Here is a 69,037-nt window from a genome sequence, read left to right as displayed (position 1 = left end):
GCTGCCAGTCAGATCTGCAACCGGGGATATTCCAGCACAGGAATAATGATGTCTGTGAGCACCCCAGTCTGGGAGAAAGCCACCCTGAGCTCTTTCCCTGATATCAAACAATCCAGTTCCTCCCCAAATGCACTGGAGCCTAAAGGGATAGAGTCCAAGTAAGTCCTTGTGCCCAGCCTTTAAGAGGACCTGCCTGGGTCTCCAGCAACCTCTGTGTCGCTCAGCCATAATCCTCACTGGTTACAGGGAATTCTCTTCCCAGCTCTGGAACCCTGGGCTGGGGGTCTGGTGTAAGGCTGGGATCACTTGCTCCTCACAGGGCACCTCCACTGCTGGGATATCCCTCCTAGTTAAAAACACGTGGGTGTCAGACCAGCCTGTTCCATGCCTTGACCCCTTCTACCAGTCTCTATGTGCTTTCTTCTTTACTTCTCTAGTTGTAGGACTTCCACTCACCCAGATTTCAGGCAATTCTGAATGATAGTTGTTCTGTATTTTAGTTGTAATTTCGATGTGGTTGTGAGAGATGGCAAGTAGTAGAATTTACTTATGCCACCATCATGTAATGCTTTTTAAAAGCAATATAAAAATCTCCCTATAGCAGAATCTTAGTTTTGTAAATGTATGTTTTATGTGTACATAGAAAAAAACTGGAGGGCTTATAAACCAGAAAGACCTTCCCAGAAAACTATGAAACCAGAGCACAGGGGAGCCAGATCCCTAGGACAGAAAGTACAGGAGAGACCCATGACCCTCTAGACCCAGAACTGAGGGAAGCACTCACAGTAGCAGGTGTAAGGGAACCCCAAATTAGACACTGCTGAGGCCTGCCACCCAGGGCCCAATGCCCTGATTCAGCCTAAGCTGAGGGAAAGAGAAAGAGAAAGAGAAAGAAGCTAACACTGCTCAAGTCAAAACACATTGTCTGAGTACTGACTACATGCCAAGACACAGTGCTGTGCATGTAACAAAAGGGGAGGGATCTCTGTCAGTATGGGGGCTTGTTTTTCCTGGGAAGATCCTGGCCATTTCCTCTACTCACTGTAAAATATCTCATGACTGCATGCCCCACATCAGTGCCCCATGCCAGAGAGAGATTAAGTAGAAGCTGACAGTTCTCTGCCCAGATTATGTGATTTGTGGTTAAGACCACTATTTACTGAGTGCATGTTTTTTATTAAATGATGAAAGGCTTCTGTCCTTACTCAACCTTTCAGTACTTTCAACTTATTTGGATACTTGAAGTGCTCAAAGTTTTTTGGTTTTCGTTTTGCAACATGGCCTTAGGGCTATCAGACATCATGGCTCCCAGAAGAGGAGTTGGCTGCATTACTTTGGGTTGGTTTCCTCATCAATAGTTGCATCACCGGGCAGGAGTAGTCAGGAAGCTAAGATCTTTGTTAGCTGTCATTATGCTTTTCCTGGTTAAAATCTTCTCTGATTTTCAACTCCCACATTGAGCTTATCTTTTCTGGCCCTGCTGGTTCTGAAAAGTGTATCACGACCAACTGCAAGTTTTCCATTGCCCCACTTCTGGACTGTGAAGCAATCATATCAACCTGTCTTTTGGGCTTTTATCCTCAAAGAGTCTGTCTGTCAGGTCCCAGCAGTGACCAATGGCATAATCACACAGGAGACAAGTTCAATGGAGGATTTGTTTGCAAAGGGGGCAGAGTTACAGGAAACCAATAGGGAATAGTGATGCAAGAGTGAGAAGCCACCATGGTCTCTCGGGCATGAAACGGCCTGGAGAAGGAGTGGTTACTAGAACCCAGAAAAGGGGTTCTACTAGCCTCTACTAGCTCTAGCTGTGACTGCAGGACAGGAGCTGTGGGTCATGGTAGAGGAAGGACCCACAGGCAGCCAGTGGTCTGGCACAGAGAGTATGTGAATAAATTCCATCATCCCACTCTTTTCCTGCCTCCCTCCCCTGCCTCCCCTAGCTCCTGCCAGTGTTCCTTTGGCCAATCCCCACTGAAAACCAGAAGGTGGGGGAGGGGGTTTGAAGCAGCCCAGAAGGTGGGACACAGAGGAGGATGAAGAGTGGATCTGGAAGGGTAGGGCCTTTTCTGGTCTGGCCTATACCCAGTCCTTCAAAGAATCTTCCATAGAGACCTTTGGCCTCTTCTCTCTCCTATATCTTTGGTTGAAAGTTCTAAAGCTAGAGAAACCAAATGGCAGCATAGGTAAACACCTGAGATTGCTGCCTCGCACAATCACTTCAAAAATACAACTAAAAGGCAGAACAGACATCATCCAGAACCACAGGAAGGCTGGCTGAGTGGAAATTCTACAACTAGAAGGAAAGAGAAAAGCATACCGAGACTCAGAGGAGGTGCGGTTTGGAAGTAAAGTACAGAGGTACAAAGGCGCATGTGGAGAGGGCTGGCGGCTGAGGACACGATTGTCTTTTTCTATCGGGAGGGAGTCTCAAGCTCTGAACTCCAGTTCCAGGCGAGTCTCTGGGGACCCAGACTCATACAGTGAGAAACTGGACTGTCTGGCATCAGTTGGAACTTGAGGGCAGCTTTCTCTGGGAGGCGCTCGCAGCAATTGCCGGGGCCTCTGAGGCTAGGACTGAGAGCAGCCATACTGCTCGCTCCACCCGCCCTGTTGATCCCCTGGGACCCCGCCTTGCCCAAGCCATGCACGGAGGCTTTTGCATATGAAAGGCCCGGCCCTTTATAATCTGAAAATTACTTAACAAACTGCAGCTGCCCCAAGGCCCCAGGGAAACTTGCATTGCTTTACAGCTGGCTTCTGCTGGGTAGCCTCAGGCAGAGGCTAGATTAGCACCTCCTTAGATCCAAGAGCCAGTGTACCCAGTGGTCAGAGTGGGACCATCCAATTACAACTCCTCAGATCCATAAGGGACATACTCAGGGGGCAGACTCAGTGAGCACCAAAGCCCCACTGAAGCAAGTCTTGCCCCTTAAGGGTGTCTTCAGCACAGAAGTTCTCCCACCGTAGACACAGCTGATTCTCATAGCCAATTGGCCTGGAGGTCAATTCCTCCCAGTGTTACATACAACAATCAAGGCTTAACTACAACAAGACTGTGCACAAAGCCCACAAAGGGGTGCACCAAGAGTGTCTACCTCAGGTAATTGGGGAGGCTGAGCCACTGGGCCCTAAAGGACACCTACTAGCACACAAAGCCACTCTACCAACACAGGGAAGCATAAAAAAATGCGGAGACAAAGAAACAGGACACAAATGACAGAAATGGAGGAAAGCAAACTACTGGATATAGAGTTCAGAACCACACTTTTAAGGTTTTTCAAGAATTTTCTAGAAACCACCGATAAACTTAATGAGACCCTCAAGAAATCTAGTGAGACCCTCGATGTTGTGATAAAGGACCAACTAGAAATTAAGCATACACTGACTGAAATAAAGAATATTATACAGACTCCCAACAGCAGACTAGAGGATTGCAAGAATCAAGTCAAAGATTTGAAATACGAAGAAGCAAAAAACACCCAACCAGAAAAGCAAAATGAAAAAAGAATCCAAAAATACGAAGATAGTGTAAGGAGCCTCTGGGACAGCTTCAAGCATACCAACATCCGAATTATAGGGGAGCCAGAAGAAGAGAGAGAGCAAGATATTGAAAACCTATTTGAAGAAATAATGACAGAAAACTTCCCCTACCTGGTGAAAGAAGCAGACTTACAAGTCCAGGAAGCCCAGAGAACCCCAAACAAAAGGAATCCAAAGAGGACCACACCAAGACACATCATAATTAAAATGCCAAGAGCAAAAGACAAAGAGAGAATCTTAAAAGCAGCAAGAGAAAGAAACTCAGTTACCTACAAGGGAGTACCCATACGAATGTCAGCTGATTTCTCAACAGAAACTTTGCAGGCCAGAAGGGAGTGGCAAGAAATATTCAAAGTGATGAATACCAAGAACCTACAACCAAGATTACTTTATCCAGCAAAGCTATCATTCAGAATTGAAGGTCAGATAAAGAGCTTCACAGATAAGGAAAAACTAAAGGGGTTCATCACCACCAAACCAGTATTATATGAAATGCTGAAAGGTATCTTTTAAGAAGAGGAAGAAGAAGAAAAAGGTAAAGATACAAGTTATGAACAACAAATACACATCCATCAACAAGTGAATCTAAAAATCAAGTGAATAAATAATATGATGATCAGAATAAACTGGTGATTATAATAGAATCAGGGGCATAGAAAGGGAATGGACTGACTATTCTTGCGGGGGGAAAGGGTGTGGGGGATGTGGGAAGAGACTGGATAAAAATTGTGCACCTATGAATGAGGACAGTGGTGGGGGGTGAGGATGGAGGGTGGGAGGGGAACCGGCCAGAGGGGAGTTATGGGGGGGGGGGGGGAAAGAGGAACAACTGTAATAATCTGAACAACAAAGATTTAATTTTAAAAAGAAAAAAAAGAAAGTTCTAAAGCCACATGCCATTCTATACACAGCAGGCTCCTCAACTCTTCCTCTTCAAGGACAGGAGATAAAGGAAAAGGTCACATCACTGAGGCTTAGATTCTTAAGGCTGTACTAAAGCAGCTTTTGGTGCAGGAGTGGTAACAGGCCCAGGAAGGCTACTGTTCGGATTTACTTCTACATGGGAGGCATGAAGGGCTTTTTTAAGGCAAACCCCTCAAGAGGGAGGCATCAGGTCCTAGGTGACCAAGGGGGGTCTAGAGTTATTGTAGGAGCCAGGGAAATATTTTTTGATCACTCAGTAACAACTCACTCCCACCTTTCCATCACACAGAGGGCACGCACTCCCATGCCAGGGAATGTGAGGTGGCGCTAATCAAAGTTTGGCTCACAGCTTCAGAGAACATCTCTTCTGCCTTGTGTCTTTCCCTCTTTGTTCAGCATTTTATAAACATTTTCTCTAGTCTCTCTCTGCCGTTGGCATCTCAGAGAACTGCTCACATCAGGGCCTCCCACTACACTTGATCTGTCCTTCAGGAAATATTTTTCCAGCCCTTTTCCAAAGGGACCTACAAAATATCCAGCACCTTTGAGGGCTCTTGTGTGCAGGATCTAAGTTGATACTAATGCTTGGGAATCCAAAATGCAATCGTGGCCCATCTGTTAGGGTTAGGATTTAGCAGATGCCAACTGATAAATGGAGTTCTCACCTACATCCATCCAAGAGTGGGTCATTTGGGTTCCTGACTCTCAGCCTGTGGTCAATTCCTTGACTCTTAAGTGCATACTTGGAATGTACATACAGTATTTAGACACTGACAGACTCTCATATGAGTCTCTGATTTATGAAGTAAGGTCCATTTTGGTAGGAAAACCTGTATAGCTGCCTCCCTACTTCTGGCCGAAGTGGAAACTCAGGAACAATGCAACATCTTAGGTGAAATGGCTTAGTTTAGTGGCACCCTCAAAGATGTAAAGCATGCAGGGGATGGTGCCCTGGAAAGCAAGATCTACCATGGCAGATAACAATGGACTACCATAGGCTTCACCAACTATAGTCCCAATTGCCACTGCTGTTCTGCATGTCATATCTTTGCAACCTAATAGGGCAGCAACTCAAACCAACAGACGTGCTTATCAAGGGGTGGAGTGGGGAGTGGGAATCTGGGAGTAGGAAGGTGCTAGAGGAGAAAGGTAACAATTATTAATAATGACCCCAGGACCAATGGCAACAATAGGGACTATAGCTATCCTTATAAAGGCATTTGTTTCCATTGATTTCAGAGAGGAAGGGAGAGGGAGAGGTAGAAACATCAATGATGAGAGAGAATCATTGATCAGCTGCCTCCTGAATGCCCCACACTAAGGATCAAGCCGACAACCCAGGCATATGCCCTGACCAGGAATCAAACCATGACCTCCTGGTTCATAGGCATTGGGGAGCACACGAGACTTGGTCAGAAAGTTTGTAAGGAGGATATTCTGAGAAAAGGGAAGTGTGTGGAAGGCCACCTGCCCTGTTTATCAGAATTCCTACTTAGGGGAGTGCTGAAGGCAGTGCCCCTAATTATTCCTTGACCTTTCCAAACAAGTCTGTGCATGTGCAGACCCCCGGGTCTTTACTGGAATCCTTATGCTTAAATCTTTGGGTGTTCTTGCTTAAAGGATGCCACAAACACATGTGTCCTCCCAATATTATTTACCCTACTGATTGTATCTAAAATATAAACTTAATCTCAAACTGCTGCTACAATAAAAGGCTAACGAGGCAGGCAATCAAGGCTGCCTGGTCCCTTTGGCCCGGCCATCCCTCAGCCTCTCTTTCACAGCAAATGTTGTGTCAGAGTAACCCATTCATCTGTCACTCAGTGTCTGCTGGTCAGCCCGGGCACATGGGTTTATGCTCAACTACTGAGCCACATTGGCCGAACTATAAAGGCATGTTTAATATGATTACATTTAAATTGGTAGACTTTGAATAAACCTCCATAATGCAGAGGGTAAGGGAGGCTACATCCAATCAGTTAAAGGTCTTAAGAGCTAAGACTGAGGTTTCCTGAAGTAAAAGAAATTCTTCAAGACTGCAACATAGAAATCCTGCGTGAGCTTCCAGCCTGTTGCCCTATGAAATTCAAATTCAAGACTGCAACATCATCATCATTCTACATTATGTAATAAAAATGCTTCAAAATACACCAAAAAAAGACTGCAACCTCGCTCATACCTGAATTTCCAGCCTGCCTGACTCTCTATATATCTATATCTATTTAATATGTACACTAGAGGCCCGATGCATGAAATTCATGCAAGAGTAGGCCTTCCTTCCCAAGGCTGCTGGCACAGGCTTCCCTCTGGCACCTGGGACCTGGGCTTTCCTCACAGTCCCAGCTTTGTCCAGAAGGTCATCCAGAAGGACGTCCAGTCTAATTAGCATAGTATGCTTTTATTATTATAGATATTTTGTGGCTGTTGTTATAACTTTAAAAGATCACTACCTTGAAGAATCAGTGTCCAGATGAAATAAACTGACTATAGGGAAGGAGTGGATCAGATCATTTCAGAGGGAGGAGGGTGCTGATACTGTTAGTGCACTATCCATATTCCATCACTGCTCACTGAGGTGAGCCTCTCTAGAAAGCTTCTTACTCCAATCGTCCATAACCCTCTCCCTACAAGCTTTCTCTGGTTGTAGGAGCATGCTCAGCCAGTGCTCACACCAAACCAGAAATGGCCCCTATTAATCTAGTTTCAAAGCACAGAGTTCGAGTAATTTACACCAGCAACACCAAAGGTGGGAATGCCACAGCTGCTGGAGAAGATGCATGAACAACAGGTTCCATCAGCTATACATTTTGAAAAGTAAAACTTTATTAAATCCAAAAATTATAAAATTAAACTACTTTAATTAGTACAATATGATATTGATGCAAAGGCAATCAATTAGAGCAATAAAACAGAATAGAGTCTAGAAACAGACATATTCATCCATGGGCACTCAGTTTATGGAGGAACTACAGAAGTCTTTTCAGTACAAGAGCCAAGTGAATATCCATAGGGAAAGATGAAATTTGACCCCTATGTCACAAAACCACAAAAATCAATTCCACCTGATCCACACATGAAAGGTAAAATAAAACTTCTAGATGATGTGACCGAAGAGTAGTTTTATTAACTTGGGGTTTAGAGAGATTTCCTCAAGCACACAAAAATCACTAACCTTAAAAGAAGTTTCTCAACCTTGCACTATTGACATTTTGAACCAGATAAACTTTAGTTGTGGAGGATTATCCTGGGCATTGTAGGATATTTAACAGCATCCCTGGCCTACCCACTAGATGCCAATAGCCACCACTACCCCAGTTATGACAAGCAAAACTGTCTCCAAGACATTGCCAAATGTCCCCTGGGGGTTCAGTTACCAAAATTGGGAGGGGAGGGGAGACAAACTTTAAATCTAAGATAACAACAACAAAAATAGCCTAAGTATGTCCTAAATATTACCTGGAAAATACATTAAATTTTTCTTTTTATTGATTAAGGTATTACATATGTGTCCTTATCTCCCCATTCCCCGCCAAACCCCCCAGTCATGCCCTCACCCCCCTGTTGTCTATGTCTATTGGTTAGGCTCATACACATGCATCAATACAGGACAAGTGCTGAGGATGTGGAGAAAAAGGAATCCTCGTGCACTGCTGGTGGGAATGCAGACTGGTGCAGCCGCTGTGGAGAACAGTATGGAGTTTCCTCAAAAAACTAAAAATGGAACTCCCATTTGACCCACTGATCCCACTTCTAGAAATATATCCCTAGAAACACCAATCAGAAAGGATATATGCACCCCTATGTTCATAGCAGCACAATTTACCAAAGCTAAGATTTGGAAACTGCCCATCAGCAGATGAGTGGATTAAAAAACTGTAGTACATCTACATAATGGAATACTACGCTGCAGTAAAAAGGAAGGAATTCTTACCATTTGCAACAGCATGGATGGATCTGGAGAGCATTATGCTAAGTGAAATAAGCCAGTCAGAGAAAGATAAATGTCACATGATCTCACTAATTTATGGAAAATAATGAACTACATTAAATTTTTTCATTGTGTATCTGGTATTCACACTTAACTAGATTTCATATATGTTATCTTATAACCCTATCTGAGGAGCAAAATCACCCCAGTTGAGAACTACTCTCTTAAAGGAAAAATAATTTGATAAACTGAACTACAAGGACTTCTAGTTATCAAAACACATCTTTAAGAGAGTGAAGAGGCAAGCCACAGAGTGGAGGAAGATCCTTGTATCACATATACCAACAAAGCGTTCATATGCAGAATTTAAAATAATGTCTATCAATCAATAAGAAAAAATGAGACAATGCAATAAAAACATAAAAATGCTTGAACAAGAAATTCACAAAATAAATACCACATGATCTCACTCATTTATGGATAATAAAGACTATTATAAACTTAGGAACAAAAATAGATACAGAGGCAGAGCTGCCTCGAACAAACTGTCAAACTACAGCGGGAAGGCTGGGGAGGGTTGGGGGACAGGAAGGAGGGTAAGAGATCAACCGAAGGATTTGTATGCATGCATATAAGCATAACCAATGGACATAAGACACTGGGGGGTAGGGGAGGCCAGGGGATTGTCAAGGGCGGGGGGAAAAAAGGAGACATATGTAATACTCTTTGTAATACTTTAAGCAATAAAACAATTTTAAAAAAAAGAAATTCACAAAATAAAATATCCAAATGGCCAATAAATATATTAAAGCTACCCAGCATCATTAGTAATAAAGATAATTCAAATTAAAACCACTACACGCTCACCAGAATGGCTAATAAAAAAGTTTGCTAATATCAGCCGAAGCCGGTTTGGTTCAGTGGATAGAGCGTCGGCCTGCGAACTGAAGGGTCCCAGGTTCGATTCCGGTCAGGGGCATGTACCTTGGTTTCGGGCACATCCCCAGTGGGGGGTGTGCAGGAGGCAGCTGATCGATGTTTCTGACTCTCTATCTCTCTCCCTTCCTCTCTGTAGAAAAATCAATAAAATATCTTTTTAAAAAAAAAAGTTTACTAATATCAAATACTGGCCAGGAAAGTGACAGGAACTCTCATACATGGCAGGAGGGAGAGTAAATTGACTCAACCACTTTGAGAAACTGAAAATGCACATATCCTATGATCTATCATTTCCACTCCTAGGAATACACCCAAAAGATATCTGCATCATAAAGCATGAACAAGAATGCTCATAGCAACCTGATATTCGGAAACAACCAGGAAATCCATCACGAGTAGAATGGAAAAAAAAAGACCTTCTCGGTTTGGTAACACGACATGGGATACTAACCTCAATAAAAATTAACCTCAATAAAAGTATAATAACATGGACGAATCTCACAAGCACAACGTTAAGAGACGAGGGGGAAAAAAAGCCAGACTAAAAAGACGACCTATTGTGTCAGTCCATTTATAGAGTTCAGAAGCAGACAAAACTAACCTGTGGTGTTAAAAGTCAAGATAGCAGTTGCCATTGGTGAGGATGGAAAAGGCAGGAATTAAGAGGAGGCGCACAGCTTGGGGAATGGTAGGCTTCTGGAGGACTGGTACTATTTCTGCCCCTGACTGGGGTCATGCTTACATGCGTATGTTTATTCTGATAACTCACTGAGTTACATGAATGTTATACTGCACTTCAAAGTTTGGGGTTTTTGTTAAGTTGGTTTTTAGCACCCCTAAGTTTTTTGGTTACCTCATTTCTAGTTAACATCTAAATCTTGATATGCAGTGACTTCTCTTTTTTTCTCATCCAGCCAATTTTACTATATTTTATTTAAAGGTGTGTTTTTACTTATGGCAGCCAGCCTCTTGGACTATGCTGGTTAATCACTAAGGAGGAGGATTTTAAGTGCCTGAAAACATTAATCCAGGAATTATAGTTCTTAATTTATGGGGTTCTTATGGGTTGTTGCCTTTTAATAGTCTATCTTTCCATTTTAATTAACTAATTTTCCTATTTTATTTCAGTTATCTCCCTCTTCCACGAGGATGTTGGGTTTAATTGGGTGTAAACACTATTACTAAAGGAATTACAGTTAATACCTGGCTTGGTTTATGTTGCAATCTATTTGCACATCCCGAAATCTTAAGTAAAAACATCACCTCTAATTTCCACCCTAATGAGGCATTTTCCACCCTTTGTTTCCTCAAGTAATACCGTTTATGTTCAATTAACAGCTTCTTAACCTCACTTTTTACCATGGACACTGGCAACAGCCTGCAGCCCTCCCTTTGAGTGGGGAGGAAATGGAGTTTCTGGGCTAGTGAGGCCTCTGGTGGTGTAAGAGCTGCTCATGCTTAATACTTCCTTTCAGCCTCACCAAAGGCTAGTATCTCTTTCAGATCTGTCTCTCCTCCCTCTCTTCTTTCTCTCTCTTATCACTCACACACACACACACACACGCACGCACGCACACACGCACACACACACACGCACACACACACCAGCACAGACAGAGCACTTGGGAGGGTAACCCTTAGCTCATTTCTCACTTACTGTTCTGGAAACTAAAAGCAAAGAGATACTAGGGCCATAGCAGGTTTGGCTCAGTGGATAGAGCATCAGCCTATGGACTGAAGGGTCCCGGGTTCGGGTTCAGTTAAGGGACCATGCCCAGGTTGCAGGCTTGATCCCCAGTAGGAGGCATGCAGGAGGCAGCCAATCTATGAGTCTCGCTCATTATTGATGTATCTATCTCTTTCTCCCTCTCCCTTCCTCTCTGAAATCAATAAAAGTATAAATAAATTTTTTAAAAATAGGGTAAAAGCAGAGAGATATCAGGAGCATTTTTGTCTTCACAGCAGGTACAGACCAAGAGCAGAAGAAGATGGGGCTGATACTAGAGGTGAAAAGGTATCAACTCCCGAGTAAAGTTCTTCTGTGACTAGATGTCTGGGTAGGGTCTGACTAGAGAGGGTAGCCTCTAGAAGTCTTCATGGAGGGGAGAGAAGAGACGGTATAGCCCTGGGACAAAGCTGGCCTCTCCACAGAGGGAGAGACTTAGGGAACCCTGCTTTTATTACCATAAACCCCAGGGTCAGAGGAGACTATCTTAAAAAGGAGAGGCAGGGGGTTCCAAATCTGTTGTGTCTTCATATTAGGATTTTGGTGGATTTGTTGGTTCTACCATATTTTAATCAGAAACTATGTGAAATGATTATTTGAATAGCATTTAGCAAGTAACATTCCCAAACCTAAGAGAAGTTGCAAAAATCTGTCCAAACAAAATGAAGCAGAGGGCATTCACATAGTTAGAGGTGGATGGGGAAGAGCAGAGGCAGCTGTCACCGGCAAAGCCCCAACCCGCCCTGCCTTGCCATGCTGACAGAAGTCGCCAGGATCCCTCGTAGAGGCCTGTCTTCCTGTCCCGCCCAGTAGAAATGGCCTGACCACCCAGAGGGACTGTGCTCCGTTCCTTTCACTGTTTCAGGAAACAACTGTGGGGGAAACAGTCCCATTTCGAAGAATGAACTTCTTGCACGTTTTGCAGACTTAGGAGGGACCCTTGACTTCCTCAAGGGCAAACCCACTGCATTTGCCCCCTACACCAAGATATGTAGACAGACATTTCTCATATTTGTGGTCCGTCACAGATTTGAATGTTTTAATTGCCAAAGTGTCAGATGAGCTATGAGAGCTGAAAATAGTTTAATTAGTTCAGTTGTTAAAAGAGAGGGGGAAGAAGAGTAAGTTGGTCCACCCATCCCCAGAACCCAGAAGAAAAGAAGACTTCAAGGCCTTTGAGGGGCGCTGAGTATACTCTGACAGAGCCTGCTCTCCACCAGCCTCCCTGGAGAGGAGGGAGTTTGTTGCTGGGAGCAGAGCACTGTCCCTATGAATATCCCTCTCACAAGGTCACACAGCTCTGGAAGGGATACCCATCTCGCCTCCATGAGGATATTGATGGAACTCCACCCTCCTGAATCTGTGATCTAAAGGCATCTAATTTAACAGAAACTCCTCTCCCTCTCCCCCACCCCCAGAAGCTCACAGAATTGTGCCACAATTCCCAGGCATTGCCTAGAGACTACAAGCCTCTCAGAAAAGCCCTAATTGCCCCCACAGAGCTTGTGGGGCTTTTTATTTGACACTCCTCTCTTCAAAAGTTAGAGTCTGTCCTGGCCAGTTGCTCAGTGGTTAGAGCGTCAATCTGTGGACCATTGGGTCCCAGGTTCAATTTCCAGGCAAGCGCACATACCTCCGTTGCAAGTTCCCCAGCTCTGCCCCTACTACAGGAGGCAACCAGCTGCTGTGTCTCTCTCATGAAGTGTTTTCCTCTTTCTCTCTCTCTCTCTCTCTCTCTCTCTCTCTCTCTCTCTCTCTCTCTCTCTCTCTTTCCCCCCCTCCTCCTATATCCCTCCCTTCCACTGTCTCTAGAAATCAAAGGAAAAAATATCACCAGGTGAGGATTAAAAAATTTTTTTTGAGTTAGAGCCAAATTCCCCTCCCGATGGATTTAGTGACTCACTTCTAACAGAGTATAGTAATAGTGACTGTGTGGGGAAGCACTGGACTTGGTTGAAAAGTCTGTAAGGAGAATTCTCCAAAAGTTCAGGGACCTCTCGGGGGACCTTGCTGAAGGCGGCAGCCCCTACCTTGACTTTTCCAAACAAGTCTGAGCCCCCAGGTGTTTTACTGGAATCTCTATGTTTAGTCTTCAAATCCGACCTTGTAGAAGCATGTGCTTTCTCAAGGATACTTACCCTGCTGATTGTATCTAGAGGTTAATTACAGTTCAAGCTGTTGTTACAATAAAAGCCTAAGGAGGCAGGCAATCGAGGCTGCTTTGTTCCTAAAGTGAAACAGCCCCTTAGCCTCTCTTTCACAGAAACATGTGTCAGAGTAATCTATTCATCTGTTGCTCAGGGTCTGCTGGTCAGACCCAGCATGACTGTATATAACTTCTGAGACTAGGCTTCCTCCTCATTCTTACTTTCTTAGATCACTCACTCCAGGGAAGCCAGCTGCCATGTCATAAGCTGCCATGTCATCAAGCAGTCCTATGAAGAGGTCCATGTGGCAAGAAATTGAGATTTTCTACCAACAACCAGCAAGAAACATGACCCCCTGCCAGCAGCCATTTGAGTGAGCCATCTTAGAAAAGGATCCTCCAAGTCTTCAGATCATTGCAGTTCTTACTGCTATCTTGACCATAACCTCATGAGAAACTATGAGTCATAGCTACCTAGCTAAGCTGCTTCTAGATTTGTTAGCAGCAATATATAACTAATAGTGTCAGACTGCAGCAAGATGCCTGGGCCATCATGCCTGCGGCAGTTACTCACGAGATGAGCCTGAGGGGAGACTAACCAAGGCCCATATATTCCATGCTATTAACCAGAAGACAAGCCAAGTGTTCCTCGGTGCTCTAGGGAAAACTCTGGAACACTGAGATCAAGGCAAGGAACATGAGCATCAAAAGCAGAAGGTATGATACCCAGAAGTATGGGTATCGGTATCAAAACATGCCCAAAGACCTGACCTAACCAGCTGTGCCTTAAATGTCAGCAAGCAACATCTAAAGGCCCAGTGAGATGAGATTCTTCTGAGCAGGTATTGAGGACTAGACCACAGTGCCTGGACCAAAGGGCCTCCTACACCCAGGTAACTAGTTGAGAGAAGGAAAGGGAAAGAGGGATATAGCACTCTAAAAGACTAAGAATTTACTAGGAGAAACTGAGTTAACTGAGAAATTTTAAACTAGAAATGATAACATTACTTGGGTTGGGTGAGTTTAAGTTTATTCCACTACTAAGGAGAAATGTTCATGAGTAACTTATGTTCAATTATAAAAAAAAATAAAGTTATACTTATGCATGTCTGAGATCCAACTATAAATTTTAAAACATATATATATATATATATATATATATATATATATATATAAAATCTAATATAAGACAAATAGGGTAATTAACAGTACCTCCGACACGTTTCCCATTGGCTAAGCAGGGAAATATGCAAATTAACTGCCAACCAAGATGGCGGCCGGCAGCCACGCAGCTGAAGCGAACATGAGGCTTGGATGCCCTGGCGATGGAGGAAGCCAAGGTTCCCTGCCTGACATGGCAGGCTCTGAGCTGCACTCTAAGAAACAGTGTTGCAATTATAGAAGCTAAACAAACCCCAGATACTTGCTTTCAGCAGCAGAGGCCTCAGAGCTGGAGCTGCAACAGTGTTTCAATTATAGAAGCCAAACAAACCCCAGATACCTGCTTTCAGCAGCCGAGGTCTCAGAGTTTGAGCCGGCTCTCCGCTCCAGTGACAGCCATAGAAGGTAAATAAATTCCAGAATAAAAAAAGAAAAAGAAAAAAAGGAGAGGTTGGGAGCTTCAGTCACCCACCAGCCTGAAAACGGCCCTCAGCCCCTCATCCAGACTGGCCAGGCACCCCAGCGAGGACCCCCACCCTGAAGGGGGTGCGACCAGCTGCAAACAGCCATCATCCCCTCATCCAGGCTGGCCAGGCACCCAAGCGGGACCGCCACCCTGATCTGGGACACCCTTCAGGGCAAACCAGCCGGCCCCCACCCGTGCACCAGGCCTCTATCCTATATAGTTGTCCCGACCCGCGGGACAACAACGTGGGAATGAAGAGACACCCTAGGAGAATGAGACAAACAAGGGACACGAGAGAATGGAGGCAAGACAAGATTCTGATCAAGCCTCAAAATTTTTATTTTACAGCGGCAGAATATATATTGTTCCAGGGACGGGGGTCGGTAGCAGGGGTGGGTAGCAAAGCTTATAGTAATAGCCTATCAGCAAGTGGCAGCTATTTGCTTGTGATGTGACAAATGGTGTGTGACAGTTATTCTTTATTGTTAGCTACAGGACACGCGTGGCTTCTAGCAACTGGGAACTGGAACTTTTAGTTTCTAGCAACTGGGAACTAGAGACTTCTAACGTTTAGTTTCTAGCAACTGGGAAACTAGAGACTTCTAGTTTCTAAGATGGAGTTGCTTGTGCCATGGCTCCTAACATATAGTAACAGGGTAATATGCAAACTGACCCTAACAGTAGAAGGACTGGGAACGACTGGTCACTCTGACACACACTGGTCACTATGACGCTCAATGCAGGAGCTGCCCTCTGGTGGTCAGGGTGCTCTCACATGGGGGGAGCGCTGCTCAGCCACAAGCAAGGCTGATGGCTGCCAGCACAGCAATGGTGGTGGGAGCCTCTCCTGCCTCCTCAGCAGCACTAAGAATGTCTGACTGCAGTTTAGGCCTGCTCCCCACTGACAAGTAGACATCCCCCGAGGGCTCCCAGGCTGCCAGAGGAATGTCTGATTGCCATCTTAGGCCCAATCCCCTGGGGAGCAGGCCTAAGCCAGCAAGTGGTCATCCCCTGAGGGGTCCCAGACTACGAGAGGGCACAGGCCAGACTAAGGGACCCCCCCTCCCCTGAGTGCACAAATTTTTGTGCACTGGGCCTCTAATATATATAAATATATTGAAACTAATGGCCCGGTGCATGAATGCATGCACATTGAAAGGAAATTAATTAGAAGAAATATTTTAATATCACTATTTGCCCTTTCTCTATAATAGAAGTGTCAACCAAATTTATGATTGACAATAACAAATGGAAACATGAGCGTGTGATTAGCACCAACAAGAGCTTTATATGTATCATGCATGCGCAAGTCAACTTAGCCTTTTATATATATACTAGGGGCCCGGTGCACGAAATTCGTGCACTGGGTGTGTGTGGGGGGGAGTGTCCCTCAGCCCAGCCTGCCCCCTCTCACATACTGGGAGCCCTCAGGCGTTGACCCCATCACCCTCCAATTGCAGGATCGGCCCCTTGCCCAGGCCTGATGCCTCGGCCAGAGGCGTTGACCCCCATCACCCTCCGATCGCCTGATCGGCCCCTTGCCCAGGCCTGACGCCTCTGACAGAGGTGTCAGGCTTGGACAGGGGACCCCCATCTCCCCCTGATCACTGGCTCTGGCCCCCGCCCAGGCCTGAGGCCTCTGGCCCAGGAATCATGCCTGGGCAGGGGACCCCCATCTCCCTCTGATCGCTTGCTCCACCCCCCGCCCAAGCCTGACGCCTCTGACCCAGGCTTCAGGCCTGGGCAAGGGGACCATCATATCCCCCCAATCCCCGGCTCAGCCCCCCCCCCAGGCCTGATGCCTCAGCCAGAGGAGTTGACCCTCATCACCCTCCGATCACCAATCACCGGATCGGCCCCTTGACCAGGCCTGAGGCCTCTGGCTGAGGCGTCCGACCCGGGCAGCGGGGACCCGCAGCTGCAGCGGCCCCGCGATCGTGGGCTCCGCTTTAGGCCCAGGCAAGGCACCCCTAGCTCCTGGGACTGCCAGCTTCGACAGTGCCCAGCTCCCATCGCTGGCTCCACCCCTACTTCCTGCTATCACTGGCCAGGGCGGAAAAGGCACCTGATTCTCCGATCATGGCTGGGGGGCAGGGCAAAGGCGGCTCTTAGCTCCCCCCTGGGTTTCTGATCACTGTCAGTGGCAGGTGGCTTCTTCCTGCTTTCCCTTTCGCCTCCCTGCATTGTGCCTACATATGCAAATTAACCGCCATCTTGTTGGCAGTTAACTGTCAATCATAGTTGGCAGTTAACTGCCAATCATAGTTGGCAGTTAATTTGCATATAGCCCTGATTAGCCAATGAAAAGGGTATCGTCGTATGCCAATTACCGTTTTTCTCTTTTATTAGATAGGATACTAGAGGCCCAGTGCACAAAAATTTGTGCACTCGGGGGGGGAGGGGGATCCCTCAGCCCGGCCTGTGCCCTCTCGCAGTCTGGGACCCCTCGGGAGATAACGACCTGCTGGCTTAGGCCTGCTCCCAGGTGGCAGAGGGAAGGCCCAATCCCTAGGTGCAGTCTCTGGTCGGGCTCAGAGCAGGGCCGATTGGGGAGTTGGGGCGCCACCCCCGTCATGCACAGAGCAGGGTGGATTGGGAGGTTGCGATGCCACCCTCAGTCATGCTCAGGGTAGGGCCGATTCGGGGGTTGGGGCACCGCCCCCTGTCACACTCAAGGCAGGGTCGATGGGGAGGTTGCGGTGCCACCCCCTGTCACGCACAGAGCAGGGCCAATCAGGGGGTTGGGGAGCTCCACCCTGTCACGCACAGAGCAGGGCCCATCAGGGGGTTGAGGAGCTTCCCCCTGTCACTCACAGAGTAGGGCCGATAGGGGAGTTGGGGCACCGCCCCCTGTCACACACAGAGCAGGGCAGATCAGGGAGTTGGGGCGCCGCCCTCTATCACCCACAGGGCAGGGCCGATCAGGGGGTTGGGGCGCCACCACTGTCACACTCAGGATAGGGCCGATGGGGAGGTTATGGCTCTACCCCATCACACACAGAGCAGGGCCCGTGGGGGGGGGGTTTGGGGCGCCACCCTCTATCACCCACAGAGCAGAGCCGATCAGGGTGTTGGGGCGCCGCCACTCTCACACTCAAGGCAGGGCCTGTGGGGTGGGGGGGTGGGGGCGCCACACCCTGTCACACACAGAGCCGCAGGTTGATCAGGGGGTTGGGGAGCTCCCCCCTATCAGGCACAGAGCAGGGCCGATCAGGGGGTTGGGGCACCTTCCCGTCAGGAACAGAGCAGGGCAGATAGGGAGGTTGTGGCCCCGCCCCCTGTCACACACAGAGCCGCAGGGTGATCAGGGGGTTTGGGCGCTGCCCCTTGTCACGCTGATCCCGGTGCTGGGAGGCATATTACCCTTTTACTATATAGGATAGAGGCCTGGTACATGGGTGGGTCTGGCTGGTTTGCCCTGAAGGGTGTCCTGGATCAGGGTGGGGGTGCCCACTGGGGTGCCTGGCCAGCCTGGATAAGGGGATGATGGCTGTTTGCAGCTGGTCACACACCCTTCAGTGTGGGGGTCCCCACTGGGGTGCCTGGCCGCCTGGGTGAGGGGCTGAGGGCTGTTTTCAGGCTGGGACTGAAGCTCCCAACTGCTCCTTTTTTTCTTTTCTTTTTTTTTTATTCTGGGCCACTTTTAGCTCTGAGGCTCCAGCTCTTAGGCCTCCGCTCCTGAAAGCAGGTATCTGGTTTGTTTCAGTTCTATAATCGAAACTCTGTATCAACTCCAGCTCTGAGATCCCAGCTGGCTGAAAGCTGGTTTCTGGGGTTTTGTTTAGCTTCTATATGTTACAATGTTTCTTAAACTGCAGGCTCAGAGGCCGGCAAGGCAGGCGAGGAACTTTGCAGTCCTCCGTCGCTGAAGCAAGCAAGCCTCATGTTCAGTTTAAGCTGCCTGGCTGCCGGCCGCCATCTTGGCTGGCAGTTAATTTGCATATCACCCTGATTAGCCAATGGGAAGGGTAGGGGTCGTACGCTAATTACCATGTTTCTCTTTTATTAGATAGGACTAGAGGTCCAGTACACGAAATTCGTGCACTGGGGGTTGGGGTTCCCTCAGCCCAGCCTGCCCCTCTCACAGTCCGGGAGCCCTCAGTGGATGTCCTACTGATGGCCACAGTCTGGCAGCAGAGGCTTGGAGCAGGCGTCCCGTGTGTGTGTGTGTGTGTGTGTGTGTGTGTGTGTGTGTGTGTGTCTACTAGGGCCTGCCCCCAGCCGCACCAAGTAGGCTCGAAGCATTTGCCGTGTGTGTGTGTGTGTGTGTGTGTGTGTCCCCACTGGGGGTCTGCCCCCAGCCACATTGGAGGCTCAGAGCAGGCACTGTGTGTGTGTGTGTGTGTGTGTGTGTGTGTGTGTCTGCTGGGGGCCTGCCCCAAGCCACAACATGGAGGCTTGGAGCAGGAGCCCCTCTGTGTTGATCTCTCAGGCTCCTGGCCTCCACTGCATGTTGTACTCTCCCTTGAGCAATGGCCAGGATGGGGATGCTGCTTGCAAGCCGGGCTTTCCTGCTCCCGGATCGCCATGGTGACTGGGGAGCAGGCCCAGCTTGGAGCTGCCCACAGGCCGGGCTTGCTCTCCTGCTCCCAGATCCCCATGGCAACCAGGGAGCAGGCCCAGCTGGGGGCTGCCCATAGGCCGGGCTTTCCTGCTCCCACATCAGGCCCAGCTTGGGGCTGCCTGCAGGCCAGCATTGCTTTCCTGCTCCTGGATCACCATGGCAACTGGGGAGCAGGCAAAGTTTGGGGCTGCCCACAGGCCAGGCTTGCTTTCCTGCTCCCAGATCAGGCCCAGTTGGGGGCTGCCCTCAGGCCGGGCTTGCTTTCCTGCTCCCAGATCAGGCACAGTTGGGGGCTGCCTACAGGCTGCACTTTTCCACTTACTGATGGCCGGATCACCACAGCGACCCAGGGCCCAGCGGCACTTTCCTGCTCTCCAATAGTCATAGAGGCCCAACTGGGGGCGGGGCTTAGGCAGCACGGGGGTCCCAGCTGGGGGCGGGGCTTATGCCCTGCTGCCCAGGGCTGCACATGGGGCCCAGATGGCAGCTCGCGCTGTCCCGCCCTGCCTGTAGTATAGGATAGAGGCCTGGTGCACAGGTGGGGGCCGGCTGGTTTGCCCTGAAAGTGTCCTGGATCAGGGTGGGGGTCCCACTTGGGTGCCTGGCCAGCCTGGATGACAGGCTGAAGGCTGTTTGCAGCTGGTCACACCCCCTTCATGGTGGGGGTCCCCACTGGGGTGCCTGGCCAGTCTGGGTGAGGGCCTGAGAGCCATTTTCAGGCTGGAGGGCAACTTAAGCTCCCAGCCTCTCCTTTTTTTCTTTTTTTTTATTCTAGGATTTATTTACCTTCTATAGCTGTCACTGGAGCTGAGAGCTGACTCCAGCTCTGAGGGCTGAAAGCAGGTTTCTGGGTCTGTTTGGCTTCTATAACTGAAACTCTGTTGCCATCATAGCAGCTCTAAGCTCTGAGGCCGAAGCTGGCTGAAAGCAGGTTTCTAGGCTTGTTTGGCTTCTATAATTGGAACTCTGTTGCCATAACTGCAGCTCTAAGCTCTGAGGCCGAAGCTGGCTGAAAGCAGGTCTCTGGAGCTTGTTTAGCTTCTATAATTGCAACATAGTTGCTTAGAGTGCAGCTCAGAGGCTGGCAGCGGCAGGCCAGGAACGTTGGCTTCCTCCGTCACTGGAGCAAGCAAGCCTCCTGTTCGCTCAGCTGCGTGGCTGCCGGCCACCATCTTGGTTGGCAGTTAATTTGCATATCCTGCTGATTAGCCAATGGGAAGGGTGTTGGGGTTATGGTCAATTTGCATGTTTCTCTTTTATTAGATAGGATAGACTAAACTCGCTTAATTAGACCTGCTTTCTGATTTAGCCAAACTTTTTCCAGCCCAGTGAAGCACCCCAACTTCTGTTGTCAGCAACACAGCAGTAAATATCAACACAAAGCAGATTATTATTGTAGCTCACGCAGGGAGTATAAAGGGTAAAATATTTAACTGCAGTAATGTTTGACTATGTTCTGCACAGTGAGAAAACCTGAAGTCATTTTCAAGGTCCACCATTTATTACTTCTTTTCAGTTGGGTCAAGTTTCTAAGTTTTCTAAATCTCCATTTTCTGGCTAATGAAAAGAAAATAGAATTCTACTGAGTCTCCTATCTACCTACTCCAGGACTTCCATGAGGATCAAATGAGTTGAGGCACAGGAAAACACTTCACAGACATTTGGTTACAGTGTGAAATGTTTCACTTGGCTATAAAGCAAGTTGTGTTCCTGGGCTGAAGAAACTGCAAGGAGGCTAGTCATCGCTAGGGAGAGGAAGCCAGATGTTGCTACTGGACGTCATTACCCAGAGGGACACTTAGCATATTAGCCTTTTATATCTAATAAAAGAGAAACATACAAATTGACCATATCTCTGCTACACCCACAAGCCACACACACAAGTCATGCACACAAGTCATGCCCACAAGCCAATCAGGAGCAAATATGCAAATTAACCCAACTAAGATGGCGGCAACCATGGAGCTGGAGCAAGCAGGAGGCTTAGGTTGCCCCCAGCAATGGAGGAAGCCAAGCTTCCCAACTGCTCTGCCAGCCCTGAGCTCCACTCAAGGCTACAAAGTTTCAATTATAGAAGATAAATAAACCCCAGACACCTGCTTCCAGCCGGGGCATGGCCAGCCTGAAAATGGCCATCAGCCCCTCACCCAGGCTGTTCAGGCACCCCAGTAAGGACCCCCACCCTGAAGGAGGTGTGACCAGCCTGAAAACGGCCCTCAGCCCCTCACCAAGGCTGACCAGGCACCCCAGCGGGACTGTCCCACCCTGAAGGGGCTGTGGCCAGCCTGGGTGAGGGGATGAGGGCCGTTTTCAGGTTGGCCACACACTGTTCAGGGAGGGGAGTCCTGCTGGGGTTCCTGGACACAACCCCTTCAGGGTTGGGGTCCCTGCTGGGGTCCCTGACCAGCCTGGGTGAGGGGTTGAGGGCTGTGTGCAGGCTGATCAAGACCCCCAGCAGGGACCCACACCCCATGAGGGGGTGGCCAGCCTGGGTGAGGGGCTGATGGCTGTTTGCAGGCTGGCCACGTCCCCTTCAGGGTGGGGATCCCCCCTGGGGTGCCTGGCTAGCCTGGGTGAGGGGCTGATGGCTGTTTGCAGGCTGGCCACAGCCCCCAGCCACCCAAGCTCCCTGTGGAGGCTGGCTGGAAGCAGGTATCTGGGATTTATTTAGCTTCTATAATTGAAACTTTGTTGCCTTGAACCCAGGCCACAGCCGGCCAGGGTAGGTGGGAAGCTTGGCTTCCTTCATCACCGTGGCAACCAAGCCTCCTGCTTGCTCCAGCTCTGTGGCTGCCGGCTGCCATCTTGGTTGGGTTAATTTGCATATAGTCACTCTGATTGGCTGGTGGGCATGGCTTGAGGTGTAGCAGAGGTGCAGTCAATTTGCATGTTTCTCTTTTATTAGATTAGATGACTAGGCATGAATTTTTTTATTTATCCAACTTGAGATTTATTTTGTTTACTAAATCTGAGTATTCATATCTTTCATTACCTTGACTATTTAATCAGCTATTATCTCCTCAAAGATTTTCTCTATCCCCTTCTCTGTCTCCTCTCTTCTGGAATACCAAAAAAAAAAAAGAGAGAGAGAGAGAGAGTCAGAATCTCTCACTTTATCTTCTGTCTTACCTTTTTTCATAGTTTCTACCTCTTTGTCTCTCTGTGCTGCATTATGTGTAATTTTTTCAGACCTAATTAATATTCCCTTAACCAATGATAAATCTATTTCCTGCTGCTTTAACTCAATGATTTTTTACATTTCAATCATTGTTTTTAATTTTTTAGGAATTTAAATTGGGTCTTTATCAATTTTGCTGGAAATTTTTTTATAGAATCTGTTTCTTTCACATGTTTTTTAATGTCTCCTTTAAATATTTTAAATATTCTAATATCTGACATCCTTTTTGGTCTAACTCTGCTCTGTGTTGTTTCTGCTTCTTCCTCAGAGTGGTTTCTTTCCCTTTGTTTTGTAATTTTGTATTGTGTGCTCATGCTTGGCAGGATTTTATCTATTAGGAACCTGTGAAACCAATTCTTGGCTTAGGGCTTCCTAGACCAAGCAGGTAACAATGAGTTCAAACTCCAAAACTGTATGAGGGCAGGGCAATAGATACAACTTCTCAAAAAAGACTAATTTTTTTTTTAATTTAATTTTTTCCATTACCATTTATCCCTTGCCCATGTCCATGAGTTGTTTTTTTTCTCTTTTGCTCAATACACCCACCCCCACAATACCTCCACCACTAACACCAGAACTAGTCTGCCTACTATCTATGAGTCTGAGAAAAGACCAATATTTCTACAACCAATCCTACCCAAGAGCCAGGCCTACCGGCACAAGTTTCCTGATCACGTTCTTTTATACTAAGTGGCCTTTTTAAGTTACCTCTTTCCCTGAGGACATAGCCCACCAAGAATTTCATGCAGGGGTCTCAGTCCTGATCTTGCTTTGTTTCCAATCATCATCTCCTGTCACCCAAGCCTCTGAGTTACTGAAACTGACAACCACAAAGCAGCTTCAGTACCAAGGCACTCTTTGTTTTGGGTGTCTGAGGATCTGCTTTATTTTCTAGTTAGCTCAGCAATCTATTTAAATGGGCTCGTGTTAAACTTTATTCAGCATATCCAGGAACTTTGCAATTGAAGTTTTTTTGTTTTGTTTTTTAGGATATATATGCCATCTTAGTGTTCCTCCCACATGTTCTTAAATGATAATTCAGCTTGCAATGTATGGACCAGTTTGGAAAGGAGAAACAAGCAGAAGCAGGGAAACCTATTAGGGAACTATTGCAGAAATTTAGACACAGGTTTAGATAATAACTTGAAGGAGAGTGGTGGTGGCAAAGAGAGAAATAGATGGGCAATATTTAGTAAGTGAAATCAACACGGTTTCAGACGATCAAGAACAGATGTCTAGTGGGGAGTTTTTATAGGAAACAGGAACTCAGAGGTGAGATTCAGTTGCATAGAACACTTGGCACGTCTTTGAAACACTGGGAATTTAATTCACCTACAAAGATGCTTGGGGGAAAGTGCACAGGGGGAAGAGAAAGGTCCTAGGACCTTGCTTTGAGGAATACCAACATTTTAAAACCTTAGAGGAGGTGAAACAAGCAACTGAGACTGAAAAGAGCGAGGAGACAACCCCAGAGAGTGTGGCTTTCACTCAGACCAAGAGATGATTTCCAAAGGAAGGGAGGAGTCAGCAAGTGTCCAGTGACACAGAAATCAAGAAAAATGACTGGAAAACCAGGCATTCCTTTTAGTGACACATGAGAAACTGGCAGTCTTGGCGAGAGAGGCGATGAGCGATGGAGTCAGAGCCAGACGGCAGTGAACTGGGAAGTTAGAAAACGGACACGGCTCATTGGGAACGTTTGGCAACGAAGGCGAAGACGGAGGACATTAGCAGAGGACAAAGGGGGCTGGAGAAGGGCTCTTTAAAGACGGAGGAAACTTTAGGATGCCTAAACGCCGATAGGAAGGGGCTGGGACAAAGGAAAAATGAAAGGCCGCGTAAAAAGAAACCCACCGTAAAAGTGGGTGGATTCTTTCGGAGTAATGACCCACCAAACTGAATGTACCTCCAGAATCTAGGGGCTTGAGCAGCTTCGGGTTTTAGCTCCAGCGTGTCTTCCCGCCTCCTCCCCTTCTTTCCGGGCCCCAAGGCCAAACCCGCCGCTACTCTTCCAACCCCTACCTCGCCTCCCCCATCCCGCCCACGACTGCCCCCCACAACCACACACACTCAGTCCCGGCCACGCCTCGCAGTGAACTGCGTGTAGTGCCGCCTTTGCTAGGAATTCTTCCGGGTCACGGGGCAGGGCCACGCCCAGTCTCGATCCGACCTGCCCACTCCCCAGTGGGAGCGCCCCTCCCGAAGGACGCATGCGCGTGTCCGCCCTCCTCCCCTCCCTTCCCAGCTTCCAGATGTTGCGCAGGCGTGTTAGGTCGTGGTTGCTATGCGGGTGCTCGTGGGTGAGGGAGGGCGAAGAGGGAACGTGGGGGGCGGGTTTATGGAAAGAAGATTGAGCCAGAGTTGGGGAGCCAGGTGGACCCGGAGGGAGGGCACTGTCTCGTGACCCGGCAACCTGGCCTTGGCCTCCTAACCGGAGAAGCCGAATCTCCCTAACCCCTGTGACCTGGGTCACCTGTGTATCGCGGAGACGGGGCCGAGGAAGAGGGGAGGAGGCGGGGGGCAAATGGCCTGGCGCCGGAAGAGGGGGCCACAGGCGGGAACGGAAGGCACCCCCTGGAGAACAAACACCTCGTATTTTCTGATCAGGTGGCGGGACGGGCTTCATTGGGACAGCCCTAAGCCAACTGCTGAAAGCCAGAGGTCACGAAGTGACACTCGTCTCCCGACAGCCCGGCCCGGGTCGGATCACGTGGGTATGTCCGCCCTCGGGAGGCTGGGGGCGGGGAGGAGGGGTGGCCCTTTTGGCGGCGCCGGGCGAGGCGGGCACTGTGCGCTCTGCTTTCTCTGACAGGATGAGCTCGCCACGTCGGGGCTGCCCCGCTGCGATGCCGCAGTCAACCTGGCTGGAGAGAACATCCTCAACCCTCTGCGAAGGTCAGTCCGTGCTGGGCCCCAAGGCCGGCCCTTCAGAGCAGGAGGTGGAGAGGGACGACTCAGACCCCCCGAGATGTGAAGAATGAATGGAGAGGCCGGACCCTGGACCGCTCAGCCCGCCCCACTCCTCAAACCCACCCTCGCTTCTACCCACTCGGCCAGTTGGCTTTAGTCCTCACAACTCAGGATGCCCAAAAGGGATATGCCTTTTCCCTCTAAAGGAGAGACGGACAATTTCTCTAAGCCACAATGCAGGGTTTTACTTAGAAATGGGCATGGACGAGCCTCGGGGAAAGAGAGGGGAAGGGAGATGTGCATGTATGCAGTGGCTTATTTCCCTTGTTTCTCCTGCAGGTGGAATGAAGCTTTCCAAAAAGAGGTTCTCAGCAGCCGCTTGGAGACCACCGACCTGCTGGCTCGAGCCATCACCAAGGCCCCACAACCCCCCCAAGCCTGGATCCTCGTCACAGGTGTAGGTATGCCCCAAATCACCAACCCCTTACATTAGCCAGGGGAAGAGAGTACACAGTGAGGGGGTAGCCATCCAGGCCGAGAGGTCTTCCTGGGCCCTTGTTCCATGCACGTCTCTCCTGACCTCTGTGGACTTGTGCTGAGAAACAGACCCTCAGAAAGAGAGCGGGGCTGTGCTGCTCCCAAGTCCCTTGCTTCTCACAGCACAGATCTTTAGGAGCAGCATTTCTGATTCTTGTATTTCACCTTTGGGACCAAAATAATGGCAAATAGTGTTAACATATACACCAGCCACTGAATGTTTTACACATTTAATCCTCACAAGAACTCTATGAGGTTCGTACTATTATCCCATGTTTATTTTATTATTTTTTAATATATTTTTATTGATTTCAGAGAGGGAGAGATAGAAACATCAATGATGAGAATCATTGATCAACTGCCTCCTGCACGCCCCCTACTGGGGATTGAGCCCGCAACCTGGGCATATGCCCTTGTCCGAAATCGAATCCGGAACCCTTAGTCCACAGGCCAACACTCTATCCAATGAGCTAAACTGGCTAGGGCCTATTATTCCATTTTAATGATGCAGATATTCTGCACAGAGAGGTTATGTAATTTGCCTTAAGTCAGACTTAATAAATGGTGGAGCTGAGGTTAAAACTCAGTCAGCCTGGCGCCCACGTCTTTATTCTTAACCACTACACTCTAGCGGCCTCTCAGCTTCGCTGTGCAGCTAAAGGTAAGTTCATCCAGGCAGTAACAGGTCAGCTAATGAAGAAGGGGAAAAATATCCACAGCTCTGTCCAGTGGGGATATCCAAAGGCCAAGGGGGGACCTTCATGGCAAAGGGCCAGGCAGGACCAAGGACAGCCAGGGCAAACAAGTGCTGTTCTACCGGCAGCTTACTACCAGCCCAGCCTGACTGCCGAGTATGATGAGGACAGTCCAGGAGGGGATTTTGACTTTTTCTCCAACCTCGTAACCAAATGGGAAGCTGCAGCCAGACTTCCTGGAGATTCTACACGCCAGGTGGTGGTACGCTCTGGTGAGAACAAGGGGCCTGCGTGTCAGGCAGGGTTGCAATGTCTTCTCTGGGCTGGGGGAGTTGGGGGATGAGGGGAGCTGAGCTGACTGAGTGAGGATGCCACTGCTTCAGGCCCACTTGCAGATGGGAGGATGGGAAGTCCCAAAGAGAGCCGTACTCTTGGACGACTACAGAGCTAAGCCAGCATGGGAAAAGAGTGAGAAAGGGGAGATGGGGAGAAACAGTGGGCTGCCTGGAGGCTGAGGGGCCTCCCTGTACCGTCCTTCTTGCCTACTCTAGGGGTTGTGCTGGGCCGTGGGGGCGGTGCCATTGGTCACATGCTGTTGCCCTTCCGCCTGGGCCTGGGGGGCCCCATCGGCTCTGGCCAACAGTTCTTCCCCTGGATTCACATTGGGGACCTGGCAGGAATCCTGGCCCATGCCCTTGAAGCAAGCCATGTGCAGGGCGTCCTGAATGGAGTGGCTCCAGCCTCTACCACTACAAATGCTGAGTTTGCACAGGCCTTAGGCACAGCCCTAGGCCGCCCGGCCTTCATCCCTCTCCCTAGCGCTGTTGTGCAAGCTGTCTTTGGACAAGAACGTGCCATCATGCTGCTGGAGGGCCAGAAGGTGATCCCACGGCGGACACTGGCCACTGGCTACCAGTATTCCTTCCCAGAGCTGGGGGCTGCCTTGAAGGAAATCATAGCCTAAGTGGGGAGGTTCCATCGTAGGGCCTAAGGCCTGTCCCTCAATAGAGGGTTCCCAGTGAGAGACTGGGAATAGGTCAGGTACTCCTCTACCTGAGACCTAAAACCTCTTCTTTTTTCTTTCTCATTATTCCGTTGCTGCACTTTAACTGACTGCCCACTGTTTCAAGGTTGCAGTTTCATCTAGTTGGGACCTTAACCTCTTCAACTCCTTATAAAAGAGTTACCAAGTTAGGTTTCCCTATATGTCCCATTCCTGCCCCATTTCTCTTTTGCTGTGTAATGAATGCTCTACAATTTAGGCAATAAAGATAAATTATCCATTAGCTTTGGCTCATCTCTCTGGCCTAGGTTCTGCTTGAATGTGTTTCAAGGGACGTCACCCTAGATGACTCCTTCCTCTATGTGGGGTTTTGAAAGTGACAATGAGCAACATCTTTTTGTTTCCTCCATTACCAAAAGAGTTAAACTGGGAGCATGAGATTATGATAAAAGTAGAGACTATAAGATAAGTGACTCACTTCCAATGGGTTCTGTGGTCATCCTGCTGACTTATTCACATGGTACCATTAGGATGCCAGCAAAGAAATGGGGCCCCAAGTCTAGGACAGCCTTCCATCTGTCACTGAATTAATAAACCAATCACATACTGGTCAAAGTTCATCAAGCTGCAGGAGTAAGCTAGCACCCCTCTAAGAAGCTTAGGACAGGCCTAATATCAGAGTCCCAGGCAGGACAGAAGATACCTTTGGCCTACTGTACACCCACCATCACTGAAAGTGAAAGGGACAAGGAATATACCAAAAACTACAAACAACCCCAGGGGTGGGGGGGTATGGTGGAAATGCCAAATGTTTATTTAGGACCCTCTACCTTTTTACCTACCCTGATTTCTACATGACCAGTGGTTCCTCAGGCCACCAAGTTGTGCCATATTCACCGGTCTCCTTTCTCCCAAGGAGACTGAGTCACTGTCAGCTCCCTGGCTGGCCTTTCTCCTACACACCTGTCCACAGCCCGTCACTAAGGTCTAGTAATACACATCCCCAACAGGGAGGAGGGGCAAAGACTGGGACCCAGAACCCTCCCCATCAGTCAGCTCTCACTAGAATGAGGAACTGGGTGAGTCTTCAACTCCCCACGCTGCTCAGGGAACAGAAGCCAGAGCCTGAAAAGGATCATGTCCAGGGACTTGCTGCAGGGCCCAGACACAGAACCCTGTGGCACCTGCCCCTCTTCTTTATCTGGTCCTAGACTCTAGCGTCTAGGAAGTTGGCTGGCCCTCTATTATTCCTGAGGGAATGACCAGCCTCAGAGGCAGAAGTACAGAAGGGTATATTGGGGGCTGCAGTAAAAGACTAAACTGTCCACGAGGTAATGTGCTACCTTGAAGGCAGTTTTTTGGCACTAGCGAACTTCAAGCAGATACAGGACAATGACCTGTAGGATTTTGGGTGGAGAGGATGTTCTGATGGGACAGCAGTTGGTCTGATTCTCCCCATTTTAATTCTTCAGTTTTCATTTTCCAGGTAATTAGTTCATCTAGTTACAACCTCTATAGCCCTCCCCCACCCCCAACCCCATACATACACATACACACACACACACACACACACACACACACACATACACACAAAGCAGAAGTGGGCCTCGCTTTATGCAACATAAATGTTCTGTAGAGAAAATGCTAGGGTCAGATCACATTAACATTGTCATAGCAGAGCATGGCTTCCATTGATTTGGTGAATGCGCGACACCACAGCAAGTGCATTGAACAGGGGACTTTCTGACACATTCGGTAATCTGTAAACAAACACTTGAATGCAACAGGAGAGCTGCCATTTAGAGGAACCCTGAGAGTATTCTGGTAATGCAAACAGTCACCCCTAACTAACTGTTCTGTAAATGTGGATTTGGGGGTTGCCCAAAGGGACGCAGCCATTATAGGGCACAGAATGAGGGTGCAGTGTTAAAATCTAGGGCACAGGCCCTGGGAACAGAGGACACTTGGTTCTCTGAAAATGAGGTTTTGGTTTGGAAGCCTGTGCAGCCACAGACAGACACACCTGAGACTTGGTCCATGTCCTTTTCCTCCAAAGAGCCCTGCTCCATGTTCTCATTTCCCCCAACAGGCATTTTTTCATCTGATTTATAGGCAGAAGTAAAGGGCAAGTAGCTCAATCAAGGTCACAGACAGGCACAGCTGAGACCAGAAGCCAAGTCTTCCTCTACTTTCCCCACCAGCTCCCTGCTGCCCACTGTAACCCAGACCCCAGCCTTTCCAGGGCCCCGCATTCCCTTTTCAAGGTTCCCAGGAGTTCTGCCAGGCCTGGGAGCATCCTGTCCTCTGGCTATCTAGAGCAGCAGCCAGGGGTAGGAAGGGCTTGCTTCCTTGCCACCTGTCTTCATTCCCCTCCCACCCACCCCAGCCTCCATCCCCAACTCAGCTTTGAGGAGGAACTGGAGTCCCAATCTCCAGGACCTAGCCTTTCCAGCAGCCGGCACTCCCTACAGAAACCCTGTGCTAAGGCAGGCAAGGTTGAGGAGTTAAGGCTGACCAGAACCCCTTGAGAGCTGGTTGAGGTCCTGACTCAAGAGGAGATCAGGTCTCGTTATGTCCCCAAAGTGCCCCAGGCAAGAGCATTCCCCACTCACGAAGGCTCTTCTCAGTGCTTCCCTTACCCAATGCACCAACTCAGAGCGGGTCTGGGGCAGGGTCTGAGCATCACAGAAGGGACTAAGCTAGGCAAGGCTGGAGCTGATGGGATGGCAGCCACTAGGGCAGGTGAGGCTCAAAAGTTGAGACTGAGCAGGGCCTCAGAGAGCTGGTTGATGTCGCGGCAGTAAGGCTCCCGCTGCAGGATGAAGTCCACCTTGTGATCCTGGCCCCAAAACACCTCCAGCAACTGGCGCCGGAGCCTCTCAGTCTCCCGGGTCTTCCGAATGCCACCACTGCCTTTTTCCTCCTCTTCTCTCCCCTGCTGCTGATGACTGTGGTCTGTGAGGCCCCTGGAAGGATGCTGAGCCTTAGAAGATTCCTGTGCCCTAGGAAGGAGCAGGGGGAATAGAAGAGCTGATGTGCATCCTGGAGAGAAGTTAGAGGCTCAGTGGGCCTCCCAGCTCTCCACTGCTGTTAACTGCCCTGCCTATTCCTGGCTCTGAAGTTCCCTAAACCGACCACTGAGCGGCAGTATCAACCCACTTCTGACGGGGAGACAGAAAGTTCCTTTGAAACCAGGAAGGTAAACCTTGCCATTTCTATAAATCTAGCCTAATAGATTAATCACTTACTTAGTGGTCCAGCAGAGGGCGTGCTGAATACAAGTGGCCATAAGTAAAATCAACCATGTTCCAAATAACTCCAGCAAACTAACTAGAGAAAACAGGAAGCAGGAGCTTCCCTCCCAGCCTGCAGAGTCTGTGTCAGGACTTCCAGGGAAGCAGTTAAAGGCAAATTAAGCTGGGCCACACTGAGATCACACTTCCTCCAAGTCTCCAGGCCTGCAAGGCCCCTGCAGAAAGGGGGCCAAGGCCAGGCTGCCTACGAGAGTCTGAAGCGAGAGTCTGAAGCGTTACCTGACTGGCTTCTTCAGGAACTCATCCAGCATGGGGCCATTTCGCCCCAGTGGGTCATCAGGGACCATGAAGAGGTTTCCCACGAAGGTAAAGGGCAGCAGGCTGGATGGGAACAGAAATGTAATGGTCACAGAGGGACCCCTGCTCACCTCCCAAACAGCTGAGACCAACTCCACCAGAAGCTGTCAGCTATTATCCTTCAAGCCCGTGTCAAGCCCCTTCCCAGAGTCCTCACCCGGTGGCAGAGAAGCACTGGTTTTAGAGAAAGGTCTGAGTCGGAGCCCTTTTCTCAGGGGATGCCCCCTCACCGCTCTCTGATGATTGCCATCCACTTCTCAGACTCCTCCGCCAGGTCCCGGAACTGGTCATTGGAGACAATGATCCCGTCGGTCTCTTCAGCCAGCTTCACCATGAACCTGTCTCAAAAACCACAGCGGCATTCTGGACTTCTCTAAAGCCTCAACCCCAAAGAGCACTATCAACTCCCAGGACCCACCGCTGGTGATGGAGATCTGTCCCCACCACCACCCCCATTTTGACCCAGCCACCAAGGAACTGACTGGATATATAGGTTAGAGAGAAAACAAAGACCAATCCAACATGGAATCCTAAGAACGTCCCCTCCACTCACCACAACCCTCTACCCAATACTTTGTGCTTCGTTAATACGACAGTAAGATCTAGCCCTGGTCCTTTCTTCCACCCACAGTCACAAATCTAACAATCAGTCACAAATCCATTCTGCTTTTCCTCTTAGAAGCCTTCTATTCTGTCCCCTTCCTTTCCAGTCCCACCATTACAACCTTAGCTATTCAGACACTGCAACTGAGATACTGATAAGCGGTCCCCTGACATTTACCACCCTGTGGTCTCTCCTGCCCTTCCCCAAGAGAACATGTTCTTCAGCTACACAAAACTCTTCCATACCTGCCCATTATCTACTGCATGAAGTCCACAAGCCCAGGCCTGGCAGCTAAAGCCCTGTAGAACCCAGATGCAGCCACTTTTATGGCCTTCTCTCTCCCGGTATTCCCAAAGGTACTCTCAACTTCAGCCAAAATCAATGATTGGATTACGTCTCTTCTTCAAACATCCTCTCTGACTTCTATGTTTCTCAAATTATTCCCTCCATTCAGGAAGGTGATCCCAAACCTCACTGATGAACAAAATCACAAGAATAACTTTTTAAAAGAGATGCCTGCCCTAGCCAGTTTGGCTCAGTAGATAAGAGCATTGGCTTGCAAACCAAAGGGTCCTAGATTCAATTCCAGTCAAGGGCTGGTACCTTGGTTGCAAGCTCCTCCCCAGCCCTGGTCAGGGCTTGTGCAGGAAGCAACCAATCAGCGTGTTTCTCTCACATTGATGTTTCTGTCTTTCCCTCTCTCTTCTACTCTCCCTAAAATTCATGGAAAAATATCCTCAGGTGAGGATTAACAAAAAATAATAATACATTTGAAAATAATAAATAAAAGGAGATGCCCGGACCCCACTTGAGTAATCCTAATTCCACAGAACTGGGCAGTGTGGGGAAACTCACAAAGGGGTAGGCTGGGATCTTTTTGAACAGGTTTAGAAAACAAGATCCAGCTCATCCCATATTCTTCTCTACCATCGAAAAATACAAATCTCTCCCTTCTCACAAAACCCCAGCCAGAAGCGGGCTCCCTTTCCTCCAGGTTCCTGAAGTGTTTGATTTATCGTTTCTTTTGGCTCTTCAAAATCATCCCCAACATTCCCAACTCCTTCTGCAAGCCACACACCTAGCAGTAAGTGGGCAGTCAGTATTTGAAAGACTGTGGTACAGGGGACTACTAATCAGGATAGGATGTGCCAGATGTCTGATTCTGAGTTTCTGTCTGGGAAACAAATTAAGATGACATTCAATTGTATACAGTGTCATATAATATACAAAAAGGTATTTTCAGGCTATTATCATTATGTAACATGATACCATTATCATGTTACATCACATGTTGTTCAGCAGTATTCACCCAGTTGGCCTAGGCACCACTGTGAAGTCACTATAACTAGGCAAAACTCCAAATTCATGTAGTGCTGTCAGGACCTACACAACTGTACAAACACGTGCCTTTAAAATTCACAATAACTGACTTGACGTTCAGTTTCAGTTCTGTGTCAATGCTGGTATGAAAAGAAGGTTCCATATCTTAGATAACCTGTGAAATCTAGACATAAAAAAAGAGTATCAGGAGACAGTGAATTGCCTTTTTGTAGAATACCATTTACTTGACAGGGAGAAAAAGGTAAGTACTTGAAAAGAAAAAATATGTAATCATTATGGTTTGGAAAGTAGTTGTTTGTTTGTTTTTTTCATTTAAAACTGCAAATCCTGGAGAATCAAGAACTATAGTTGCAAACATTTTAATTGGATTAATTAGCTTTTAAAATCTGCCCATTTCCCACACGGTGTATGTACACTGAGGATGAAATGTGTCCTGTGTTTTTCATTTAAACCATCTGGCAGCTTTCAGTTCTTATTTTTCCTTTGCCACTTAGTAGGTTTTGCCAAGAGAGGTAACCACTCTTAGCCTCTGCTCCATTTCGGTACTGTGGAGATAAGACCTTCTGCCACACTTGATTGTGTTCATGAACAGTTCAGGAATATCACTGTATTCTTGCCTAGCACCTTGGGTGAGAAAAGCACATAACTTATCTTCTTTTGACAGTCACAAGGAGCATGAATGAATGGAAGAGGACCCTGACATAAGAGGTTAATTCACTAAGAGACTGGTCCACAGTCAGAGTCAATGAGTAGTACAACTTGGGGCTCCAAGTCAGATCATCCAATTCTAGGTCAAGTGATCTTTCTTTCTTTTTTTTTAAAAAATATATTTTATTGATTTTTTTACAGAGAGGAAGGGAGAGGGATAGAGAGTTAGAAACATCGATGAGAGAGAAATATCGATCAGCTGCCTCCTGCACAGCCCCCACTGGTTTGTGCCCGCAACCAAGGTACATGCCCTTGACCGGAATCAAACCTGGGACCTTTCAGTCCGCAGGCCAACGCTCTATCCACTGAGCCAAACCGGTTATGGCAGTCAAGTGATCTTTCTATGATGCCATGTTTTATTTATGTTTTGTTTTATGTTAGTATGCGTGGATTGTGTTTCTTCATTTGACTTGTTATTTTGAACATTTACTCTGGTTTTTCCAGAATGTTGGGGGAATTTCTCTAAGTGTTTGCAAATTTAGGATGTAAGAACATATTTGTCAGCTATTCATGTCATAAGCTTTCACATCTTTCCATTAAACCAGTATTTCCTAGACAGTAGGCACTATATAAATACGAAGTATTGTTTAGTTTGATGAATGAAAAATGAATGATAAATGAGCAAACACAGTTGTCTACCATCCATTTCATCTCACCTGTGGGGCAGGTTTTCCTGCCCAGTCATAGAGACACATGAAGAAATAACTGGCCCTGTACCCAATACCCAGGCTTAGAAACAGTGCAAAGGGTCAGGAGCTTCTGACTCTCCCTTGATCTCCCACTGGGCTCCTTGAATGTCAAGGCTGGGGCCAGGAGAGAAGCAAGTACCTGTCATCATAGGAAGAGATCCTCTTGCCATCCATGACTCGGGAAGGAGTGAGGGAGAGCAGACTGAGGGAGTAGAGCTTTTGCAGGTAGTGACCCTCTAGAAACATAGGAGCACAATGCAGTTATCTTTAAGGTAGAAGCAGGGTCTAACCCAGGACACAAAAGACCAGGCCCAACTCACCTTTGACCCTGGCATCCCTATTGAAGCGCCACTGAGGCACAAAGACAGTTATGTCCCGGTGGCCACGGTCCCAGAAATACTGCACAGCAATGGCAATGCCCCGGCTGGAGAAGTTGTGCTGGAGGCCATGCCTGCAGTGGGAAGGGGTCGGCACTCTGGGGCCCCAGACGAGGGCCTAGCAGCCTGGCTGGAGTGCTTGCCCCTCAGCACATTTCCCCCAGGGGAAAACTGCCCATCTCCTCCCCCTCCCCAGAACCCCCAGTCCCACCTGGTACTCACACCATGGCCACGTTGCTGCCATCAATGACAATATGGCGGAGGTCTGGCTGGCCAGGTACATTGGCAAGGCACAGAGTAAAAGGGTCCTGTAGGGCCTCCTGGAAACGCTGTGTGCCAGTCACCAAGTTGCCCCCCCGGGTGCCTCGTTTCCACGGAGACCCCCGACCTCGAGCCACAGCCTGCTGCTTGTCTCCCCTGTCTCCGCGGTCTCCACAGTGCCATGGGGGTTCAGGTGCAGGTGGGGGGCTAGGCACTCTGGGAGGTGAGGCTTCCCCGTTGTGGAGCCGCTGGAGGAGAGAGGCTCCCCGGAGCTGAGCTGCCCTCTGACAGCCCTGGGCACCTGGAGGCTCACCCTGGATCCAAAACCTCCCTCCTCTTTCCTGGGGCCCCCCGTCCTTCCCCGGGGCCTTCTTCTTCAGGAGCCCTTCCTGCCCTACCTCTCCTCCCCCTGACTGTGACCTGCAGGCCACTTCTTTCTCCCAGGCCTCTTCCCCAGGCCGCTCCTTCAATCCCAAATCCATCTCCTTGGGGCCACCCTGCTTCTGTCCCTCCTTCTCTATAGCATGTCTCTCTCCTCTTGACTCTGGCCACCCTGTAGGTCCAGTGTCCAGGGACCCCCTGCCTTCATTCAGGGGAGCTCTGACTCCTTGATGCTGAGAACCCAGCAGGCCCGGGCTCCCCCCCTCCCAGGAGAAATGCGCTTGGGGCCCTTGTCCCCTGGATGCCTCCTGTACCAGACTCAGCAGTTCCTCCTGGACAGCCAGGGGCAGCTGCAGCAGGGCCTCTCTGTGGACATCCCCCCGGGGCTGCAGCAGGGCACAGAAGTCCCTCCGCACTCCAGCGCACTGCGAGGCTCCAGGAGGCAGCCCTGGCTGAAAGTCCCAGCTCAGCCGCTCCACCAGCTCCTCCACTCGGCTCTGAGCCATGACGAAGGCCTCCGTGAGGCCACTGACCATCAGTGATCCAGGCGCCCCAGGCACCAGGTGGGCTGATGTGCTCCAGACCAGGCAATCAAGGAAGAAGCCCTGGGCCCCCAGGAAGATGCAGTGCAGTTTGGGTGGATAGTGGACTTCATCCTGCAGCTCTGGGCTACAGAGACCCTTCAGGTACTCCTGGGGAGAGGGGAGGAGAAGGGGAAAAGGAGGCTGCTGGAATCCTAAGTGGCCCAGTAGCCACTTCAGGCTCACTGCTCTCCCCTGAGCTCCAGGATGCCTGGGCAGAGCAATGATGCCCCACAGATCCTGACAAAGGTAGGGGTTAAAAGGGGTCAAGAACCTCACTTCCTTTCCTTTCCAGCTGACAGCCATAGCTAGTATTTCCATTTAGAACTTGACTGGCTTTAAGATACAATTATAACTAATTGATTACAAGACTGTCTCTCTATTTATGTGTGTATGTGTGTTGTCTATTTCTATCATAATGATCGCCATTGCTAACTTTACTAAACTCATGCTTTATCTCACTCATGCTAAGCCCAATGAACTGGGTACTGCCATTATTCACATTTTATAGATATAGAAACTGAAACTCAGGTCAGGGGGCCGGTAGGCAGTAGAGCAGTACTGGAACCCAGGCCTGGCCTCCTGCAGTGAATTCCTTGGTGGGGCCTGCTTGCCCAACCGGATTTTCTCTACTGTTCTCCGAGGAACACACACTGATCTGAATTGAATCACTTGTCTCGAAGCCCTGGCAGAAGTGAGGTCATCATATCAGAAACGAAATCAAAACTCCAAACAAATACAAAGTTGGGGAGTCTCCCACAGCTCAGAGCCACTGAGGTTGCCAGAGAGACAAGCAGCAGTGGAGACCATTCCCGGCCTCCCCTCTCCCCAGCCTCTGCGTGGGGGAGGGAGTGCCTGCTCCCCGAAGGGGTCAGGGCGGAGCGTTCACCTTGGCTCTGCTGACGTTCTCCTTGGGGCCCTCCAGCTGCAGCCAGATGTGAGGGTTCTCGGGGCAGTCCTTCCGGAGGACGCTCATCCTCACGCGGAAGATGCGCTCCACGTGGGGCTGCTGCTCCCACACCTTGTCCTCCGCCTCCGCAGACACGGCAAAGCGGTCCGGGGTCGCGGAGCCGGCCCCCCAGGTCGGCATGGCTGCGTGGCGGCCCCGACCTGGAAGCAGGAAAGGCCGCTCAGAGCCTCGCCGTCCCCTCGGCCCACCTCTCGGTCTCCCGGGCTACCTCGGCCACCAACAGGTCGCACCGAGTTACAAACGGAGTAAACAGCCCAGGAGACCTCGGGCCATCTTGGAGCGAGGGGGAGAGTGTCAGGTTAGAACAGCCCGGGCCTTCCCTCCAAAGCGGGCGTCACGCATAAACCGGGCTGTCTCTCTGGGACGGGCGTCTGGCCTTTGTAAAAGGACGACCTCAGCCCCGAGCAGGACCGGGGGCCGGGGCGGGGGCGGAGGGGCCCCGCTCCGCCTGGAGCCAGAGGACTGGGCGGTGGAGAAAGAGTCCCTCTCCTCGGGGACTCTGCCATCCCCGGGCCGAAGACGTCCCCTCGCAACGGGTCCTCACCGGGGCTGGCACCGGGCTGTCCTCCGGCGGCCTCGTCTTCTGTTCGCCAGGTTCCAGCCACTCTCCCCCACCCCTCCCCCTGCGGCCCGCGGCCACCCCCTAGATTGCGCCACGCACCCCGCCCGGGCCCGGGGGCCGGGTCGAGCCCCGCCCACAGCCTCCGGCGGCCGCCGACCCCGACCGCGCTCGGCACCGAGGCCTCCGCTCCCGCGGCCCGCGCGCCCCTACCCGCCTCGGCCGCCCGCTGCGTCCGCTCCCGCCGGCGCCTCTAGGTGCCCGCGGCCCCAGCTTCCCCCGGGCCCAGCCCCAGCCCCGGGGAGAAAGGCGGGGGGCTCCGATCGGGGCGGGCCTTCCCGGATCTCTCACCCAACTGGGACCTCTCTTCACATCTCGAACTGTTGTGTTGTGTTTTTTTGAGTCACTTCCTGGCCGGGGGCGGAGTCAGCCGGGCCCCTCGGGGGACGGGGCCAGCGCCGCGCCCGCCCCCGCCCGCCAGGCCCCGCCCCGCTCCCGGCTCGGCCCCGCCCACTCGCCCGCAGCTCCCGGGGCTCCCCGCAGTCTCTGCGGATCCCTCTGGTTCCTGCTGTTCTCCGTGGTTTCAGGAAAGAGGCACCGCTCATCGAGAGTCAGAGGTGAAGAGAGCTTTAAAGGGACGAATTCAGGCCCTGCAGGAGAAGCTATTGGAAGGCCAAGGAGGAAAAGACTGGCCGAGTGACACTGTGGGCCCAAGTACTTTTCCACCAAAACAATTGTGGGAAAAGGACCAGGGCTTTCCTTCCTAACAATGGCAAAGGTGCCACTGAGAGTGCTGTGAGGGACTTTGAAGAGGGGAGGAATGAGGAGGAGGACGGACCGGAGGAGCCGTCTCTTGTCCCAGTTCCAGTCTTCATTGCTCTCTGGAGAGGCTGCCCTGGGGTTCTGGCTGTAGCCGTCCTGTCTGGCTGCTTCCTCTCTCCTCTCCCTCCCAGAGCCCAACTGCTGTCATGTTGTGCCCTGCCAAGGAGGAGGGAACTGCAGTGACAGCAGAAGTGAGAGGCAGGACAGAGTGGTGGGGCACGGAGTGGTATGGAGAGGGAGATGCTGAGACCAGGTGACAGTGAGACGCAGAGAGAGGGCTAAGGAGTAGGGTGAGGGCTGTTGAGAGTCTGGGGGAAGAGTAGAAACTAAAAGGAGTAGCAAGAAGACAGGACTTGTGGGTCACAGCCACTCAGCCATGCTGGGAGCAAAGCGACTCTGGCTACCAGGTCTTGCCCCCAACCCCTGGTTGCCCTTGGCCCTGACGCTTCTGGCCCTGGGGACCGGATGGGCCCAGGAAGGGTCGGAGCCTGTTCTCCTGGAGGGCGAGTGCCTGGTGGTCTGTGAGCCCGGCAGGGCTGCTGCAGGGGGGCCTGGAGGAGCGGCTCTGGGAGAAGCGCCGCCCGGAAGAGTGGCATTTGCTGCAGTTCGGAGCCACCACCATGAGCCAGCAGGGGAGACGGGCAACGGCACCAATGGGGCCATCTATTTTGACCAGGTAACCCCCTACCTGCAAGGACCTGGAATCAATGCAAGCCCACTTGCTGCTAAAAAGACAGCCCTGCTATGGCCTCTGCCCCTCTGCCCCTCTGCCCATCTCCTTTCCCTTCACTCTTACCCCTACACCTCCTTGCCCTTTCTCACTATTTTTTTTTTTAATCTGTGCATTCCTCCTGTGGGCAACTACTTGCAACTCCCTATTTTCCTTATTCACTGCCCTGTCCTTCAACCCAGTGGTTTCCCTGAGCCCCAGGCGTTCCCCAGCCCACTCAGCAGGGTCTGCTTCCCCCAGGTCTTGGTGAATGAGGGCGGTGGCTTTGATCGCGCCTCAGGTTCCTTCGTGGCCCCTGTCCGAGGTGTCTACAGCTTCAGGTTCCACGTGGTGAAGGTGTACAACCGCCAAACCGTCCAGGTGACCTGACCATTGGGCCCTGTCGTTGTCCAAACTCGGGTGGGAGGAGGAATAAGTGGAGCCCAGCTGACTCCTGGGCAGACCCTCCATTGGCCTGTGTCCTGGGGGGCCAGGAGCAAGGGAGGAAAGGGCCTGCCTCCCAGAGAGTGGGGGATCTTCAGAGTGGAACACTGGCTACCCCTCAGCTCTCCCAGGAGATTGCACTGAGCCTCAGACTCCCAGGTTTGAGTGTCCCTCTGGGGCTGGGAGAAGAGGAGTAGCCCTCAGAAAAGTGGGGTCCTAGGACAAGGGCTGGGTAGAGACGCTAACTGGTCTCCCTTCCCAGGTGAGCCTGATGCTGAACACATGGCCTGTCATCTCAGCCTTTGCCAATGACCCTGATGTGACCCGGGAGGCAGCCACCAGCTCTGTGCTACTGCCCCTGGACCCCGGGGACCGGGTGTCTCTGCGCCTTCGTCGGGGGAACCTGCTGGGTGGCTGGAAATATTCAAGCTTCTCTGGCTTCCTCATCTTCCCACTCTGAGGGCTCAAGCCTTTCAAGAATGGGAATCCAGCCCCTGACCTCTGTCCTCTGCCCTCCCCTGCCCCAGAAGCAACATCTTTGGGGCAGGAGAAAGGCTCCCTCTGGCTGCCTGAATTCCACCTTCTTGCATGGGATCTTGTGCCAAACACCCAAGGTGATGAGTAGAGCTATATCTAGGGATGGGCCCCTCTAACCTCCCTCCTCCTTCTCACATGCCCTCACAACCTCTCACTGCATCTCTCTGTCTGCAACCTTAGGATCAGGGCAGGATTTGGCAGGTAAAAAGTCCTGCGATACTTTGCAGACTTTGCTGCTCCTTCCCCCACCCCACCCACAGCCTCTAGCTCAGTGCTACTTGGAAACAGGTGGCACAGGTGAACCTGACAGGCCCCCACAAGGGCCCAGATGGACCGGCCTCATCATACCCTACAGGCTCCTTCCTGTGAGGAGTGCCAGCATCACGGATTTCTGCCAACAGTCAGGAGCTGAGCCAGCACCATATGGACTAGGGCAGGAGGCTCAGCCACCAGTATAATTGTGGGGAGGGCCACTGAGGAGCCCAGAGCCTACGGCTGGTAGGACAAGAATGCGACATGTGACCAGCCTGAACAAGGTACACATTTTTCATGCACACTGGGGCAGCCAGCAGGCAGTGAACGTGGGTGTTCATCTGTACAGGTCCCAAATGGACTCTGGCCCTCACCTCCCCACTTGAGTCATGGGTGTGTGTGTGTGTGTGTGTGTGTGTGTGTGTGTGTGTTTGCTCTGGCTGAGAGCAGGTATACAGTGCTTCCTTGGGCAGCTGTTGGTGGGGGTAGAAGGTCACCTGTGGACAAGTATAGATCTCCAGGCATGGAACACATCAATGACCATAGCAATCTTTTAAAAGTGCTCAACCTTTGTAGTCTAAAGTTCAATCACTTCATGTTCTAGCCACCACCTCCTTCCTCCCAGCTCTATCAAATACCTTCACCAAACCTGTTGTGGAATATCCCACAACCTCTCTTCTTTCCCCTGATCTGTGCTATCTTAGCCTCCTTTTAAACTTCCTATTTCCTTGGTTTCAATGATGCATCCCTTCAACCACTCTCCTGCCATTATTATACACTCTCTTACCTGGCTGTCCAATTGGTCCAGCATGGATGACTCTATCAATAAAGTAACTAGAGAATGATAGTTGATGAGACACTATAAGATCACTAAAGATAAAAGATGCCATTACAGTTTGGATTAGAGACTCCAGGATACAAGCAGGTATGTTGTAGAGAAAATAAGTATAAAACTATGCCCTGGCCAGCGTGGCTCAGTTGGTTGAGCATCACCCATGCTCCAAAAAGTTGCCTGTTCTATTCCCAGTCATGGCACATGCCAGAGTTGCGGGCTTGATCCCTGGTGGGGGGCTTGCAAGAGGCAGCCAATTGATGTTTCTCTCTCATCAATGTTTCCCTCTCTCTCTTTCATCCTCTCCCTTCCTCTCTCTCTCAAATCAATAAAAACATTCTTTTTTAAAAAAGGAAAACTGTATGTTAGAGTCAAAAAAAGATTTAGTAATACTTGAGTTAAATAGGAAATACCAATGTGAATGTGTGGTTTTCAAAGGACATAATTTTTTCCAATTTTATTACTAAGATAGCATAGAAACAACATTAGGAAAAAATCTGATATGCATTCTTAGCACCTGGATCTTTGCTTCAAATATTACTCACCTTTAAAAGGACTCGGGGTTACTTGGAGAATAGCTCCTTATCTCAAATAACTATAGGCCTGGAATATGTTGTTGAAGACAATAAGCAAGGATATATAGAATAAAGCTGAGAAGGTAAAGGAACCAGTTTTTAAAAACACCTGGCATTCTGTGACAATTGGATAATCAAAAGAAAAATAACATAGTTAATTAGAACAAGGTGAATTTTTTAAATTTATGACTTTCCATAGTGATATCCCTAAAGGAAAAAGTCACTATGAAGTGAAGAATGAATATAATAGGATATTTTTAGTTTGTTTTGATAAGTAGAAGAGTATAAATGTAATATGTATTTTAACTATTTATAAGGTACATTTACTTTTCTTTATCTGTATAAGGGAGGGGTGTGTATAGAGAGCTATGAGTAATTCCAGAAAAAGATTGGAAGTGTACCAAGAATGAAAGAGACTGATTGGCACCATCTGGTCATGTATTACAACTAGAAAGAAAGAAAGTCCAATAGTGTGTTACAAGATAATGAATTAGTCAAGTGTCCAAAAGATAACTGCACACTGCTCAAACTTGATCCTTTATCTCTCAGGAAAGGGAGCCTCTGTATTACCATACTAATTATAATGATATTACAGCAACAGTGAAGCCCCAAATAAAAATGTATTAAGCAAAGTAGATTATTTCTGTCTCACATAGAAGAATCTGCAGATAGAGTCCAGGGATGAATGACAGTTCTTTGGGGTTCCTGGATCCAATTCCAATGTGTGTTGGTGGGCGGGGGGAGGGGAGGAGGGGCTTCCCACAAAACACCAAGCAATTCTCAGACACCAGCAGGATATCCAAGAATTGGGCTCAATTCAACACGATTCTGAACCTACCTACCTGGATTTTGCATCAGATTCCACAGGTTAAGGATTCAGTCCTACACCACCACCACTCTTTACTTCAGACCCCAGCCGAAAGCCCAGACTGTTAACTGTACTTCTAACCAACTGCTATGGATTGGAAATTCCAATTGCTCCTTCCTTGACAACTTCCAGGTTGTTACCTGTGCCTCTGATTGACTGACTAAGTTCCAGGATTAAACAAAAAACTTTTAACTTCCACCCTGGCCGGTGCGGCTCAGTTGGTTAGGCATCATCCCCGTGAAAGGTGGCTGGTTCGATTTCCAGACAGAGCACATACCCCAGTTTTGGGCTCAGGTTTTAGGTTCGATCCCCAGTAGGGGCGTGTAGGAGGCAGTCAACCCATCCATGTTTCCTTCTCACATCAATGTTTCTCTTCCTCTCCCTTCCTCTCTCTAAAAATCAATAAAAAATCTTTTTTAAAAAACGTCTAACTTTCCCAGCTGAGTTTTTTAAAAGAAGGGGTTTATTGGGCCATTTCTAGCAAAAAAAGAATACTGGTTGTGGGGCATGGAGTCTAAACCACTGCATGGGGTCAGGGCTTGTATGCATGCATATACGCCTAACCAATGGACACAGACAACAGGGGAGTGAGGGCATGAGTGGGGGTGGGGGGTGGGGCCAATGGGGCCATAAGGACACATATGTAATACCTTAATCAATAAAGAAAAAACATTATAAAAAACAAAACACTGCATGGGTAGGTAGAAAAGATAACATATCTGATGTTCAGGAGTTTTGCCAGTGTTTTTATACATCAAAAATGGAGGAGAAAGCTATAAGCCATTCTGAAAGAATTTACTTTAGCTATAGATAAAGGGAATGGGGGAAGGTGGGGTGGGGCTAGTTCTGGGACGGGTGCAACAGAGTCCACAAAGTTCATGTGCAATAAGAAGTGGAGGCTCTTGGGCTTCAATGGCACCCCGAAATTAATTCTCCCTTGGATGATCACAGAGATAGCTACCTGTAAATTAATCCTTAATTCAAGAGACACCCAAGAATGTGAGCAGTCTTTTGTCATACAGCAATTAACAGGCTAACTGTTGTGTCTCTTTCACTCTCTGGTGCTGGAGTTTTAACTTATAACATCCCAGAATTTTTTCTCTTGTCACCAGTGACCTCCAGTTAATTTGCTAGAGAGGCTCCCTGAACTCAGAGAAACACGTTACTTACTTACTAGATCACCTGCTTATTATAAAAAGACTCAAGAGCCCTAGTTGGCCAAGTAGCTCAGTTGGTTAAGTATTGTTCTGATATAACAAGTTTACAGGGCTCTCTCCCCGGTCAGGGCACATATAAGAATCCACCAATGAATGCATAAATAAGTGTAAGGGACATCCTGGTCTTTAAAGATTTTGTCTCACTGTACCAGGCCTACCTTCACTCTCAATGGAGAAGGCCCTGGACTGAAATCTGCATGATAACCCTATTCTTGTTCACTGTGCTCTTTCTGGTGACCTCCCATAACTGACTCTCCATGGCCAACATCTTTGTCTTTGGCTGATGGTGGTATTACAAGGGATGGCCTCCGCCATTTTGGTGAATTAACTCAGTGTTCCTTGGTCTCTCCCATGTATACAGGAGGTATGCATGTTATTAAACTTAATTTGTTTTCTCCTGCTAATCTGTCTTGTTAATTTGATTATTAGTGTAGTCACCATTAAGGTGAAGGATACATTAAGGTAAAGGATAATTTTTCCTTCCCAACATGGTTGTAAGACTGGGGCTCTGGCCCCCTCCATCTTTGAGCCAACAATGTCAGGCCAAGTCCTTCTCACATTTTAATCTCTCCGACCTACACTTCTGCCACATGTCTGACTTCAGTGGAGAAAGTTCTCTGATTTTAAGGACTCATGTAATTAGATTGGCCCCACCCAGATAATCTTTTAAGGTTCATAACCTGAACTACATATTACAAGTTCCTTTTGCCATGAAATAGAACATATTCAGAGGTTCCAGAGATGTTGGCATGGACATCTGTTGACATCATTTAAAGAAAAGGCATCTAGTTACAATACACCAAATACATGGAAAAGGTGTAGGCTTGAAAGGGTCCTGTGATAAACAAGATAAGCTCAGGTTTTAATCACCTTAAAAGGTTAAACCAGTTCCCAGGCCCCAATCAAGACTTCATCAATTTTTTTTTTAATTTTCATAAGAGTTTATGTGAGCCAAATTGACGACATGCTGGAAAGCAAGATCTCAAATGCTGGAGAAAGACAGTTTTGCAGTTTTCTTTATATATAATATTCTTTGGGATATCTACATTCAAACTTTGGTCTCAGCTGAGATAATATCCATCTCTTGGGTCTACAAACCAATTTCTATAACGGGACTAAAGGTCGGGATGATAAACTTTGTAAACTTTGTAGGATTTGTGTGCTTTACTAAAATGTGTGATGCTTTTAGAGAAGCTGGCATACTATACTGGTGATTCTATCAAAATATGGAGGAGGATTTAAGTTTACAATCAATGTTTAAATAACATGATTTGTAAAATGTGTTGACTTTGATTTGCTGGTTATATAAATCATGTTTAAATGTTTAGACAATTTTTGCTTAAATGGATTTATGAAGTAAATAGATTAAGCAATAAATAAAGCACAGATGGTGGTTAGTGTTCCCCTCCAGGTACAAAAAGCTCCTCAGACTTTAAATATTCTAAAAATAGGATCCAACTGCCCTGCTTTCCCTACACCCACGCCCTGGCAGCTGCTTACCACAGAGAAAAGTCCTATAGGATTCACTGTGGATCTAAGCCCATGGTCTCCAGCCACCCCGTCCTCAATCCGCCAAGCAATTCTTCTGTGGTTCCCTTTGCCAGTCTCTTCCCTCACCCTCCCCAGAATCCAGTTAAAGCCTTCTGTTTTCTCCTTAAATCCCTTACCCCCCACCCAACTTTGCCCGACTATCACCTTTTACAGTGAAAAAAAGCAGAAACTCCAGGCAGGAACCCCTCCACCACCACATTGAGAAACTCACCGGCCTCCTCATCTTGGCTTTCTCCTAGCTGGTTCAGTAGAATATGTGTCGCTTCTTTTACCAATACAGCTATCTTCATCCTCCAGCCATGGATGCCATTTCTTCCAAACATACTCTCTCTTTCCTCTCACCTCTCCTATATGTTCAACTTCCCCCTCTCTGCTTATTTCTCCCCTTCAGTTAAATAGACTCAAGTCTCTTCAACCTAAAAGAGAAAACTTTAAAGGGTGTGGAAATGGCTGTAGATGTTTAGTTATTCTCGGCTCTATCTGCCCCCAGAATTGATTGGCATAATCCTCCTCCTCTTTAGAGCCAAATATCTATGCTCACCAGTTGCTTGCCTCTATATCAGCTATGGCCTCCATAGCTCCACCTAAATTGCGCTCAGCTACTCACTCACTACTTCCGTGTCACTAAAGTCAATGGACACTTCCTAGTCCTTCTGTTACTGGGGCTCTCCCTAACATTTGACCCTGTTGACCACACCCTCCTAGAAGCACCCTGTGACCTGATTCCCTGACTGTACTCTCCAGGCTTTCCCTCCACCTCTTTGCCAAAAACCCACATGCCCAGTTTTTTGTTTGTTTGTTTGTTTGTGTGTGCGTGTGTTTGTTTGTTTGTTTGTTTGTTTGTTTCAGGCTCCTCTGCACATCTCTTTTTAAAAAAAATATATATATATATCTTTATTGATTTCAGGGAGGAAGAGAGAGGGAGAGAGAGACAGAAACATCAATGATGAGAGAGAATCATTGATTGGCTGCCCCCTGCATGCCCCCTACTGGGGATCAAGCCCACAACCCGGGCATGTGCCCTGGGCCGGAATCGAACCTGGGACCCTTCAGTCCACAGGCCGACGCTCTACCCACTGAGCCAAACCGACTAGGGCTCTGCACATCTTTTAAATGTTGATTTTCCTCAAGGTTCTGCCCTAGGATTCCTTTTGTCTCAAAAGCAGGATTCCCCCCATGTACTAACAACGTCTGCATTTTTTTTCTCTATCCAGAACCATACTCCTAAATCTCAGACTTATACATTGTATGTCCCACCTTAAAGTCAACCTGCTAAAATTATAGTTTCTCCTCCCTAAATCCGTTCTCCCTCCTTGTTCCCTGTGTCTACAAATGGAACCTCCCTGTTACCTCAACCAAATACCAGCTCTTATCTTCAATTCTTGCCTCTCCCATAACCTCGTATCCAATGACTCACATACATGGGTTCCACCATTGTTTTCCATCCACCCTGGCTCAAACCACCAATCTCTCAGAGTTCTACAAAAGCTTCCTGACTGGCCCCTTGACCTCCAGTTTTGCCCACCCCCCCCTAGTCCATTCTCTGCACTGGGATTGCCATAATGATCTATCTAAGTGAACTTCACTGGCTAAAGCTCTTAAGGGGAACCCCAGGAGGGGAGTGGGTTTCAGAATGAAGTCCAGATTTCTCAACATTGATATTTTAAGGTCCTTTATAATCCAGTTGCTGCAATATCCCTGCTTCATTTTTCACATCTACAAGAATGTGGAAACCTATGAAATAACTCCATTTATTAGCTGAGGGAAAATGGCACCTCTTGGAAAAAGAGAGTATGGCATTCAAGTCAAAACTTACCAGGGCCAGCCCTGGCCGAGTAGCTCAGTTGGTTAGAGCATCATCTCAATGCACCACGGCTGTGGGTTTGATCCCTTGTCAGAGCACATACAAGAAAGAGTCAACCAATGAATGCATAGATAAGTGGAGCAACAAATTGATCTCTCTCTCTCTCTCTCTCTCTCTCTCTCTCTCTCTCTCTCTCTCTCCAAAATCAGCAAATAAAGGGGAAAACATTACCAGGGACAAAGGAATCATTTGTAGACACAACTGAGGTAAATCAGGACCTATTTTAGTTTATAAATCACATTAGTCTGGTCCAAACTGAAATGGAGAAATCTTCGCTGACACTGTATAACATTAATGAATAACGGAAAGACCATAGATTGGGGGGAGGGCGGGAGGGGGAAGAAGCTCGAGGAACAAAATTAATATACTTGCATGAGAGTCAGTGAACATAGTGGTTAAGATGGTGAACACAGGAGCCTCTTACTTAGTAGCTGCACAGGACCTTGAGCAAGTCAATTCTCTTCTCTGTGCCTCATTTTCTCCAACTATAAAATGGAGAGAATTGTACTAGTATGTACCTCACAGGATTGGAAAGCACTTAGAACAGTGCCTGGCTCAGAGAATGTACTCAATATATGTAAGTTACTGTTGCCATATGAATTAATAGACAAGTTAAAACTTGTACATGTCCCAAGGATTCTTGGACAATCTTTTGAAAAACAGGTAGGATTTTTATTTTGTTTTATTATGGCCATTTACCAGTTACAATGTTTCTTTCTTTTAGGTACGTTCGCCTTTAGCCATGAACACAGACTTAGTAAATATTTGCTAGGGAAGTACGGTATAGCAAGACTGAGGGGACGTCCTAATCTCACCAGATAGTTTATGTGTTTTAGCGTGGAAATGGGACACAGTGTGGACGTTCTTTATAGTTTGCTTATGTCATTGGACGGTCCGCATACTGGTGACTTTGTAATTTCTCTATTAGAGACTTAGGGAGCCCACCTACCAGTGCCACCAGAGAGAAGGGGAAAAGGTGATGGGTAAACAAGAAAAGCAGTGACTAGTGTCCAGTGCCCAGTGTGCTCAGCTGTGAACAAATTTTTTAAATTTACTCCTTTAAAAATAGGAAGAATCTTTAATCTTGGTGTAAATTGTTCAACAGTGAAGAAATCTCATCCTGTCCATTTTCAAGACATAAACTGGAAAGAGCACTAGCTGGCAAACCACAGCCTGGGCTTTCCTCCTGGCCCTGCCCTGAACCAGCCATGGGCCTTCAGATCACTTACCTGAGTGCTGGTCTGGCCTGGTCTGTAAGAGCTTGGGTCAGATGAACTTGAAAAGGTGTTCTTCAGGTCTTCAAATTGGCCTGGTAACATGCAGCAGCCATGCCTCACAGTTGCCCCCCCAACCTACTCACTCCCATAATTGAAATGAAGCTAAAAAAAAAACAACTGGGCCCTAGCTGGTTTGGCTCAGTGGATAGAGCATTGGCCTACAGACTGAAGGGTCCTGAGTTTGATTCCAGTCAAGGGCACATGCCTGGGTTGTGGGCTCGATCCCCAGTGGGGGGCATGCAGGAGGCTGCTGGTCATTGATTTTCATCATTGATGTTTCTATCTCTCTCTCCCTCCCCTTCATCTCTGAAATTAGTAAAAATATATTTTTTTAAAAATAAAAGAACTGGACACTGGCTCCATATTGATCTGTTTATTGATAATTCAAATGAAAAATAAAAGGATATAGGATTATAAATGTGGTTAACGGGAGGAATGGGTATAGCCCTGGAGAAGGAAAATGAGGTTGGCCATACCATTAGAGGGAGAGGGAAGAGAAGTGGGGGGGGGGGGGGGGAGGAAAAGGAAAGAGGGTATCTGCTAAAACTCCCACAGCTCACCTTTCACTTTATCATGTCATCCAAGCATTCTTTCCTGAACAGAATTAACATCTGGAAATGGTTTAAGGGGCAACAACTAGTAGTTTGTCAACAAGATATGGAAAATGGGGAATTGGAGGGGATATACGTATAGGATTTTGAGGGATTCTCTGACTTGAACCTGTCACCAGAACCCTCCCTGTCTATGGTGAACTGAGAGTCAGGAAGCTTAATCCTGGTCCCAGCTTAGCCACACACTATTGTGTGACTTGGGGCAAGTCACTTTCCCTCTCTGGGCATTTCTTTGGCTGTAAAACAAGCAAATTCTACTCTATGGCAGGTTCTACTCCGGCTCTTGCAATGCCAAGTGTGTTGGCAACCTGAGCTAGGCCAGGAGACTGGCTCAGCTTTGGAGAAATAAAACTCCTCAGAGGCCCAGGCAGAGGGCTCCGGTGCTGGCCTTCCCTGGAGTTCATTTTGTCAATGGTGGCAGCAAGTCAGAGGGTAAGTGTGAGCACACACACCTATGAGAACTCACTCTTGCTATAAGAGCAATCATTGCAGAGTGCTCAGACAGAGCCCAGGTTTTGCTCTACACAGAAAGCAGGTCCAGGGGATGGGGGTGATCCAACCACAGCAGTCACACACTATGGGGGCTGGGGATGCAGGGCACAGTGGAGGCAGGAGGAGGAGAGGGCTGTGGGCTTTGGGGTGGGGTTGGGAGGTAGAGCCACATCAGCACCTCACTGTCTGCCACACTGCTCATTTCAGACACCCTCCCCCCTTGTCAGAGAGGCCTGGGCCCCTTGGTCTGGTTGAAGCAGCTCTTCAGGTAGAGATGCCACACTTGGCATCAAGATCCTTGATTCCCGTGGGGTTAATAGCATCACAGCAGGGGTCAGCGTTATCTCCATTAGCTGGAGTCAAATGAGGTAGGCTGACTCAGTCTCCCCCTTGCCTTTCTGTGCTGACAAGCCCGCCCTCCCACCCCAGCTCCAAGCCTCAGGGCCCAGGACTGCCAGCCCTTCCTGGGCAGGGGGCCGGCCTAGCCTGGCCGAGAAGCTGGCCATGAGAATGGGAACAGGCTGCCTCTCCACAGCCCGTGTGGATTTGTGTCAACTGTGACAACTACAAGGGCAAAAGGTCCCCAAATGAAGGTCGGGGGAGAGGAGTCTACATTCGAGGTTTCTGTTTGAGAGTGCAATGTGGTTCTGGTTCTGAGGTCCCGAACCACACTGCTTTATGGTTAAGTAGCCAGGAGTCAAATTCTGTGTGTGTGTGTGTGCGTGTGTGCATGCGTGTGTGCGTGTGTGTACACCTGCACATGTGTGACAGGGTGAAGGGGATACTTGGGGAAAGACATTGAGCCTGGCCTACCTTAGTAAGGGGAAACTGCCAGAGGCCCATATCTGACAGCAGATTCTCGCAATACCCCGCACTGGGGACATTTCCATAGGGACGCTGGTCCCCAGTTCAAGGCAATTCAGCAAAGCTTTATGAGTAACTTCTCCACAAAAGGCACAAAGGGGGCCCCAGGGGGCTTTGAGAGCACTGATGAGGGTAGGGGGAGGCCTAGCAGCAGCGGCCCAGGACCCTGGGAGTGGGGCCTCCCCCACTGCTTCAGCTCACTGCTCCAAGAGCTTGAAGGACAGGGGGGTGCCGCTCTTGGCAAAGGACTTCATCAGACTGCTCGGATAGATGCACCCGAGCTTCTCTGGGGTTGGGAAGCCCCAGACCCTGTAGAGAGACAGGCTCAGCCGGTCCCCGATATAGAAGGGACCCACCCATTTGGCACTGCTGCCATTCCTGGGGAGGGACAGCAAGAGGACCTGGTCGCCCACGTTCCACTCTTTCTCCTGGCTCTCCCGCTTGAAACGCCTGTTCTCCACCTTTTCACTGACCTTGTCAGCCATCCTCCAGTGGAGCTCCAGCAGCTCCCCCGTCAGCTGTAGCAGGAAGACATCCATCTTGAGCCCTTCTATATTGGCACTGCTCATCTCCCACCACAAGGGTCCCATCAGCCTCTCCTGGCCCCCGGTCAGGATCTGGAATGGTGTGGCCTGGGAGGAGGAGGCCCTGAAGGCCAGGTGCAGCAAGGGCAGGGAAGCCGCCCACTTCTTGCCGTGCAAGAAGATAAACTCCTTGAGGGCCCTCTTGAATTCCCAGTAGGCCCCTGAGCTCGTCAGACAGGGAAACTGGAGGTCCCTACTCAGGGAGGTAGCCTGGGCTCCCAGGGCCAGCCCACAGCTCACCAGAACATGCCGGGCAAACTGGGGGCCTTGGGTGGCCTCCAGCCTCACGGGAACACCCCACCTTGCAAATACATGCTGAAGCAGCACTTGGGCCACAGCCATGTGTGTGTAGGGTTTCAGCGGGAATGCTTCCACCCACCTGGTGTTGGGGTCAGCCACAATCAGAACATGCTTGTGGCCCTCCTCACTTACAGTGACTGGGCCCACCACCTCGATCTGCAGGTTCGACCAGGGGGCAGTCGACCTGAGGGGCCACAGGGACTCGATAACCTTCAACTCATTGCCTAGGAGATTTCGGGGGATGCAGAACAAGCAGCTCCTGCAATAATTTCTCACATGCTCCTGCATCCCGGGCCACCACCCCAGCAACCGCAACTTCTTGTAGGTCTCCTCAGGCCTCTGGTGAGCCCCCACGGGGAGGTCATGCACAGAGAAAATCAGATCCCTCCGGAGCTGCCTCGGGACTACCCAGACTTTGGGCTTCTTATCTCCCTTGAACAGAAGCAGGCCGCTCTCCTGATCCAGGCTGAGCGAGTTAGAGGCAGAACTGAAGGGTGAGGAGTTGGACAATTTCTGCCCAGCCCGCAGTTTGGCAATGACATCTGCCAGGGTGCTGTCACTCAGCTGTAATGCCAGCAAGTTGGGCCTCTTGCCCATGGTATGGGGGGACACTACGGGGACTGGCACATCCGTTGGCAAATTCCAAAACTCCCCGCCCCCCTGCGCACCCTCCTTGGCCAGGTTGTCCACTGTCACAGCAAACAGGGAGCCACGGTAGGAGGTTCGGTAGATAAATGGAAGGGATGGGAGGCCAGAGGTGAGGGATATGATGTAGGAGAGCAGGCTCGGGTGAGGTAGTGGGGACCCATCAGAGGACAGGAAGCCCCGGGCCCTCCACAGGGGCAGGAGCTCCCAGAGGACACTGAAGACCCAGTGGCAGTGAGTGAGGAAAACCACGGGGTAGTGGGACTGGCTGAAGCGCTCCAGGCCACAGGCCACGGCAGCCAGGTGGGCATAGGTGGGTGTGTAAGGCGAACAAGAGAAGGAAAGGGAGACAGGTGGGCTGGTGGGAGACAGGACATAGAGACCAAAGCCAGCACACCACTCATCCTCACGGTAAAAGCAATAGCCCGACATGTGGATGCAGACAAAAGTGGACAGGTCAGAGAAAGGAGGCAGGATCTGGAAGAAACGAGGCATGGAGGATGAGGGTGTCAGCAGTCGGTTTTCCCCCAGCAGGCCCTGGAGAAGGGTCAGTTCCAGCGCCCTCTTGCCTTTGTCCTGTACCAAGAGGGCCCATCGGATCAACCATGCTTTGGAAAGCCTGCGGTCCTCCCAGGCCTCAGAGTCCACGGTGGTCCGAGCAGCGTAGGAGAGGTCCAGGACCACTGGGATGTCTCCAATGCAGCGGGAAAAGTGTTTGAGGGCCCAGGCCACGGCGTAGGGGCTGTCTCCCCCCGACTGGGGGCCCTCACTCTCCTCGTCAGGGAGGAGGGGTTTCGAGGTATAGGCAATGAGGTGCTTTCTCCCTGAGTTCTCCTGATAGACAGTGGCCGTCAGGGCCACTTGGCTCACCATCACCTCCAGGTAGAAGGGCAGCTGAGAGTCAGGGGCCTTCAGGCAGAGGGCAGACACCAGGGCTCGCTTCAGGGCCAGGAAGGCCTTTTCATGTTCCTGGTCCCATTGCCAGTCTGGCTTCTGTTTGAGGAGGCTGTGTAGTGGGCCCACAAGGGCTTCATAGTCAGGGATGACTTCCCGGTGGGAGTCCATAAATCCCATGAAGAAGGAGAGTGCGGTGAAGTTCCTGGGGATGGTCATCTGGGCCAGGTGGGCAAGGACCTGCTGGCAGGGAGCCTTCCCATCCCAGGGGACACCTAGGGACGGAGAAGCCACCACTGGAAGGAGATCGATGTCAAGGGCTTCATCGAGGTGATCGTGGAGGCTGAGGCACCGGAGGATTTCCTCTGAAAGGGTGGGGCACTCAGACTTGAACACCGATGCCAGCGAGGAGTCCTGGTCTTCTTCCTCGGCTGGCCCCTGTAGGTCCTGCCCCTCCCTCTGCTCCTCATCCTGTCTCTCCCTCAGCTCTGGCTCTTCGTCCTGCCTCTCCTCCTTCTCCTCCCTAACTTCTTCCACTTTCTGAGGACTCTCCAGGGGCCCTGAATTGGCAGCATCACTCAGTTCAGAGATCCTGGCTGAGCTGGGAGGAAGAGCCTTCCACACCTTCAGGAAGTTGCCAATGTCAGTGTCCAACCTGCACGGAAACAGCAGAGCGGAGGGACCGATGCAATCGGGAGGGAGAAAGCCTGCCCCCAGAGGTCATCCAAGGGGGAAACCACACCTGTGGAAACCCTTTGGAGCTCCACCCCATTGCTCGGTATCCCTGAAGCTGGGCAGAGTGCCAGCCTCTGACATAGCAGAGCCTCAGTCAGGACCATGCCTGCAAGTACTTCCCCTACCTCCGCCATGTGCCAGGCCTCAATGTGAGATTCTGCCTTGCTCTGAAGGCTTATACAGTCAAAACTTCATTGACCAAGTGACATTTTCAATCGGGTTTAAGTCAGTGGTTGATAAGAATTAGATGACAGGTGCTTCCAACCTGCCCCCAGGCTGAGCAAGCCAGGGAGAGGTCAAAAAAGAGAAGGAGAGGATTCCAAGACGGTGGCGGATTAAGTAGAAGCTGCACTGACACTTTCCCAGGGCCAAACTGGGTATACAACTAAAATGTAGAAAAACCATCCTGAATAATCAACCGAAGACTAGCTTGAGAGAACCCTGATAACCAAGGACGGAAAGTGGAGACCGCATAGAGACTAGCAGGAAGTGTGGAGGCACAAAAGGGCAAGCTGGGCTCCCATAGACAGAAGCTGAAGTTCCAGAGGGATATCTCAGCTGTGAGGGGTTCCCACTGAGAACTCTAGAGGCTAAACCCCAAGCTGGGCTCCCCAGCCCAGAGGATCAAAACCAAGAAAGGTGCCCACATAACATCTGGCTGCGAAAAGCAGCAGGGCTGCTGTCTGCCAGGGAGAGACAGCTGGAAATGCAGGCACCCTCTTAAAAGGCCAACACATAAAATTTCCTCACCTTAGGCTTCAGCAGAGGGACGACAGAGTGAACTAGAGCTGTGTGAGGAGAATCCAGGGTTCAGGGCTCTGGGGCTAGAGCTCAGAGGGCAGCCACCTGGATTCCTGTGCTGAGTCATTTCCTCATACTGCAGAGGACACCTTTCTCAGGCAGACCTTAACCATCCAGGCAGCTTTTGCCTGGGGGAGGAAGCAATTGCTCCACCCTGCTGGGAAAACCTGCTGAGTTTACATCTTGCTGTGGTCCACAGCCTGAGGCTAATTAAGAGAATAACAATCAGCCTGCCAGCAGAGGTGGATCTCTGGGTGCTTTGAGATTTTGCCTGATCTGCTTCTGGATCCAGGGCTAGTAAAAGCCAAGCTTGGTGCACATCTTGGTCTTTTCCAAACTCATCCAGCCCTGGCAGAGGGAATCACAGTGGTGGGTTGCTTATACCTACAAACAGGGTTCTCAGGGCCAGTCACAAATAGCAACTGAAATTGTACTGCACAGAGACCTTCCGAAGAGACTGGGAGTCATAGCAGATATACCTAATACATAGAAACAAACCCAAACAGGCAGCCAAAATGGGGAGACAAAAAAAGCCCCAAATGAAAGAACAAGAGAATTATCCAGAAAAGAGCTAAATGAAGTGGAAATAAGTAATTTATCAGACAGAGAGTTCAGAATAATGACTATAAGGATGCTCAACAGCATGATACAAAATTAACACCCATAATTCAATGGCATTTTTATACACCAATAATAATCTCTCAGGAAGAGAAACTAAAAAAAAAAGATTCTTAGGAATCAACTTAACCAAGGAGGTAAAAGACCTGTACTCAGAAAACTACAGGATGATGAAAAAAAGATAGAAAAAGGTACAAACAAGCAAAAGAATATTCCATGTTCATGGGTTGGTAGAATTAACATCAGTAAAATGGCCTGCCTGGCTGGCATGGCTCAGTGGTTGAGCATCAACCTATAAACCAGAGGTCACGGTTCAATTCCCAGTCAGCGCACATGCCTGGGTTGTGGGTTTGATCCCCAGAGATGTTTCTATCTCTCCATATCTCTCTCACTTTCTCTCTGAAATCAATAAAAACCTATATTTAAAAAAAATAATTTAAAAGAAAAATAAACAGAATACTACCCAAAGCAGTCTATAGATTTAATGCAATCAAGAATAAACTAAAAATGGATAAGATACTTAAATGTAAGTAGTGAAACCCTTAAAATCCTATAAGAAACCATAGGCTACAAAATCTCAGACATCTCTCATACCAATATGTTTGATGATATGTCTCCTAGGGCAAGGGAAACACAGGAGAAAATAAAATGGGACTACATCAAAATGAAAAGCTTCTGCACAGCAAAAGAAACCATCAAATGAAAAGGGAGCCTGCTGTATGGGAGAACATATTTGCTAATGATACATCTGATAAGGGGTTAATAGCCAAAGTATATAAGAAATTTATACAAATTAACAAAGGAGGACAAACAATCCAATTTAAAAATGGGCAAAGGACCTAAATAGACATTTCTCCAAAGTGGACATACAGATGGTCAAGAGACATATGAAAAAATGCTCAAAGTCACTGATCATCAGAGAGATGCAAATTAAAATGACAATGAGGCATCACTTCACACCTGTCAAAATGGCTGCCATCAACAAATCAACAAATTACAAGTACTGGTGAAGATGTGGAGAAAAGGGAACCCTAGTACACTGCTGGTGGGGATGCAGACTGTATGAAGTTTCCTCAAAAATTAAATATGAACTGCCATTTGACCTAGTGATCCCACTTCTAGGAATATATCCAAAGAAACCCAAAATACCAATCAGAAAGAATATATGTGCCCTTATGTTCATAGCAGCACAATTTACAATAGCTAAGATCTGGAAACAGCCCAAGTGCCCATCAGTAGATGAGTGGATAAAAAAGCTGTGATACTTTTACACAATGGAATACTATGCAGCCGTAAAAAAGAAGGATCTCTTATCCTTTGAGACAGCATGGAGGGACCTGAAGAGTATTATGCTAAGTGAAACAAGCCAGTCAGAGAAAGACAAGTATCATATGATCTCACTTATATGTGGAATCTAGTAAACAAAGTAAACAGATGAACAAAATAGATCCAGAGACACAGAAGCATGGAACAGACTGATGAATCTCAGAGGAAAGGTGGGGTGGGGGTAGGGGATGGGGAGAGATTAACCATATATGCATAACCCATGGACACAGACAATAGTGTGGTGAAGGTCTGGGAGGAAAGGCAGGGAAGAGGGTCAATGGTGGGGGGGAGGAAGACATCTGTAATACTTTCAACAATAAAATTTTTTTTTAAAAAAAAATAAGAATCTCTTACCCTTTGAGACAGTATGGAGGGACCTGGAGAGTATCATGCTAAGTGAAATAAGTCAGTCAGAGAAAGACAAGTGTCACATGATCTCACTCATATGTGGAATCTAAGTAACAAAATAAACTGATGAACGGAGTGGATCCAGAGATATGGAAGCATGGAACAGAGTGTGGAATCTCAGAGGGAAGGTGCGTGAGGGGTAATCAACCAAGGACCTGTATGCGTATATGCATGGCCCATGGACACAGACAATGGGGCAGTGAGGCCTGGGGCAGGGGGCAGGGGCGGCTGGAGGGGTCAATGGGGGATAAAGGGGGACACATGTAATACTTTCAACAATAAAGAATTATTTTTAAACAATTTCTTTTAAAGAGAGAAACAAAAGGAGGGTGGAAAGGGGCCCCAGTGACCTCAGCGAAAAAAAGGATGGGAGAGTGGAAGCTTTGAAACTTTGGCCCCAACTCAAACACATTTTACATGGTGACACAGTAGGATGTGCATGAAAAAAGAGAGAAAGGCGGGGAGGGGAGTGGGGAGGGGAGGAAAGGAGGTCTGACAAGGTTTGGGAGAAGCCAGCGGAGAAGCCAGCAGACAAACCTCGACCAAATCACTTTTTTTCCAAACAGGGAAGGTGTGACTGGGAGGACCTGGCCCAGGAAGAGGTGCCATGCCCAGAAGATCCACCACAGTCCCCCGCTGGGCTCAGGGAACTGGGAGATGGGCAGCAAGGTGGCTCGGAGGGGCGAAGGCCTCAGGATCGGAGTTACTGCAAACCAGTTCTGCTGGCACCAGCAAAGGGGCCTTAGGAAAGTACTAGAGTCTCAGGTTTCTCATCTGTAAAATGAGGATAGTGGTCATGTCTGTATAACTCAGGTTGTGAGGACCGAAGGGGATAATAAATATGGAATAAATTCTACTTGGCATAGACTCTAGACACAGCTGCCCTTGTACACAATGGAACAAGAACGAGGCTGTTCACTGCAGCACTGGTTCCAATGGCATAACAAGAAAACCGTCAATGGCCCTCCACAGAGATCCGATACCTGTTGGGTTAACTCCTATAATGGAATACCACATGGCCATTAAAGTGAGCCACATGGATTAACAGCTGGAAAAAAAACAATAGAAATTGAGTCCAAATGCCTGTTTAGCACATATAGTGTTAAAGTGCGTGTGCAAAACCATCCTGGAAGTGGTTCGTGGATGTGCAAATGAGAGAACTGTGAAAACCTGGAAGAATCAAGTCACTCTGCTCACTGTTAAACACTAAACAAATGCCGGCCAGCACTTAGGGCAAGTTTCTAATCAGTCCCAGGAGGGGCTGGATGCAGGGGAGACCCATTACCTGTTTGGCTTCCTCAGGAACTCATCCAGGGTGGGGCCATCCCGGCCCAGGGGGTCATCGGGCACCATGAACAGATTCCCCGCAAAGGTGAAGGGCAGCAGGCTGGACTCAGAAGAGAGGAGGCACCGTCACAGAGGACCCCGTGACCCGCCCACACCCCACTGCTGCCTGGGCGTCTCCACAGGGGCCAGGACCCACATCTCCCCTTGGCAAGCGCTGGTGGGCACTGGCCCAGGGACCCTCTCACTGCCCCAGTACCCCACTGCCACAGGCTGCCTGACATCCAAGGGGAGGGAACAGCCCACCCCCCTCTCAGCCACCTCACCGATCTTTGACCATCAGTTTCTTGGAATTATTCATCAGGATGTGGAGCTGCTCATTGGTGACGATGATGCCATCTGTCTCCTCTGCCAGCTTTACCATGAACCTGCAAGGAGAGGGAAAGTCACGGAGAGCCAGTAACCAGCCCCTCCCTCCCCTGGGCCTCTGGGGGAAAGAACTTGCAGCTTCACTTTGTGTTGGACAAAGGCTGCCCTTGGTCACTGGGAAGCCAGGGCTCAGGAGCCCATCCCCTCATCTATGCAGCTATTTGGGGTCACCACTAGCCCCTGGGAGGGTGAACTGGGAATGTACACCTCCCAACTGTTTATTCAAACACAGACCCCTATTTACACATACACATACACATGCGCAGACACCCACATAAACCCACACACTCATTCCCATCCACACATGCATTTTACTACTTCAGTTTCTGCATCTGTAAAACATAAATGCCTTCCCTCTCCTGCTGTGAGGATTGAACTGAATGACGACACATGGAAGCATCTAGCTCAGCCTCTGCCGCACAGCATACACACACATTTTCCCTTATTCTTCTTCACCAACACATAACATTCATGTACATGCCAAGGCACATATATGTGTGTGCATGTATACGCATATAAAAACATACCCGAAGAAACAAACCTATTTCCCAAGAATCCCTTCTCAATCGCTGTGACCAGAAAGCATGCTATTCCACTAGTGCCCAGCAGAGGGGCCTTCTGCAGAAAAGCCGTCTTCCCTCGAACCCAAGCCTGCATCTAGAGGCACTTACACACCTCACCCAGGGGGCTTGCCTTGAAGGAGAGATGCCTGAGCTGCCCTGCCCAGCCCTTCCCAGGCCTGAATGCTTAGGGTGTCAGTTTTGGGAAAAGTGAGGAAGAACAGAATTTCTCCCTGCCCGGCATGGGAGGAGCCTAAGTGACGCCAAGACCTGTGTCTGCCCGGCCTGGACGCCAGCCCAGGACCCGTGACTACCGCAGGGCCTCCCTGCCCCCGCAGAGGCAGCATCGCAGACTCCCCTGTGCACAGTGTGCAGCCAGGTGGGGGACCGGGTGCTTGGGGCTGACAAGCAGGGAGGCATTCGGGCTTTAGTCAGGAAATGGGGCCAGTCTAACCGTTTTTCAGAGGCCAGCCAGAGCTCCGGCCACACACAGCCACACACATACCTCCTCCCAGCGCCAGGGCTGGGGAAGGGGAAACTGGAGCAGTTCCTTGAGACATGAACTTCAACCCGCTGCCTCGGGGAGCAACCCTCTCGAGGCGCCAGGAGTCACCTGGGCTAGCCCACCCACAGCAGTGGGTCTCAGTCCGCAGGTCGTGGGGGGAGAGAGCCTGTGAACTAGGGAAATGGAGCTGCAGAGTCCCAAAGTCAGGATTGCCCCTGGCCTCAGGCAGAGCCGACCTAGGAGCCCTCTCCTGACTGTGTCCCTCTGTGCAGAGGCCATGTGCCATCCCCTCTGAATTGGCCCCCTCGGTCACAGAGCAGAGGAGGCAGGACTCCACCTGACCCACCAGCCCAACCGCAGAGCCCCGCAGAGAGCAGGCTGGGGCCTGGCAACACCTGTAATCGTAGGTGGTGATCTTCTTGCCGTTCTCAAGCTGGGAGGGGGTGATCGAAAGCATCTTGAGGGAATGTAGCTTCGTCAGAAAGTGGCTCTCTGGAGGCGAGAGGCAGAAGATAGAGATCGTCAGAGGAAGGGCTAAGTGGGAAAGGCCGTGGTGCAGGCAGAGAGGCAGGGAAAGGAAAGGCTGGGTGCTGCTGGAGGGGCTGAGGGGGGCTGGGGGAGTGGACAGCTCACCTCTCACCCTCCGGTTCTTCTTCAGTTGCCAGGTGGGTACAAACACAGTGACCTCCCGGTGTCCCCGGTTCCAGAAATACTGCACTGCCATGGCAATGCCACGGCAGGAGAAGAAGTGCTGGAGGCCGTGTCTGTGGGGGTGGTGAGAAGTGAGGGAGCAACTTCTTGCCAAGGAATCGCCCTGCCTCCACCCCTCCCTCAGAGCCTGGGCAGCACAGTGGGCAATGCCAGGGCACCAGCATCAGCACCACAGACACCGACAATGCCCTCTCCCTTCCCTCCATCATTAACATTCTGTGAGCACCTACTGGGTGAGCCCACCTCCTGTGTGTTTTACGTGTGTGTGCATGTGCACGGGTGTACAGGGGCCTGCAGGGCAAGAAGAGGAAGAAGGCAACCTCTACACCCAAAGAGCTCAGGTTAGAACTGGAAGCAAACATTTGCTGACCACCAGCGTGTGCTGGGAGTGTGCTCAGCACAGATAACTCTCTACCATGCTGGCACATTGAGTGGTTTTACATATATTCACGCCAACACATACACACAGTAAGTGCTGTGCAGAGAGGGCAACCTCTAAGGCTTGATCAGTAAAAGCTCCATAGAGGAGGTCTGTGCTGGGCCTTAGGGTTCGGGCTACCCATTTGAAACCTGGCTGCGGGTTGACCGACGCCATGTTAGGTGAGGCAGGCTGCAGTGGAGAGAGTGTGCACCCCAGCAGTGGACAATCTGAACCCAAAGACCAGCTGGAACCCTTACAGGCTCTGGGACCTTGGGCAAGATTCGTCACCTCTCTTTTCTGCTTTTGTCAAAGAGGGAGAACAGAAACCTACATTTGCAGGGCTGAGAGCTGCTGTGACAATGTCACACACACTGCCTGGCATGCAGTAGCCACTCAACATGGGCCACTTCCAGCTTTGCCCCATCTGAACCACGTCACCCTTACACAGAGGAGAGGTCAAAAAGGAGTGCCCACAGTTGCCCCAGGGATGCCCTGTCCCAGCTCCCCAGCATGCCCAGCCTGCCCTCATGCTACTCACACCATGGCCACGCTGCTGCCATCAATGACCACTCGCCGCAGCCCCTGGTTCCCAGGTTCTCCCGACAGGTTCAGCTCGAAGGGCGTATTCAGGGCCTCGTGGTACCTCTGGAAGCTGGTCACTGTGCTGTTCGCCTGTGGTTGTCGCGGTGGCTGCCTCGGGGTCCCCTCCGAAGCCCCCAGGAGCCCACCCACCTGAGGCTGGCGCTTACTACTGGGAGCCACGGTGCTGCAGGGCTGGGGACCCTGCCTCCTGGCCTCCCCCTGGCCCTTTGGGGAGGAAGCACTGCCCCTTGACGAAGGCTGGGCCTCTCTCAGGAGTTTGGCTGCATCCACGGCTGGCCCTGGGTCTGTGAGCGCCTTCTGCGCTGCAGGCGTCTTCGGAGCTCTGGAGGCTTTGGGGGCCGCAGATGCTTTGGGGGTCGCAGGCGCTTTGGGGGCTGCAGACCCTGTTTTAGCCACAGGCCCAGTTTGAGCTTTGGGTGCTTTGGGACCTGCAGGTGATGTTTTGGCTGCAGGGATTTTCTGAGCTGTGGGGGTTTTTGGAGTCACAGGTACCGTTTGAGCTGCTGGTGCCGGTTGACCCACGGCTGCCTTTTGAGCTGTGGACCCCCCATGAGCAGCTGGCTTTGTAGGAGCCGAAGGCACTTTGGGGGCTGCAGGTTCTGTGTGGCCTGCGGGCATCATCTGGGCTGTAGGCACTTTGGGGGCTGCAGGTTCTGTGTGGCCTGCGGGCATCATCTGGGCTGTAGGCACTTTGGGGGCTGCAGGTTCTGTGTGGCCTGCAGGCATCATCTGGACTGTAGGCACTTTGGGGGCTGCAGACAGCACTTGATTTTGGGGTGGGGTTTGAGCGGTAGGCACTGCTGCAGCCACGGACACTTCGAGAGTCTCAGGCACTGTTTGAGTGTCAGGTACTGACTCAGCCGTCGGCTCCCCTTGACCCACGGGCCTCCCTTGAGCAGTAGGCACCCCTTGCCCTGTGGGTGGTGCTGGTAAGGGCCCCTCTTCTGGCCCCTTACAATCCCACTGTACACTTCCTTGATCCCCCAGCTCACTTCCAGCTTGGAGTTGGGGTGTGGAGGTCAAAGGTGGCCCTACCTGTGGAAGTCCTGGGCTAGCTTTGCCCTTTATACCAGAGCCCCCTGAGACCACCAATAAACTCATGACTTTTGGGGGAGTCTCTGGCCTTGGGCAATTCTGTAGGTCTGCCTCTCCTACTGGTCCCCCATCTGGGCTTTCCACACTGGGCAAAGGAACCAGCTCCTTCTGCTTCCACTCCAGGTTTAAGGGCAAAGGACTCTGCCCTGGGAGCTTGAACTGAATGGGGCCCAGAGGCCTCTGCCAGAACGGGAAACTGAAGCACGCCTGGGACAGCAGCCAGGCCAGGTGGAGAGAATGCAGTTCATTGATCCTCCAGAAGGTCGTAGCAATGGTCCCTGGCCACAAAGGCCCAAAGGCTGGCCCCGGAGCCCAGGCCTTCCAAGATGGGCACACACCCAGGGTCGTCACCGGAGGCTGGAAGGAGAGTTTGTCTTCCACCCTCTGGAGCTGCCGCTGCTGTGCCAATGCTTGTGAGTGGTTCACAGGATCCTGGCTGCCGGCAGCTGGCACTGGCCCTTCCTTGTGAGCACTGTCCGTACCACCTTGACTGTTGGAACCGACCCTGGAGGAAGCACAAGTTTGTTGGAAAGGTGGGGAGGCCAGTTAGGTGCAAAATTATTTCTTTGGGGAGAAGGAACGGGGTAGGGGCAGAGAAGCCAGACTGATTCTCCAAAACTTACCGTACCAGCTGGTTTGCTGTCTCCTGCTGTGCCTTCTGGCCTGGGCTGGCTCCCAGGCTGGTTAATCTCTTTGAATCTTCTGTGTTCCCATTCTGGAGGGTCCTCATCTCCAGCAAAGGCCCAGGACCATCGCCCACAGACGTCATGGCCGAGCCTTCCTTCTGCTGCTGCGGAGGGCAGATCAGGACCTCCGGGTCGGAGCGGGCGTTGGAGGTGCCAAGGCGGCCGAGCCACTCGATGATGTCCTCCTTGCCCGCAGCATCCCGCACCAGACTCAGCAGCAGCTCCTGGACTGCTGGGGGCAGCTGCAGCAGGTCCCCTGCATGCTGGTCACCACGGATCCAGATCAAAGCCCCAAAGGCCCGGGTCACCTCAGCCTCCCAGAGACCCCGGGGGGTGCAAACAGGGGCAGGGCCCCAGCGCAGTCGCCCCACCAGCTCCTCCAGCCAGTTCTGGGTCATGATGAAAGACTCGGTCAGCCCGCCCACCATTAGGGAGCCGGTGGGGCCAGGCACCAGGTAAGCCTGGGTACTCCAGCAGAGGCAGTCGAGAAAAAGGCCCTGGGCCCCGAGGAAGGCGCAGTGCAGGGCTGGTGGGTAGCGAACCTCCTTCCACAGCTCTGGGTTGCACAGGCCCTTCAGATACTCCTGAAGCCGCAGTGGGAGAACACAGAGGAAGTCATTCCTTTAGGGAGCGGCCACTGGCTCACACTCCCCAACCCAGAAGGGCCATCCCTCACCAAGCAGGTGCCCTTCCCGGCTACCAGAAGCCAATGACTTCCATGGCCAGCCCCTCTCTCCCTGGTCTTGCCCCCTCACACACTCATTTCTTTACAGGAATCTCTGACAGAATGGGGAAGGCCTGGAGGGAAGGGAGCACCTGGGTTTGGAGACAAGGACCTGGTTCTACTTTCAATGTGACCTCAGTAGGTCAGGTTAATTGAGGAAATGTGTCATCTTTCCAGGGAATGATCAGAGCATGGTCTCAGCCACTTCACCTGTCTGACAAGTTAAACAAGGTACTCCTAAGGTCCGAGCATTCAAGAATTGTGAAATACCTAGGGGGAGGGGTATTGCATCCTCTAGGTACCAGGAACTTATGCGACCTGGGGCAAGTTGTTTATCCTCCCTGTGCCTATATTCTCTCAGCAGTAAACGGGGATAACAGTTCTGCATCATTGGACTATTACAGAGCTTCCATGAGTTAATACAAAGGAAGTGCTTAGCCTAGTGCCTGGCACAGCTTAGTCCCATTTTGCAGGCTCAGAAGGGCTATGCAACTTGTCCAAGGACACACACTAGAGAGTGACTGGGCCAGGATCATAAGCCACATCTGTCTGACCCTGACACCAGGGGTTCTTTCCACTTCCTCAGGCTGACTACACAGTGACAACAAGGTAATCTTGTGGGATTCTGGCTTAATCTCCCTTCAGAAGGTCTGTGGCACAATCTGTACCCGTAACCATGGTAACTCTGTTACCCAGAGCAGACAGAGAAGGAGAGGAGGAGATAAGTCGCTGGGCCAGCATCCAGGAAAACCCCACAGATACACACAATGGCTGAACCAGAAGAAAGGCCTCTGGCATTCTGGGCAGACCAAGTCCTCCTGTTTACAGGGTGCACACACTCAGTCTTTAGCAGTTGCTGGGATGGGAGAGGTTGGGTTCTTCCACTAGATGGCTGAGCCCCACTAGGACAATCCCATGAGCTCCAAGGGAGTGTGAGCATTCCCTCTTAATCAGCCAACTCATGTTGACCACATTCGCCCTCATGTCACTTCATATCACCATGTTGATAACGGTCATCTTCTTGCTCTCCCCTGACAGTTCTATTAGAAAATAACTGCTCCAGCCCTAACTGGTTTGGCGCAGTGGGTAGAGTGTCGGCCTGCGGACTAAAGGGTCCCAGGTTCCATTCTGGTCAAGGGCATGTACTTGGGTTGCAGGCACATCCCCAGTAGGGAGTGTGCAGGAGGCAGCCGAATTGATGTTTCTCTCTCATCAATGTTTCTAACTCTATCCTCCCTCTCCCTTCCTCTCTGTAAAAAATCAATAAAATATATTTTTAAAAAAGAAAAAGAAAATAAATGCTCCATTTTGGGTCCCCAGCAGCTACTCTGAAGACGGCTCCAGGCCCTCTGCTCAGTGCCCAGCCCATTCTTGCCTGCTATGGCCTATTCTTGCCTCTTCCATCTGACCCTGAACTGCCAACCCTTCCCCACAGGGACCGAAATGCACCCCGGCAGTTAAACCCAGGTCTAACCCCTTTCTAATCAGTCCAAAACCATCTCAAAACATCATCCCACAGGACCTCAGCTGGACCGACTGCCAGGCAAGGGTGAATCTGACCAGGTATGGGATCGCTCTCCTTAACAAGCTCTCCCATCCCATACGCCCCACACTCTAACCATGTGAAAGCAATATGTAAACACAAAGAGAGGTGCTGGGTTAGAAGGTGGTGGGTGGTTTCTTCCTCTTTGTGTAAAGAGCTTAAAGTATTTATTGTGCCAATAATTGTTCAATATTTTCAACTAAAAGATATATAGGAATTGAAACAATTTTCAAAATAATAAATCTGAATATTTATTGAACACTTACTATGTGCCACACATTATCTCATGTGTTCCTCTCTCAGCCCTGTAAGGAAATTGCTATCATCCCCATTTTAGAGGAGCAAGGCTGCGCACAAGTTTACACAGATAGTAGGCTGGGACACGCAGCCAGTCTGACTCCAATGTATAACCATGATGTTGTCTATAGTTTCGAGCAAAAAAAGATAAAAAGAAGAAAAGGTATACAACAGGCATTTATATCCAGTAAATACCTGGAGCACTTTTTCTGCATAAAGCCTACCCAGACCGCTTTCCTCCAAGAGGAAAAAAGTAGAGACGAGGCAGGAACAAAATAAGCACATAAAAATGATGTGTTTGTAAAAACATATTGCCCAATGTCCCACAGGTCCTTTGTCAAATTGTAAATTAAATAAAAACACCACTAAATCACTTAATACTGCTCTATACTTGATCAAGTTGCTTTATTATTTAACACCGGACTTAGGATTCTCCTTTCTCATAAATTCGTTATCATTCATCGTCTACTTTCCAGAACCATCCAAAATTACACTGCAGAGTACACAAAAGGCTCAGAAAATGGCAACACCAAGAAACCCTAGAATTGGAATTGAAGGGGAACATGAAAAAAAAAATTTTAAGGCAAACTGAGGTAAAGTTGTTTGGATAACACGGGCTTAGCAAGTACCCCCCTACCCACAGGAGGTTTGCTCTCTAGAGAGTTGAAAACAGGTCCTAGAATTAGAGGTTTATCAGCATACTTGAGAGTGTAGGTACCATAAAAAATAAACAAGCTCTCCCATCCCATACGGCCCACATTCTAACCACGTGAAAGCAATATGTAAACACAAAGCGATGTGCTGGGTAAAGGGAGGAGGGCCAAATATGATGTCTACAATGAAGGCCAAGTGTAGAGAAACTCATTCTTCTCTTTCAGAGATTCAGCAGCCAGACCCTGACGCTCCAGGACAGAGAATAGAGAAATACACTCTAGAAATCCAGCCAGCTCAAGAGCAAAGACCACCAAACAGGTTCCCTAACAGACAGTGCCCCCAGATACCCGTGCAGCCACGCTCCAGATCAGTAAGCCTCAGTCTCCGTTCCCAGTTGGCTTTTTGGGTCTTACTCTTAACCATGCAAAGATTACCAACATATGAAGAAAACTAATGTGAGGTAAATATGCAAAAGATATATAGGAAGAGGTGGGGAGCAACTTGAAGAAAAATAAAGTAGGGAGGGAGAAGAAAACTTCAGAAAGTTTACTATCATTCTCCTTGCCGTGGTTCTCAAGCCCTTTAAATACAGTTCCTCATGTTGTGACCCAACCATAAAATTATTTTCGTTGCTACTTCAAAACTGTAATGTTGCTACTGTTATGAATTGTAATGTAAATATCTGATATGCAGGATGAAATATGATGGCAGAGCCCTCACTGGTTTGGCTCAGTGGAGTCGGCCTGTGGACTGAAGGGTCGGTCCCAGGTTCGGTTCCGGTCAAGGGCATGTACCTTGGTTGTGGGCACATCCCCAGTAGGGGGTGTGCAGGAGGCAGCTGATCGATATTTCTCTCTCATCGATGTTTCTAACTCTCTATCCCTCTCCCTTCCTCTCTGAAAAAAATCAATAAAATACATTTTTTTAAAAATATGATGGCAGAAATTAAAGACCCAGAAAGGGATTGGAAAATAAAGTTAAGGAAATCTCCAGAAAGCAAAGCAAAAAGTCAAAGTTGGAAAAAATAAGAAAAGTGGACCAGTCAGTCCAGAAAGTCCAGTGTCTGAATAGGAGTTCCAGGAAGAGAGAGAACATAGAAAACACAGGGGGAAATCATCCACGAAGTATTTCCATAAAATGCCCTAGATCTGAAGAACATGAGTATCCAGATGGAAGGGCCCATCGAATACAATAGTAACTAACAATGGATGAAGACAGATCTACACAAAGGGGGTCTCGCTGGCAAACCTTAGAACAGTGGGGGAAACTGCAAACTTTCAGAGAGGAAAAACTTCCCATACAAAGGACCAGGGACCCGGAATAGCTTCAGACATCTAAAAAGCAAGAAGTCTTTGGAGTAATGCCTTTACTCTTCTGAAGGAAAATAATTTTCCATTTCTAATTCTATTCCAGCCAAACTATCAATCAAGTGGCCTTCAGATACACAATTCCAACATTTTACTTCCTAATCTTTCTCAGGAAGCTACTGGAGAGACTTGCCAGCAAACAAGAAAGGAGACCAACATTGGAAAAAACAAAGGCAATCTCCAGGATGATAATGAAGAGAATTTTCAGAATTTATTTATCCATTCAAGAAATCATTATTGAGCACCTATGTGTCAGACATTGTTCTAGGATAACAACTGTCTGCAGGCGTAGAGAACAACTAGTTCAGATTGGAGGAAAGGTCTCAAGAAACAACCACATTGAGAGCAGTCATCAGTAAACTCTTTACCACTGCTCCATCTTTCAACTTGATGAAGCTAATTTTTAAAACACATTTTTATTGATTTCAGAGAGGAAGGGAGAGGAGAGAGAGCGATAGGAACATCAATGATGAGAAAGAATCATTGATCGGCTGCACTCCCTCTCTTGGGGATAGAGCCCGAATCCCGGGCATGTGCCCTTGACCAGAATCAAACCCAGGACCCTTCAGTCCACAGGCCGGAGCTCTATCCATTAAGCCAAACCAGCTAGGGTTTGATGAAGCTATTGATGGATGTGCTCTAGCAACCCAAGAAAAATAAAGATATTCAGCCCAGGAAACAAGACATTTAACAACAACAAAAGGCAAAGGGATGCCGAGAATGACAGCAAACAGAAGTCTCAGGATGACAGCTCTGCAGGCCAGACAGGACAGAAGGAAGGATGTCTCTAAGAAAAAATTTGGACCTGAAAAAAACACTTTGAACCCATAAATTGACCTTGTAGAAAATTGTAGTGAGAGTCCACTGAAAGTTGTAGAAATTAGCAATAGATACAAAGAAAAACAAGCATATTAAAGAACAAGAAATTCCTGCCCTAACCTGTTTGGCTCAGTGGATACAGCATGGGCCTGCAGACTGAAGGGTCTCAGGTTCAATTCCGGGCAAGGGCATGTGCCTTGGTTGTAGGCACATTCCCAGTGGGGAGTGTGCAGGAGGCAACTGAATTCATGTTTCTAACTCTCTATCCCTCTCCCTCTCCCTTCCTCTCTGTAAAGAATCAATAAAATATT

General features: G+C 49.5%; 4 protein-coding genes across 9 annotated transcripts in view; 2 read left to right on the top strand and 2 right to left on the bottom strand.

The window, feature by feature from the left end:
* Nucleotides 1-24,778: 24,778 nt before the first annotated feature.
* SDR39U1 (short chain dehydrogenase/reductase family 39U member 1) lies at nt 24,779-28,683 on the top strand. Of its 3 annotated transcripts, XM_059709309.1 has the most exons (7): nt 24,779-24,875; nt 25,183-25,289; nt 25,388-25,470; nt 25,825-25,849; nt 26,654-26,683; nt 26,725-26,989; nt 27,269-28,683. In XM_059709309.1, the coding sequence occupies exons 1-7, from the start codon at nt 24,860-24,862 to the stop codon at nt 27,679-27,681; spliced, it is 939 nt and encodes a 312-aa protein (XP_059565292.1). In that variant the 5' UTR covers nt 24,779-24,859; the 3' UTR covers nt 27,682-28,683. The 3 variants fall into 3 exon arrangements, with proteins under 3 accessions (XP_059565292.1, XP_059565284.1, XP_059565301.1); XM_059709301.1 differs by lacking the exon at nt 26,654-26,683 and having other exon boundaries at nt 24,780-24,875; nt 25,825-25,946; nt 26,846-26,989; XM_059709318.1 differs by lacking the exons at nt 24,779-24,875; nt 25,183-25,289; nt 25,825-25,849; nt 26,654-26,683 and having other exon boundaries at nt 25,389-25,470; nt 26,846-26,989.
* Nucleotides 28,684-29,314: 631 nt separating this feature from the next.
* KHNYN (KH and NYN domain containing) lies at nt 29,315-38,269 on the bottom strand. Of its 3 annotated transcripts, none has more exons than XM_059709268.1 (8): nt 38,154-38,269; nt 37,163-37,383; nt 35,273-36,384; nt 34,994-35,124; nt 34,813-34,909; nt 31,562-31,669; nt 31,254-31,355; nt 29,315-30,722 (listed from the first exon to the last, which is right to left on the bottom strand). In XM_059709268.1, exons 2-8 carry the CDS (start codon nt 37,361-37,363, stop codon nt 30,470-30,472), a joined length of 2,004 nt encoding a protein of 667 aa, XP_059565251.1. In that variant the 5' UTR covers nt 37,364-37,383; nt 38,154-38,269; the 3' UTR covers nt 29,315-30,469. The 3 variants fall into 3 exon arrangements, with proteins under 3 accessions (XP_059565251.1, XP_059565260.1, XP_059565270.1); XM_059709277.1 differs by lacking the exon at nt 38,154-38,269 and adding an exon at nt 38,016-38,147; XM_059709287.1 differs by lacking the exon at nt 38,154-38,269 and adding an exon at nt 37,788-37,922.
* Nucleotides 38,270-38,368: 99 nt separating this feature from the next.
* Nucleotides 38,369-43,039, top strand: CBLN3 (cerebellin 3 precursor). 2 transcript variants are annotated; one of them, XM_059709249.1, is made up of 3 exons: nt 38,655-39,300; nt 39,595-39,714; nt 40,040-43,039. In XM_059709249.1, exons 1-3 carry the CDS (start codon nt 39,001-39,003, stop codon nt 40,235-40,237), a joined length of 618 nt encoding a protein of 205 aa, XP_059565232.1. In that variant the 5' UTR covers nt 38,655-39,000; the 3' UTR covers nt 40,238-43,039. The 2 variants fall into 2 exon arrangements, with proteins under 2 accessions (XP_059565238.1, XP_059565232.1); XM_059709255.1 differs by lacking the exon at nt 39,595-39,714 and having other exon boundaries at nt 38,369-39,300.
* A 6,069-nt stretch (nt 43,040-49,108) lies between these two features.
* NYNRIN (NYN domain and retroviral integrase containing) overlaps nt 49,109-69,037 on the bottom strand; it is a 23,875-nt gene continuing 3,946 nt past the window's right edge. Inside the window, exons 2-8 of the mRNA XM_059709234.1 lie at nt 63,260-63,906; nt 61,477-63,141; nt 60,440-60,570; nt 60,202-60,298; nt 58,639-58,740; nt 58,314-58,415; nt 49,109-53,795 (exon numbers count right to left, since the gene is read on the bottom strand). Coding sequence (XP_059565217.1) covers nt 50,915-53,795; nt 58,314-58,415; nt 58,639-58,740; nt 60,202-60,298; nt 60,440-60,570; nt 61,477-63,141; nt 63,260-63,906 — 5,625 coding nt within the window. The 3' untranslated portion in view covers nt 49,109-50,914. The remainder of the gene's footprint in view (nt 53,796-58,313; nt 58,416-58,638; nt 58,741-60,201; nt 60,299-60,439; nt 60,571-61,476; nt 63,142-63,259; nt 63,907-69,037) is intronic.

This window comes from Myotis daubentonii, chromosome 1 (assembly GCF_963259705.1).
Source record: "Myotis daubentonii chromosome 1, mMyoDau2.1, whole genome shotgun sequence".
NCBI lineage: Eukaryota > Metazoa > Chordata > Mammalia > Chiroptera > Vespertilionidae > Myotis > Myotis daubentonii.
Note: the sequence above shows the minus strand (reverse complement) of the source record. Positions and strands in the feature narration are given on the sequence as shown.

What these genes read in the sequence shown, in the direction of transcription:
- KHNYN (XM_059709268.1), bottom strand. Translation starts at nt 37,363, where the DNA reads ATGCCGACCTGGGGGGCCGGCTCCGCGACCCCGGACCGCTTTGCCGTG. An exon ending in AGAACGTCAGCAGAGCCAAG is followed by an intron (nt 36,385 to 37,162) that starts GTGAACGCTCCG and finishes CCCTCTCCCCAG; the next exon opens with GAGTACCTGAAGGGTCTCTG. An exon ending in TTCCTGAAGAAGCCAGTCAG is followed by an intron (nt 30,723 to 31,253) that starts GTAACGCTTCAG and finishes GCTCCTTCCTAG; the next exon opens with GGCACAGGAATCTTCTAAGG.
- CBLN3 (XM_059709249.1), top strand. Translation starts at nt 39,001, where the DNA reads ATGCTGGGAGCAAAGCGACTCTGGCTACCAGGTCTTGCCCCCAACCCC. An exon ending in GGGCCATCTATTTTGACCAG is followed by an intron (nt 39,301 to 39,594) that starts GTAACCCCCTAC and finishes TGCTTCCCCCAG; the next exon opens with GTCTTGGTGAATGAGGGCGG. An exon ending in ACAACCGCCAAACCGTCCAG is followed by an intron (nt 39,715 to 40,039) that starts GTGACCTGACCA and finishes CTCCCTTCCCAG; the next exon opens with GTGAGCCTGATGCTGAACAC.
- SDR39U1 (XM_059709309.1), top strand. An exon ending in ATGAAGCTTTCCAAAAAGAG is followed by an intron (nt 25,850 to 26,653) that starts GTTCTCAGCAGC and finishes ACTACACTCTAG; the next exon opens with CGGCCTCTCAGCTTCGCTGT. An exon ending in GCTTCGCTGTGCAGCTAAAG is followed by an intron (nt 26,684 to 26,724) that starts GTAAGTTCATCC and finishes CTAATGAAGAAG; the next exon opens with GGGAAAAATATCCACAGCTC.